Raw genomic sequence first — 69,547 nt, forward strand, 5'->3', positions numbered from 1 at the left:
GATATAACAGACAACAAAAACTTTCTACCGCATAATCCTCGCCCTCAGAATGACAAAGAAATGATATTGACTTACCCCCGAACGGATGATGTGTTTGATAAGGGGGGGAAATTTTTTTTTTTTTTTGAAGATTTCTGTTGAGGAGCTGCACAGACAGCTGCAATTCATGGGCGACGCTGATTGCCAGAAACGCTATGGATTGGCATGGGGTCTGCAGCTCACAGATCCCTGATCAATACCCCTACACTCACACGCCAGATGGTTTGGGGAAGGACAAAAATAAAATAGTCCAAATCAACCCACCATTATGTTTTTTTGTGTGTGTATTGCTCTGATAACCTAGTTGTAGCATAAATGTGTTCTACCCTGACACAAAACCTGACAAGATTTCGAGCATTGGGGTAGAAATTAGCAGCCCTCCTCTACCCTAGATTTGGGTCGTGGTTACTGTTGTATAGTAAAAACAAAGATATTGGGCCCCTTATGCAGATTGGGTTTACTTGTGGTCTGTTTATCTTTTTCCGTGAATAATTTATAAAGTATCTCTTTTAATTGAATGTTCACCTCTCTGTGTGTGTCTCTCTATACCTAAAAACAATTTTAATGTGGAAAACACATACGAAAAACTCCGATAGTAAATAGTTATTTTCCTGCAATTGCTAACTCAAGTTCAGAATGTTTTTCTTTTACAGTGCAATAGCCTATAATAGCCTTGTTGTCGAAGCTGCATTTTATTTTCATGCTTCTTTTGACCCATTTAAGTTTCTGATCTTCAAGAAAATTGGACCTGTGAATGTGGCATGCTAAGTGAATATCCATGTCCTGATATAATGCTTGGTACAACTGTTTGTCCAGATTCTAATAACCGTGAACTAGCACTTATCATACCACATTTCTATACAGTGTGTTTGTAAATCAAATGCTGGTGGGGAGGGGGGAGAAGAGGAGTGTAACTTCAAATTAAAAGAAAAAATTCCAAGTTGCAGAACTTCTGAAGGTTAAAGTATGGATGCTAAACAAGGGGCAGTTAGAAAGCCACTTTCCCTTATATTTTCTTAAAGAACTATAGAGAAAGAAACATCAAAAATATTTCAAAAAATACTTGAAAATCGTATTAGTATTGATACTCCAAAAATTGTCTTGAAGTAGAAAACAAATATTGTTCCTTTTTAGAAAGAAAGAGAAAAGGGCATCCAAACCTAATTCAGTAAAAATTAGGGTGCTCACTAAACAAGCACATCCATTTTCCTTTTAAATGGATTTTGGGTTGAAACATAAAACCTCAAACCACCATTATAAAAACAACGTGAAAAATCTGCTTTAATTCTAGCCCAATGAAATTATACACAAAGAAGCCAATACGATTTCATGATTTCCCTGAGATCGCCAATATTGATCGAGGGAAGGCGGAGGGATGGTGGGAGTGAGGGAGGAGGGAGGGAGGAAGGAAGGAAGCGAGGCAGTGAGAAAATGCAACTCACCTTTCTGCTCCCAGGCCCACCGAAATATAATTCCCAAAAGCAGGTTTATCTCAGTGTCCTGGCAAATGAGTTTAACATTTTGAAAATTTATTTAAATGGAAATTTATATACCTAGGTTTCTGTATGGAGGAAGCATCAGCCTAGGGTAACTGGCCGCTCCTTGAGACTGAAGCCAGCAGAGCAGCAGAGGCTACCTTAGCGCTGGGGCATATCAGACCCACTACTTCCCAGTTCTGCTTCTCTCCTGTTGTATTTCAGTCCCTGTGCACTCATGGACCAAGAACAGGTTGACTCTCGTGAACTTTTGCTCAACTCAGTATTATATTTCAAACATTAACTGACTCAAATCATCCCAAGTGTCCAGCTGCCATATATAAGGTAGGGAGTGCGAAGAGAGACAGTAGGAGGGGGTGAGGAGGAGAGGAAAAACAGAGAAACCAAAACCTGAGTTATTTTACCTGGCTCCTGTTGTGACACTAGAGATGTGAGCAACCAGAAAAGTATGTCTGGCAAACCAGAGGATCTGCCGCTTTCTTACTCAGGCTTTGATAACACAGAGAAGACGCTATTTGAAAGAATAATTGGCAGCGTATTGGCCAGAGCTCAATAAAGTTGATCTATGAATAACGTCACTGTACATTCATGTGACAGGGTGGGGGTGGGGGTGTTGCTCTGAAGCAAGAAGAGAGAGGAGGGCGGCAGAAAAGGTCACTGAGACTAAGAACTGTTTTCCAAATGAATCAAACCTTTCTCTGGCACCAAGAAGGGACATATACAGTATTCCGAGCTCTGCCCTTGTTTTCTTATCAAGTTTTCTCTAACAGCTGGAAGTGGTTGAAGGGGGCTGTCTTAAGGAGACCCCCTGCTCTTCTTTTGACAGCTGATCAAAAGAAAATAGGTCACGCTTCTCAAACTTATGTCCACCCTGTCCTTAATTACTGTCTCTTTAAACAAAGGCAACATCTGCGCAACCTCAGCTAGCTTGAATCTTCGGAGGCAAACAGAGCGCAACCTGCTTTGGAAGAATCTTGTTACGTTTAAGGCTTTATGCCGGGTGTTGGCCTCTCTGTCTTCAACTACCCCTCCACCCCCACTCGGACTGCAGAAATCTCCAACTCTCTGTCCCCCAGTTCCACTCCCACCTCCAGACCTGGGGTTGCCAAACAACGGAAATTCTAGGAAGACGTAGGTGCGGTTTTTAAAGCCTTGGCTTGTGAGCTTTCTCAGGCTGGCCGGGGCGCTGGTCTTTTCAGAAACAAGGTTTGAATATGCAGATGTCAGCCAGGATTCCTTGTCGTCTGCCCACCGCCGTTCCTCTCCCGGGATTCGAGAGAAGCGGGAGTGTGTGTGTGTGTGTGTGTGTGCGCGCGCGTGTGTGTGTCGCGTGTTAGGAGAAAGGTCCGTGGTTGCCGTCTCAGCTGGTTTGCTTACTCTCTGCCCCCAGGAGAAGTTTGCTCACTTGGGACACCAGCGACCCTCCTCACCTCCACCTCACCGGTTCTACACTCTCCCCACTTCTTTCCAAGTCGCTGATGCAGAAAGCACTTGGTCACCTTGAAACGGCAGCTCCCGGAATTCTAGTTTTGTTTTGCAATCTAGCAGGGCTCTTCGGAAGCCTCATAACTGAGATTTATGGGCTCACCGGGTAATTAAATGATGTTATTGTGTTAACTTTGCATGCATTACTGCTGCCCGCGCCGCCCGTGGGCCGCCGGCCGGCCGCAGCTCGCTGGCGGCGAGGGCGCTACAGTTGCTCTGACCGCGTAGATTATGCATGTCCCGGCCTCGGGAATTTACCATGCATTAGAATACATTAGCGCCTGCATTTTAAAAGGCTAAACTATTGGCTCCCAGCTAGGGACTCTCGGGAAGTGGCTTGTTAGTGACGAGTGTTTGTCTACACTGGCACATAACGGAGTCTTTTGCTCCCGGCTTACTCGCCTCCAGGAAAGCTTTGGGGTGAGGCGAAGGCGATTGAAGCAATGCCCCTTCCCCCAGATCGCAGCTGCTCAGGGGGGACACAGCACGGCATCTTTCACCGAATCTCTCTCGCTCGCTCGCACTCCAGCCTCCCTCTCCCCAGCGACCCCCCCCTTCTCCTCCCTCCCTCTCCTTGACGTTTGATTCCAGTAGCAAAGGAGGTAAAAAAGGCACCGAGCCGTCAGCCAAACCTGAAAAGCGCGGCCCCGCCCCCTCCACAGCCACTGGTAGCTTCCCGTGGAAGGCCCGCCTCCCGGGGCAGCTGCGGCCTCGGAGTGGTTGCGCGTGGCGCCCGTCGGGCGCGGCCCCGCCCCAGGTCCGGGAGGGTAGGTTGGCTGCCCCGGCGAGCGGCAGAGCCCTTCTGGACAGCTCCCGCTCACCCAAACAGAAGACGTCGGCGCCGGAGCGGGCTCGGACATGGCGAGGCTGCGAGCCGGCCCGAGCGGCGGGGCCCGGTGATCCCTCCCTCCCTCCCCGTCCCCTCCCCTCTCCCGCACGCACGCCCCGTCCGCCCCCACCCCGCCCCCATCCCGGGCGAGCCCGCCCGCAGCCCGGGGCGCACACCCGCACGCGCACTCCCCTCCACTCACTCCCGCACTCTCGCGCCCGCCCCCACTCCCGCAGCCGAGCCCCGCCACGCGCGCCTTGCCCGCCCGCCGGCCGCCCCCGCCGCCCCTGCCGCCCCCGGGCCCCAATGGACTGAATGAAGGCTGCCTACACCGCCTATCGATGCCTCACCAAAGACCTAGAAGGCTGCGCCATGAACCCGGAGCTGACAATGGAAAGTCTGGGCACTTTGCACGGGCCGGCCGGCGGCGGCAGTGGCGGGGGCGGCGGCGGGGGCGGCGGGGGCGGCGGCGGGGGCCCGGGCCATGAGCAGGAGCTGCTGGCCAGCCCCAGCCCCCACCACGCGGGCCGCGGCGCCGCTGGCTCGCTGCGGGGCCCTCCGCCGCCTCCAACCGCGCACCAGGAGCTGGGCACGGCGGCAGCGGCGGCAGCGGCGGCGTCGCGCTCGGCCATGGTCACCAGCATGGCCTCGATCCTGGACGGCGGCGACTACCGGCCCGAGCTCTCCATCCCGCTGCACCACGCCATGAGCATGTCCTGCGACTCGTCTCCGCCTGGCATGGGCATGAGCAACACCTACACCACGCTGACACCGCTCCAGCCGCTGCCACCCATCTCCACCGTGTCTGACAAGTTCCACCACCCTCACCCGCACCACCATCCGCACCACCACCACCACCACCACCACCAGCGCCTGTCCGGCAACGTCAGCGGCAGCTTCACCCTCATGCGCGACGAGCGCGGGCTCCCGGCCATGAACAACCTCTACAGTCCCTACAAGGAGATGCCGGGCATGAGCCAGAGCCTGTCCCCGCTGGCCGCCACGCCGCTGGGCAACGGGCTAGGCGGCCTCCACAACGCGCAGCAGAGTCTGCCCAACTACGGTCCGCCGGGCCACGACAAAATGCTCAGCCCCAACTTCGACGCGCACCACACTGCCATGCTGACCCGCGGTGAGCAACACCTGTCCCGCGGCCTGGGCACCCCACCTGCGGCCATGATGTCGCACCTGAACGGCCTGCACCACCCGGGCCACACTCAGTCTCACGGGCCGGTGCTGGCACCCAGTCGCGAGCGGCCACCCTCGTCCTCATCGGGCTCGCAGGTGGCCACGTCGGGCCAGCTGGAAGAAATCAACACCAAAGAGGTGGCCCAGCGCATCACAGCGGAGCTGAAGCGCTACAGTATCCCCCAGGCGATCTTCGCGCAGAGGGTGCTGTGCCGGTCTCAGGGGACTCTCTCCGACCTGCTCCGGAATCCAAAACCGTGGAGTAAACTCAAATCTGGCAGGGAGACCTTCCGCAGGATGTGGAAGTGGCTTCAGGAGCCCGAGTTCCAGCGCATGTCCGCCTTACGCCTGGCAGGTAAGGCCGGGGCTAGCCAGGGGCCAGGCTGCTGGGAAGAGGGCTCCGGGTCCGGTGCTTGTGGCCCAAGTCTGCGCGCCGAGTCACTTCTCTTGATTCTTTCCTTCTCTTTCCTATACACGTCCTCTTTCTTCTCGTTTTTATTTCTTCTTCCATTTTCTCTTTCTCTTCCGCACTTCCCCTACTTTCCCTTCTCCCTTTTCTTTTTCTTTCTTACTCCCTCCTTGTCCCTGAGCTTTCATTGACCGACCCCCCCCCATTACATTCGCCCTCCCCTCAATGTGCCAACCTTTGCCCTATTTCCGATCTTCCCAGGTACTGGGAGGCGGGATGGGGGTGTGCGTTTTCCTCTAGGAGCCCTGTCTTTCCAAGACCCACAGAAACCAGGACCTGCCCTTATTCAAAACCCCATGCACTTCAAGTCTCTTTTAGACAACACATTTCAATTTTCCGGGCTGACTAGTCTCCCTGTGCAGAGGCAGTTGAGAGGCTTTGCTCTGCAGAGGGAAAAGAGCTCTCTACTCTCCCACCCACCATATAGGCAAACTTATTTGGTCATTGGCTGAAGGCACAGCCTTGCCCGCGCGGGGAACCGGCGGCCAGGATACAACAGCGCTCCTGGAGCCCATCTCTGGCCTTGGCGTTGGCGCAGGGACTTTCTGACCGGGCTTGAGGGGCTCGGGCCAGCTCCAATGTCACTACCTACAGCGAGGGCAGGGTGTAAGGTTGAGAAGGTCACATTCACCGCTTTGGGAGGACGTGGGAGAAGAGACTGAGGTGGAAAGCGCTTTGCCTTGCTCACCGGCCGCCCTTGCCCCGGTCCCAGCGTTTGCTGGGATTTGCCAGGATTTGCCGGGGCTCCGGGAGACCCTGAGCACTCGCAGGAAGAGGTGCTGAGAAATTAAAAATTCAGGTTAGTTAATGCATCCCTGCCGCCGGCTGCAGGCTCCGCCTTTGCATTAAGCGGGCGCTGATTGTGCGCGCCTGGCGACCGCGGGGAGGACTGGCGGCCCGCGGGAGGGGACGGGTAGAGGCGCGGGTTACATTGTTCTGGAGCCGGCTCGGCTCTTTGTGCCTCCTCTAGCGGCCAAGCTGCGAGGTACAGCCCTCTATTGTTCTAGGAGCACAGAAACCTCCTGTGTGGGCGGCGGGTGCGCGAGCTAGAGGGAAAGATGCATTAGTTACTGCGACTGGCACGCAGTTGCGCGCTTTTGTGCGCACGGACCCCGCGCGGTGTGCGTGGCGACTGCGCTGCCCCTAGGAGCAAGCCACGGGCCCAGAGGGGCAAAATGTCCAGGTCCCCCACTGGGAAGGACACACTATACCCTATTGCAAGCCAGGGTGGGCGACTTCCCGTGGATCGGGTGGAGGGGGGTATCTTTCAGGATCGGCGGGCGGTCTAGGGGAACAATTCGTGGTGGCGATGATTTGCATAGCGCGGATGTTGGGATGCGCGCGGTTCCGAGCCAGCCTCGCACAGCTCGCTTCCGGAGCTGCGAGCTCAGGTTTCCACCCCCGATCCCCCGGGCTTTCCTCGCACCGCTGAGCCCAGCTTGTGGGGTGCACTCGACCAACGCCCGACAGGGCTGGGGAATGTGACAGGCAGCAGGTTCACCCGGGCTTGGGGAGGGGGAGTTTCCGCTTTGACAGCATTTTCCTTTGCCGTCTGCTGGTGGATTCCTATTCCCAGTCGGTAATCGCCCCGCAGTGTTGATCTAAGAAGGTAAAGAAAACCAGGTTTCCCTGCAAAGAGCCTCCCCCAAATCGGCGGACTCCGGATACTTTGAGTGGATTTAGAAATTTATGTAATCTTTCTCCTTTAGTTTATTTTTCATCCTCTCCTACAGTTTTCTCTGATTTGCTGTTGGTTCGAGGCAAGATAAAGCAGCCAGTAGAGAGTGATAATAATAGCGGCGGGAAATAAACTGGAGACTGACTGATAGTTCTTAACATTTTGTCATAGATCCCCCCGAATGTCCCAGGCCCTCTCTGGTGGGTTTTAGTACCCGCCGGCTTCTTGGGCACCGGGAACCAGAAGGAACTTGGCAGCTGGTCCTAGGGGTACAGTTAAAGGCAGGATGACAGCTATTCTCCTGCTCATCTCAGAGCGCTGCCGCCCCCTCATGCCGGTCGCGCAAAGAACACAGCTTTTAAAAAACACGTGCCTTCTGCCCATATAGGTCTGAAAGTGATGAGGAAAGTAATGCTTCGCCTATTAGCGAGTTTCAGCTTTTAAAATGATCCCAAGCGTTGCTGAGATGAGAAAGCGTGGCATCCCGGGGGTCCTCAGCCCCACCCGCGCCCATGGTGCAAGTCTGCAGGGACAGGCCCGGGAGAGCACTGCCCACGCCGCTAGATTTTCCGCAGAGAATCGCTGAAGCTGCCTTCGTGGGAGACAGAATGCCTCCTCCAGCGAGTGGAAAAGGCCTGCTGAGGACCCCGCTTTGCTCGAGCATTCAAATGTGTGTCTGTTTTATTACCCTGGGTTGAAAAGGGACAAGAGCTTTAGCCTTTTTATCTGGCCATTTTATCAGCAACTACAAGTGTGTTGAGTGGTTATTATTACATAGGAGGCTTTTCAGTTTGGGGTCAGTAGATCAGTCTCTTCAGACACTGATGCAGAAGCTGGGACTGGTAAGTAGGTATTGTGTGCTCGGAGCGCTAGGGGACAGGAGCAAATGGAGAAGAAAAGCGGAGGCTTTCTCCGCCCAGAGTATCGATCGGAATCCCCGCCGGTACGCCGCAGAGGGCCCTCGCCGTTGGGCCCCGGGGGTTTAACAAGCCCAGCCGCTCCACAGGCGGCTCGGCCGGACTCTCAGACCGGTGCCTGGAAGACACCGTCCCTGCCCCCCTCCCGCCAAACCTGCCTCTTCTCTTTCTCTCATAGGTTATAGGTTCCCTTTCTCTCTCATTTTGGCCCCGCCCCCGGGTCCTGCCAAACAGCCAAGCAGGCCAGGGTTTAGGGGGCTCAGAATGAAGAGGTCTGATTTGGCCAGCGCCGGCAAAGCTCACCCTTAGGCGAGGTCACAACAGAGGCAGGTCCTTCCTGCCCAGCCTGCCGGTGTAGTCACAGCCAAGGGTGGCACTTGAAAGGAAAAGGGAGAAAACTTCGGAGAAATTTAGATTGCCCCAGCGTTAGATTTCAGAGAAATTGACTCCAAATGCACGGATTCGTTCGGAAAGGGCGGCTAAGTGGCAGGTGGTTGCAACCCCGCCCGGTCGGGCCTTCGCAGAGGTTCCCCAAGACCAGCCCTTGCAGGGCGGTTTTCAGCAACCTGACAAGAGGCGGCCAAGACAAATTTCCGCGGGTTCGAGCACACACTCTCGGGCGTTGGGCCCCAGAGACCTCTAAACCAAGCACAAACAAGAAGGGAGTGAGAGAACCCAGGCTAGAACTTGAATGGGCATCCCACTGAGGAAAAGCGAGGCCTCGGTGGCAGGCATGTTTTCTTCCGACGCCCGAAAATCGAGCGGAGCGCCCGACTACATTTCCTGCAGAGGTTTCCGCCTCCAGTGAGCCCGGATCCCCCAGCGGCCTGCCCGGAGCTGGTCTCCAGTCCCCGCCGTAGTCCGACGCACGGCCCTCTCCTGTCAGCAAGCTCCCAGCGGCCAGTCTGAAGCCAATTCTGTTCAGGCGGCCGAGGGCCCTTAGCCAACCCACCATGATGTCGCCTGGGCCACCTGATGCCCGCAGCGGCGGGACACGGCCCGGGCAGTGCGCAGTGGCTCCTGCTAGGGGCACCGCGTGCGTGCTTGTCTCCCGCTGCGCCGGGGGACGTCCTTGGGTGACACGGGCCGCTGGGCACCTCCCAAGCCGAGGAAACGGACCCCCTTCGCAGAGTCTCGCGCCCACCCCCCCCCCAACCTCCCACCTCGTTTCTCGCTGCTAGGGCTCCCGACTCAGCCCACCTCTCCTGGCGGTTTAGTTAGGGATCAGAGCTGTAGAGGCTGAACGCAACCCGTGCCAGTACGGAACAGACGATATGTTTGCCTGCTAGCTGCTTGGATGAATAATTGAAAAGTTCGCTGCAGTCTCTGCTTCGTCAAGTCCCGGTGCCGGGAGAACACCTTCCCAACACGCATCAGGGTGGGCGGGAGCGGGCAGAGGAGGCGGGACCCGAGGGAGGAGAGTGAACCCGAGCAGGAGAAGCAGCCCAGGCAGCCAGGCGCCCTCGATGCGAGAGGCTGGGCATTTATTTTTATTCCAGGCTTTCCACTGTGTGGTTATGTCACTTTCTCAAACAAATGTGTATATGGAGGGAGATCGATGCTGATAATGTTTAGAAGATTAAAAGAGCATTAATGCTGGCAACAATAACGTAAACGTGTGGACCCAGATTTCATTGATCTGGAACTTGATCCGGCGCGTTTCCAGTAAGCCCGACGGCGCGCTCTTCCCAGCAGAGCGCTCGCCAGCGCCACGGCCCCGCGGCTTTCCAGCGGTGCCGCTTCGCCAGCTCTGCGCGGGTTCTCCCGTCTGACCGCAGCTCCTCCCCCGCGAGGCCCCAGCCCGCCTTACTTCCCCGAGGTTTTCTCCTCCTCTCGCGGGGCTCTCTGCCCTCTGCACCCCCTCCCCCGACCTCTGCACCACCCGCCCCTGTGCGCACACACCGCTACTTGCGCTTCCGGCGATCCGCCTGGGCGGCTGGGTCCGCGAAGCCAATGCGCTGAACGGTGCCCGAGTCTTCCTAACTATCCTGTGCTTGGCCGTTGCCACTGGGCCCTGGTGACTAAGCCCAAGTTTGAAAATGACGTGGCTAAAGCTGCCTGCTAACGGCAGAGCTTAATCAGCCGCAGATCCCCTCCCATCCTCATCGGTTCTCGTACTAAAAAGGCTCACACGCAGACTTTTTACGCAGGTGCATTCGTTGGACAATTAAACGTGGCCCTAGTAACAAAAGCCTGAGCTTCATCCCTCCGAGTAGCAGGCTCTGCGCTGGACTGGTCGGGTCTAACAGGGAGAATCTTGTGTCCTACCTTGGCTGGGACAGGAAGTAAGAGAAGCAAACTGGGGAACACCTGCCCCACCCCTTCCCACCCCCTGGACGTCCTGGGCCGAGGCCCGGGTCACTGGCCCATCGCGGGTAAGGAGGTGTCCTGTGGAACACCTGCATTGACTGGAAAAGAAAGAACTTTAAAGCTCTTCCTTCCCGCTTGTGAGGGACACCACCACACCCTGCCAACCACTCCCCTGGCCAAATGGTGGCTTGTTTTTCCAGAAGGAGCACGAAGGTGAATTTTATGGAAAAAAAATAAAAGATCAGGGACCGAAGTGGGAGTTGGATGAGAACTAATTCTTCTGTTTTTTTTTTTTTTTTTTGAAATTATGAATCCCACCTGTTGAAGAAGGCTGAGCTTTTCCAACAGCGGGTATCAATCGGGAGGGAAAGCAGTGTTTTCCAGCCCTCTCCAAGAACAGTAATTAATAAGAGGAAGGAAAAGAGAGATGGGAAAGCAAATCGTGCATTGTTCTGCTTTGAGTTGAGGCAGAGGGTAGGCTGGTGTTTCTTCCTCATCTTCCCACTAGTGTTCTTCCTTAAAGAAGGGAGCTTTGGTACACCACCTTGGTTCCTAGTCAGAAAGTGCCCTACCGGACCCTTTTAAACTACAGTGAGATAGCTGGGTAATCAGATATGTAACTAAGGAGGAGAGCAGGTGGTTTCCCTTTGGTCTGGCGGACAACTGGCTCCCTCCCCACAGCCCCCACTTGAAAGACCCCTAGGCTCTGGGAGGGGCGAGTGGGCCTTTAGAGGATAGAATCATAGACTCTCTCCTACTCCCATCTTAGAATTCCAAGATTGGGCAGGATTCCTGGTGAATGGTGAGGTCTGGGCAAAGGATAAACTGATTACCCCAGATTCTCTGTCCCTACAAGGCACCAGCAGCTGCTTCACTCTCCTTTTGAGCCAGGTCCGCCCTGAGGTAACAGTACCCTAGGCCAGTTTTACCATCCCAAGTGCCAGACTTCAGCCCTGAGGGAAGGAGAGCCAGCCTCTCCTGCTGTCTTCAAACCAAGGCTTCATTTTACAGTCACCCCCTGATATGAGAGAGAGCCTCCCCACCAGGTTTTCTGGCCTTTAGACACTTCTCTTCAAAGAAGAGACCAGAGGAACAGGACTGAAAAACTCTCAGGAAGAAAGTCCTGGGCTCCACACTCCATGGCTAGTGGCTGGATTTGGCAGAAACTGTCTTCATGAAAAGTGGTATCATGGAGGGGGATCCCTGGAGCAAGGAAGACCTCAAGGGAGAAGCAGAGAGATTTAGTTTCTGGGTTCTTGCCAAAGGAAGGGAAATTAGGAGGGAATAAATAGAAATAATTGCCTGTATAAAGGGCCCTGGGGAGGAGGGTGAAGACGGAGGCACCCTAGGCCTTAAACTTCATCTAGACTCCCCTGGGCTGTGCTGACTTCTGACCCTTCTAGGGACCTTTGTTTTTGCTGACTTGGGAAAAGTTGCTTCCTCCAGGGAGACAACTCTTCTTAGAGGGGAGAGTCCATAATGAGGAAGCCCTCTGGGGTGATTTATTTATGCTGTCAGGTATAGAGCTCCATCAGGCTAACTCTCCCTGCGGGGCCCTATCACCCCCTCTTATCACCCAGGCTTTTTCCCTAACCAGCCTCTGTGCCTTTGGGGGAAAGGCTTTTTGATTTCCCAGTCTCATTCAAGGCAATGGCTGAAAAATGTGCATAGGTTTTTCTAGGGGCAGGTGGGGAAGAGGTAGGGACGTGGATTGTGTGACGCAGCCCATCTAATGCCTGACATGGTGCAGATGGGCAAGACTTGGAGGCAGGCTGTGGGCTGTGCAGATAGAGATAGCCTCACTTCGGGAGCAGGATTCCTAGAAGCTGTGGACGTTTATTATGAAAAACTGTCCCACACAAATTGTCCCAGAGGGCAGGGAGGCTCTGCATTCCACCCCGGCACCTCTTTCACCCTTTGAGGACCCATTACTCTTCTGTAGAAAGCAGACTTTGTTTGGGTTGGAAGCACACCTCCAATGTAATTTAATCAGCATTGGACTTTGGCTCTTGTAATCAAATATACATATACTTTCTCCTGCAAGAAGAAAAATAATTTCTCTGTAACTGGTATTGACTTGAAGTCATGTAATCTCTGGAAAGCATCCCATTTTTAAAGGGAAAGGTAAAATTAAGGGGAAAAGAACCCACAGTGTTAGTGGTTTGCTTTGTCATTACTAAGAAGAGCCAGTTACCACTTAAGAAAGGGCAGAAGAAGCATTTCTAGAGCATAAATACTTGTGCTGCTCCAATTGTAGATATTTCATTTACAGTTTTCTCTGTGCAATCAGCCTCGGAGATGGTTAAGGATAGGAAACTAGGTTGACTGGCTCACCAAATTCTAGAATGTGGGCTTTATTACTTATGTTGCATTGACATCCTTGAAGGAACCTGTTTGACGGCTCATTTTTCTGCCCTATTTGTAGAGGCCATAGGCAGCAGCAGCTCCTTGAGTTCCAGCAGGATCTGGGTGGGTAGCAAGCCTTTCCTTTTAAGGGTGATTGGCAGCCATTGTCAGCTTGCTTCCCACTCCACCCCAGTGCCCTTGAGCATGAAGCTGTGCCCTACTGCGTCCTCCTGGAGCAAGCTCGGAGTCCCCACCCCCCAGGGTGAGGTTCTGGGCTTTGCCCAAGTTGAGTCTGCTAGGGAATCTGTTGTAAACACAGATCCATTGATTTGCATTTGTCAGAGAGTAAAGTTAAACCAGTGAAAAGAGAAGCCCTTACCCTTTTATGCAGGGCCAGGGAAACCTTTCATATTGATCCTATTGATCCAACCTTTCCCTTTAAGGAAACCACATAGTTAAAGACCCTCGTTCAATAGATTTACCCTTCGTGCTTGTGATATTCCTTTAAGTGTTCTCATCTAGGATAGCTGGGCATTAAGCCCACACTCCAAACCAAACAAAAATGAGAAGGGGGGTGGGAAGAGAGGGGGTCAGGAGGCAGAATTGTGGGAAGTGAAATTAAATCAAACTGAAATGTGTAATGACCCAGTTGGGGATGTTTTTCTCATTCTTCTAAAATGACATGCAGGGATAAAGACAAAATAGATGCATTTGGCATCTTTTTTTATGAGAAAAGAAAATCTGTTTATATGCCTAGAGTAAAAATGTCTCAGGAACATCATTTTCTACTGTAAAATTATTTCAATTAAGCCACCAGTTTGCTTCATTAAGATTGGTTCACTTAAAAGCAGTGATGTTGCCACAATTATTTTGGTTCATTTGTAGCAAATCAGAAAAAGGATTCTCCCCAGAAATGCAATATTTTGGACTCTGTATATGAGCATAAACACTGAAGTCACTTGAAAAGAGAGAGGATTTGGAGTTTTTGTGTTCTGCTGAATGTGGGAAGCAGTGGGTAGAACTTTTGTTGTGGAGCAGAGTAGATGGAATAGGAATTGCCAGATATTGCTCAGTATCCCTCTTGCTTGTAGATATGAAAATGTAAGTCTCATTTGCCTCCAGAACCATCGGCACAATCCATTTCATTTCTTCCCTGATCCTTTTTTCCTGTCTAAATAACATCCATTTGTGATTTTTTTCAACACGGTACATGACCTATTTCTAATTGGCTATCTCTTGGGTTGTTTTTGTACATTCATGTTTGTTTTATGTGATTGAAAAATATTAATGATTTCGTAGGTGAGCTAATGTATTTATCTGCTGAGCGAGTTCAAAGGGCAGAGTTCAGCTATGGTTCAGGTTAATTGAACAGGAAGCAGTGAGCTCTCCAGGCTGTGTTGAACAAGGGATCAGTCCCTTAAAATATCACACTCAGCAAACACAATTTCACTGTCTTCATCCTAGAGTCTGATGTAAAAGGCTCAGATCAACTTGGATCACTTGTTTAAAAAACCAAAGCAAAGCACAGTAACTGCAGCAATACCCTGGAGTCCCCCTCGGGGAAGAAGAGTTTTCTCATTGGCTAATTGCTTTATTGGTAGCACTGACCTGCAGAGCAGCTGCAGGAGCCTGGATGAAGGCTTAGGCCTCAGAATAATGTGCTCCATTAGAACAGGGCAAGGCATTTTTTGTTTACTCAATTGGAGCTCCCTGCAAAGTGCCATTAACCCCGGCCCAACTGCTTGTGTGCTGCAAAAGCCAAAGGTCACGCCAGTCAGTCTGTAGGCATAGCAGCTCTGCCCTGGTAGGAAGGTTGGGGTCGCATCCTGCTGGCACTGCCCTCCCAGGGGCTTGGGCCAGCCCTCTGGGCCCTTTCCAGAGTTTTGACTAAAGCAAGCAATTGCACAACTTGTTTACATTTCCCAACTGCTGAATCATGTTTTGATGATTAAACAGTTTTGATCTGAGCACCATCAATCACACACATACAGAAAATCCCCCCACTGCCCCTCTATTTTCTATTTATGTTCTCTTCATTACTGTGCATTACAGTAAACAGAATTGTGCAAACGGTGCTTTTAGCAGGAATATAGTTCTGATAAGTGCTTGGATCAAGGGGAAGACAGACCTCCAAACATGGCTGGGGGGCTGTTTGGTGGAAGAAAGGTTTCAAGTGGAGTCGGGGAGCACAGTCAGGGCTTCCACCGCCAGCAGGTGAACTAGAGTGCCACCTGCCGGGAGTCTTCTAACTGCACTAAGCCCTGCACCTTCCACAAGGTCCAAGCCCCTTCCTTCACTTTGTTCCTAATATCCTTGTCCCCATTCCCCACCCTGCAGATCACTACCCATGCAAGCATTATCTTCCTAGAAGTAGCTTAAAGGGCTTTTTCCTGGTCCTTTGAAACTGTAACCTCTGCCTCTTCTAATTCATTGCCAAGGAGAAATCAACAGTTCTGCTGTCATAGGTGAGGTGATTTGCCCATCCTGCACATTGAGGTAATAGTCTCCTGCTTAGTTGGACTGTGCTTGGGGGAGGAGAAGCAAAGAAAGCAAAAAATAGCCGTGGGAGGGAAAACGAATGATTATGTGTGGAAGAAAAATGGCTCCGTTGATTGTGCCAGTGAGGGCTGTGCCAACTGTAAGGTGTTCTGCAAAGATAAAATATTGTACAAAGGAGAGAGGATGGGAGAGAATTCGCATCTACAGGGAGGACATCGAGAAAGAGATATGCCAAATCAGCAAACTCGAGTTGGGCTTTGTGAAATCCCCTGGAAAGAGAAAAAGTGAACCAGCCGTTTTGCAATTGCAAAGAAGTGAGCCAGTGAGCTAGACTTCGAGCCAGACTGTGGAGCTGGCTGTAGCTCTGTGGGTGGCAGCTATTTCCACACTTGCTTCACATGGACCCCTGCCTGGAGCCCCTGGTAGCAGAGCGCCTGTGGGTGGGTTGCTGCCTCCACGCCCCGGCGCAGGCTTCAGCACCACGAACAGCGCCATGGAGGAACGCTGTTTGAGCGAGTTGGAGATGGACCCTCTACTGCGGTTAAATCCAGGCAAGAGCCTGACCAGTAACTCCAGCTCTGTAGGTCTCAGCGCCCCGGTGCAGGGCCTCATATTTTCCTCTGGAGCCCTGTGGCTTTTCAGCTCTCTGTGTGAGATCAGCGATAATAAAGGGAAGAGGAGGCGGCATCTGGGTGAGAAGACAAAAGATGCTGAAAGACTTTCCTTCTGAAGAGGAAGAGCATTACCACCGCTGGGGGGCGGGGGATTGAACTATTTTTCTCCATGTTGCTGCCTTCTGCAGGCATGATTGCCACCCTCAACGGGATATTTTAGATTTAGGATTTCCTTTCAAGTGTTACTGTCTGCCTGCCCCCACGCCCCACCCCCCAGGTATACACAAACGGATGCTTTTGTTTCCCCAGATGCATGCTCCTGATTTTTGAAAGCATGACTTTCATTATATTAAACAATATTCTCACATTATAGCAGCAGTAATGTCACAGGGAGAACCAACTGTGGAGCATCACCACCTTCGATAAATCTAGAAACTGGATTTGATTTCTTGAGAGTCTAGTGATGAGGCTCTTTTTAATAAAAACCTTGCCACTGCTTCTGTCCCTGACCCCCTACGAAGGGCCAGAGATGTTGAGTGACTTCCTCCAGGCCACACAGTGGAGTCATATGGCACTGGCCAGGGTGAGAACTGACAGTAGGCACTGACCCCTGACTCTGGCCTTTTTCAATCAGTTGCTTTGCTTTATTTCTGGTTTTATTCCAGAGAAAAGAGATAGGCGGGTCCTTTTGGTCAATGATTGAGCACAACTCACATCTCTTTGGGTTTTGAGTAAAATGGTCCTTGACTTCCCAAAGCTAATTAAAATGTAAAACTCTTGCTTTATTTCAAATAACTTTAGTTCAGAACCTAATTTATTGCTAAGGTGGTTCTCAGGGAGGTAGAGCATTGGAATAGACAAGTGTGTCTCCTTTAAAAGTCAAGGGTATGATAAATGAGAATTTTTTTTCCCCTGTGACAATTTATCTTCAAGTTCCAGGTGGCTCTTGTGTAAAAGGAGGGAAAATCCAGCCCAAAACAAAACAAACCTGGTAGAGCATTCAAATTTGATGTTGAAAAAAAATTGTTTCTGTGTGTCTAAATGCCCAAAATTTTGTTCTAAAAATGAGCAGGAACATATCTGAATCAGATATAAAAATGGGTGTTAAATGTATTTTGTAAGCTTTGACTAAAGAAGTTTCTTCCAGCTGTGTAGTCTTCGAATCTGTGGACGTGCCTTTCTCAGGAGTTGTTGGGTTCCACTGTCAAAACCTTTTCCAGTAAAACATGGATTTGGCAACAGTAAGTGTAGCCTTTTTGGCCTACTTTATATGCATCACTGCATCTTACTAAAATGAGGCATTACACTCTACAAGGACTCGTACTGAATGCATTTCCTTTGTAGTGAACTCAATATGCTTTTGAAAAGATATTTTACAGAACTGCCACATAAACAAGACCTTTTCTATTATCTGTTTTGACCCTAAATACTGAAAAGTGTGTGGAGTAAGATAATTTTATGCTTTTCTGAATTAGTGCCATAGATCCCCAAACCTAAAAGATGTAGGGGAAAAATTCTTCTTGGATGCAGTTGCCTCCTAATGTATACCAGAGTTCATTTCTGTTCATGTTCAAGGGACAAGAGTGAATTCTGTATTCACTTTCAATGACTAACCCTTCTCATCCTTTCTTTCATTCTTCTGAAGAGGAAGAGGTGGACTTCCTGTTGAAGACCAAATCCTCTCCTGCCTTCTCAGGACCCCATTCTTCCTGTATATAGATGTCTCTGCTTTTGAGAAGTTTTCTCTGTCCTCCTAAATTGGGATCTCTATGGACCATCCCTCCCTTTGCATTTAGAACATAGATAGGTATCGCCTGCTGACTTGTCAGTGTCAGCCCATTAGATTAAGATCCAGAAGAGGAGGTTAGATACAGCATACAGGAGGCAGCCAATAAATATCTGTGAATAAGTTAATAAATACTTTTCTTTTATATGACACTGTTTCTACACATTGTATTTCCCCCATATTATTGTAGATGGCATCTGAACAGGAATCATCAGCCCTAGCACATCATTTAGGAGAAGCATTTCACAATGTCAAGTTCTCATCAAAGTCATTTTCCTCCCAAATTACGATATTATAACTATGTATTAATTTTAAGGGAATCTCTAAGTAGGATTGAGTCTTATCCAAATCTTCAGATTATCGCCAATGGAGCAAGAGATGTGAAATGATCATCACTAGACTCTAGACTAAGGACCCATTTTGCCAGTTGGCTCTATTTCCCCCAAAGTAACCCTCCCCAGTCAGTCAGTTCTCCTCGTTTTCCTGCTCAGACATTGTCCTCACTGTCCTGTCCATGTCTTTGCACGTTCTGTTCCTTCTGCCTGGAATTCTTTATCTCATCAGTCCTTCTCCAGGTCCTATCATTCCTAGCCACCTCCGATCTGCCTCTGAAATCTTCCCAGCTAACTTTGGCCCATTCCTTTCTGTTTCTTTCTGAACTCGATTTGCAATCATTGCAAATGACAGAACAGCCTTGTTGGCTCTGGTCTTACACTGCTCTCTAGGTCTTTTCTGTGTCTCCCTTTCTTCCCCATGGCTCTGGAGGGGAGATAGCATATCTTTGAGTTCCCCATGACTGCTGGTCCATGGCTGAACCCACACCAGGTATTCTTTTTTGAGTAAGTCATTTGGTGGCCTCCTGTCTGTCTTTACAGAAGCCCCTATTCTCAACGAGAGAATAGGTTGGGTATGTTTACTTACATCTATCATTCTTTTCTAGCTTCTTCTCTCAAAAGGGGGTATTCTTTTCTTATTTTATTTTTTTGATCTGGAGCCTTACTTTGTCACCCAGGCTGGAGAGCAGTGGTGTGATCTCGGCTAACTGCAACATCCGTCTCCAGGGTTCAGTTGATTATCCTGCCTCAGCCTCCTGAGTAGCTGGGATTACAGGCACCTGTCACTATGCCTGGCTAATTTGTGTATTTTTAGTAGAGATGGGGTTTCACCATGCTGGCCAGGCTGGTCTCAAACTCCTGACCTTAAGTGATCCATCTGCCTTGGCTTCCTAAAGTATTGGGATTACAGGCATGAGCCACTGCACCCAACCTGAAAAAGGGGTATTCTTTTCTATAAATGCTTTGGTCATTGTTGGAAATATTGGCTACATAATTTAAAATGGATTTCTATGTTAATCTGAAATGAGACATAAGCTTAATATAGAGAAACAGGGCTTGTGATGTCTTCGTTAATAGCAAAGGTTGTTCTGCTTCATACAAAGTGGAAAATTTTACCCACCTCAGGGCAATTGTGCCAGCAATTATATCAGCAAATCAGAGGGACTGCTTTCCTATTTTAAGTCATTTTAATTATCAGTAAACTAAACTTGCATCTAAACAGCCATTACTTGAGATACTGCAAGTGCTTAGGTTGTTAATAACATAAAGTTACCTGTGAAGAAAAAAAACAGAGGTTAATATTTTTATGTTTTTATTTTATTTTAATTTTATATTTTATTCTTTTCCTTTGATGACTCCATTGCTGCCTACACTGTACTGAACTAAGTAGTTGGGAGTGAAAATATATGAACTAGCCCTTGTCCCTTTTTGACTTTACTGTATATTTAAGATTTGAATGGATATATCCTCACTTACATTTACAAATCCATATGGAATTGAGTGAGAACAGAGTTTATTACTATGTCAACTTTAGTTGGAAACTGAAACTAAGATCATTTATTTGCTATTCATCTTACGTGGAAATTATATATTAGCTTGCGATATTTCATCTTTTTTACAGTTATGTTTTGACGTTCATATTACATGAGTAACAAATTATGAAGACTAACCATTTATGAACAGAATTTAGTGTTAAATGAAACCATTCCAGATTTTTATTTTCTGTTGCCTTGAATTGAATGCATTGCTGTGCTGCATGATAACTAGGTAAGCAATTGACCTGTGTGACTGTCATTTTTGTGCCTTGCATAACCAAACCAAGTTTCCTCTGACACTGAGGCAGAGACAGGCAGGGTTGCGCTGGGCAGGAAGCAGCTCTGAGGCCTCCCTGAAGGGCCTTAGACTCCCAATGGGGGGGTCAGAGGCCACCCTGTTCTCTGGCTACGGCACCATAGCCTAGACATGGGTGTCACCAAAGGCTATACACTTCTTTACCCTCCTTTTCTGCTGTCTTCCTAAAGGAAGCATCTGGGACCAGAAGGAGTCCATATCACTAGCCCCGCTCCTCCCTAACCAGTTCTCCATCCGGAGCCTTAGATTCAGGCTTGCATAGGCAGATTCTGGAAAGTCCATTAAAAGGGCAGGATGTGGAGTAAATAGGTGATTGGATTGGAGGGTAAAGGGCGGAAAATTCACAGCAGAGACAGGTGGACTTTTCTAAGTGGATAAGCTACACCAACTCATGAATCCAAGTATTCCACCCCTGGAAAGCAAGAGGTGAAAGCAAGTTGGTTCCATTGGTGAAAGCAAGTCACCTGCCTGAGCCCAGAGACAGGGTGGAAAGGCTCTACAAAGTTACATGGCAGGAAGCATGGGCACAGAAAAGGCAAGCATGAGGAATGGGGGGGGGGTGGTGTTGGTGTTTTTGTTTGTTTGTTTTGTTTTGTTTGCATTCTACCTCATGCCATGTATTTTAGCTCATTTATTCTTGGAAGATGCCACTGCTATGGTGATACACAGACATCAAGGATGTCCAATAGTATAGGGCTAATTTTGGCAACACAGAAGATAAGTGTGGGGGTATTTCACATTCATAAGTAACAAACCTATGCCCACCTGGACAGGAACCACGCCTCTTTGTACTGAGACTGTTTGTGACATGCTTGATCTTCTCGACTAGATCATAGCAAGCAGGGACCCTGAGCTTTGTTCTCCTGCATCTTCCCTTTAGCCCCACCACAATGCCTAACACATAGTTTGCACTTAGTAAATATGCAAGGATAAATGATCCCCAGAATCCCACTGCTCTAGTGTCCCAATGGGAGATCCCCTCAAGACCCACCAGGTGATTGCTTGTAGCTCAACCTGTATTTTATTTTATTTTATTTTAGAGACAGAGTCTCACTCTGTAACACAGGCTAGAGTGCAGTAGTACAATCTTGGCTCACTGCAACCTCCACCTACTGGGTTCAAGCTATTCTCCTGCCTCAGCCTCCGAAGTAGGTGGGATTACAGGTGCCCACCACTATGCCCAGCTAATTTTCATATTTTTAGTAGAGATGGGGTTTTGCCATGTTGGCCAGGCTGGTCTCGAACTCCTGACCTCAGGTGATCCGCTCACCTTGGCCTCCCAAAGTGCTGGGATTACAGGCATGCGCCACCACGCCTGGCCTCAACCTGTATTGTAAAATAGGGTTTCACTTTAAACTTTTAAATTTTGTTCTACTACAATAATTACCAAATTCCAGGGGAGCAAAGGTCCAAGCCTGTTGCCTACAGAAGTTAAGGCATCCAATTCAGATCTCAATTATTTTGCGTTAAGAAAATCTAAACAAAGCAAACACTGCTTAGGGTTTACCAATGAATAAAGAAGCAAGTTGGAAGGGATATCAAAAAGATCAAAAGGTTTGCGCATTTATAACTTTAACAATGTCTAAGTTTTTTTAACCTTAGGTTCTACATCTGGAGCAACTTTTTAAAAAATCATAAGCAGTGTTAAAAAATACTTGACAGTTTTGTCTTGATTCTTAATGTGGGTGTTAAGGGATGCCGTCCATTAGTGAGTACACCCCAGATCATGTGTTTATTGCATCCTCCTTCTTCCCTGCCTGTCCCCTAATGATCTGGTGCACAGAGGGCTACTTGAGCTGAGTTATATGGATCTCAGTTGCTGTCATTTGCACATACTTAATTCAGAGAGGTGATCACATCGATTTCCAAGACCCAATTTTTAAGACACTGTACTCACATAGATATCTTAGCTGCTCTGACTATGTTGTCTGAAAAGGAAAACATTTTAAGCCTTTGGAAGCAATTTTGATGGACATTTCATTGTGTTCTATATTACTCACATAATTAAATTTCCTTCACGTCAAAGTCTGTTTAAAATTAAATAGAGAAATATTTTTGAGTTCCATCAGGCCGATAACTTTGTTTAGCTAGATTTGTTCTGCATTCACATGAAATGGCGTCCTACGAATCAATACCCAGTGCTCACAGTTCCCCTGAATGTGAAGAAATGGCACCCTTAGTAGGCAGTTGTAGTCTCCTGTAATTCATAACAAGCTGTCCCTAGTTATTGAACGTGTTTACCCTGTAATCCCAGAAAGTTCTTGTGTTTTTATGCCTATGGTTTGGCAGGCTGGTTTATTCAGATTCTGAGCATTGTGAACTAAATTCATAACTTCTTTCATGCATTAGCCGGAGTCATAGGACTCTGATTTACAGACTCGCAGTCCAGCTCACAGCGGCTAGCTTTCTTTGGGTCATACCAGAGTTTCATCTGCATGGCCAAAGGGGTAGAATTCCAACTTGGGTTTGAAAGCAAATAGGGTAAATTGTCAGAAGATGTATTCCCGTGTGCATCTTTGGAAACAAGACATAGGAACAAACCCTTATTTTTCAACTCCACCCACCCTGCTACTGAGGACAGAAGAACAAGCCCTCCTCATCTTTTATCCTGCCTCTCCTTGAGACAGCCATTCCATTAAATTCTATGGCGAGGGAATCTATGGTGTTCGAGCTATAATTGAAGAATTGGCATTCCATAAATGCTGCTTTAATTTTTTAAAAAAAATTGTTCCAAAGAACTGCTTTTTGTTGCATTGTTAATTAGCCTTTGAACATTTTTGAATTCATTATAACCTTCAAGGTCTGCCAAAGTCTTTAAGGTTTCTTCTTTATGGCTTTGCCTCTAAATAACAATAGGTACATTGTAAGGTTATTGTGAGCCTTAAGTAAGTTAATGCATACAGATGCTTAGAATAACTGGTAAATAGTAAATACTTGCTAAAATAGCTGCCATTATTGATTGATTGATTAATTTTTTGTAACTTCTCCATATATCAGCAGGAAATTTGGCCTGAGTCACCAATGTTCCCATAGCTTTTATATATTAAGAATATTGCTTGGCATTGTAAATGACAGCATGAGCCAAACAGATCCAGTTTGTATCTGAGCCACCATTTACTAGCTCTGTGATGTCAGGCAGGGGACTACTCTTGAAGAGCCTCAGTTCCCTCCTCTGTAGGAGGAGGACAAGGTAGGTCCTGACGTTATCTAGTTGGTGTACAGATTAAATGAGACGCCATAAGGGTATATGGCACCTGGTACATTGCCTCCTATCTCCTCAGTTTTACAGCTAACATCCTATTACACATGGGCACATCTGTACTTCAACATAAATTTTTTGTCATTTTCTCAGATGAGATTTAGGATGAGTGAGATTGCCAGACTCTACATTCATCACTGGGCATGCTCTCTGCAAACTGGCCAACCATGCAGCCGGACTATTTACTCCCCACCCCCAGTGTCCTTTTAAGACTCCCTTAACAGTTATGGACATTTTGCTAAGCTCATGCTTAGAACCCAGAAGTTGACTGTGCACACAGTAGGTTCTGACTGAATCCCTACAGGCTTAGATTGGAATACAGTCCATTTTGCAAGTGTGGTATGTATTGAGCAGACATTCTGTATTTGATGGAAGTTCACATATAAAAATGGCAACTGAGCCAACAAAACTCACATCATCTGTCTCTATAATGATCACAGGTTTGGGGGGCCTTATCAGAAAGTTATTTTTATAGACACCCAGGTGGTCATGAGATTTAAAATGCTAAGGAGAATGGCTTCCTCTTTAACCTCTTTTCTGTTTTTGATATGTCTGGGCCCTGCTTCTTTATCTTGTTCCCCCAATCCATTCACTTAGGTTCTGACTTGGCTCCCTGGAGAGCTCCTGTTTTGGTTCACACCATCATCTTTATTCCCAAATTAGGATCCTTAACAAGAAAAGAGAAAAGAAAGAAAACCTATAGACATCCAGATGTTGCTTTTTCTGAAGTAACAACTTTATTTGATAATATTTTGAAGCCATGGGCCACCGAATTCTCAATATGCAAGTTTATTTAAACAGTCTCTAGTATCCTTTCCTGACCCCAAATTACTTTCAAGCATTAATTGTCCTAGTGGTTTCATGGCCACATTATTTCATATTCATTAGTGTTTTCATGAAAAATTATAACACTAATTAGAGTAGCTTCCAGTTAATTCACTTGGTGATTCATTACTCTCTCCTTCTTGGTGATCTGCATGTGGTCATCCTGGAGAAAGCATCCAAGGGTAATTGCAGCTCTATTTCCTGAGTGATTGCCTAATGCCATTAGTTCTGATCCACAGGAGCATCTCGGGAAGCTCTGATGGGGTCTGATTACAGCTGCACCCTTGTCCTGCCCTTTGGATGCAGGGAGAAAGGGAAGCCTGCAGTGAGGACTGGTCCTCCGGAGGGGTCTAGGGAAACAGAGGGGAGGGACGTCTTAGGGAAAAGGAAGTAGGGGCAGGGGAGGGAGTTCAGGGATTTGAACATCACTTTAACATCTTCTAGAACCTGGGGTAAGGACAGGATAGAGTAAAATCTGCCCTGAGAACTTGCACGTAGAGTAAGGAAGGTGGTTTCTCTTCAGTTTCAGCAGACGTGTGGCCAGGCACTGAGCTGGAGTTTGGAAACCCGGTTCCCTCTCAGAGCTCTGACATCCAGTTCTTCCAACTGAAAGTTTATTTGACCTCATTCCCATTAGGATGGCTGCTGTAAAGCAAAATGAAAACAAAAAATAACAAATGTTGGCAAGGATGTGGAAAAATTGGAACCTTGTGTGCTGTTGGTGGGACTGTAAGATGGTGTAGCCACTGTGGAAATAGTATGGCAGTTCCTCAGAAATTTAAAGTGTGAGTTATCACATGACCCAGAAATACCACTTCTGAGTATACACTCCAAAAGAACTGAAAGCAGGGTCTGAAAGAGATATTTGTACACCCATGTTCACTGCAGTGTTATTCACAACAGCCAAAAGGTGGAAGCAACCCAACAGTTCATCAACAGGTGAATGGATAAACAAAATATGGAGTTTTCATACAGTGGAATATTATTTAGCCTTAAAAAGGAAGGAAAATCTGACATATACTATGGTCTGAATGAGTCTTGAGGATATTAAGCTAAGTGAAATAAGCCAATCACCAAAAGACAAATACTATATGATTTCACTTATATGAAGTATCTAGAATAGTCAAACTCATAGAAACGGAAAGTACAATGGTGCTTGCCAGGTGCCTGAGAGAGGGAAATGGAAACTTGTTTAATGAGTATAGAGTTTTAATTCTGCAAGATATAAAAGTTCTGGAGATTGTACAAGAATGTGAATATACTTAACACTATGGAGCTATAACCTTAAAAGTAGTTAAGATGGTAAATTTTGTTGTGTATATTTTACCACAATTTCAAAGAAAGATTGTTTGTTATTTATATTATATTGCTTGCTCAATTTTTTAAAAAATTAAAAATAGAAAAACAAAAAGCCAGGTGCAGTGGCATGTACCTGCAGTCCCAGCTACTGGGGAAGCTGAGGTAGGAGGATTGCTTGAGCCTGAGTTCTGGACTGTAGTGCCCCACGCCCATCAATGTCCTCACTAAGTTCACCATCAATACGGTGACTTCCTGGGAGTGGGGTATCACCAGGTTGGTGAGGGAAAAAACAACTACTGCCATGTTGCTTTCAGTTCTTTTGGAGTATATACTCATAAGTGGTATTTCTGGGTCATGTGATAATTCACACTTTAAATTTCCGAGGAACTGCCATACTATTTCCATAGTGGCTACGTCATCTTACAGTCCCACCAACAGCACACAAGGTTCCAATTTTTCCACATCCTCACCAACATTTGTTATTTTTTGTTTTCATTTTGTTTTGACAGCAGCCATCCTAATGGGAATGAGGTCAAATAAACTTTCAACTGGAAGAACTGGATGTCAGAGCTCTGAGGGGGAACCAGGTTTCCAAACTCCAGCTCAGTGCCTGGCCACAAGTCTGCTGAAACTGAAGAGAAACCACCTTCTCTACTCTATGTACAAGTTCTCAAGGCAGATTTTACTCTATCCTGCCCTTACCCCAGGTTCTAGAAGATGTTAAAGTGATGTTCAAATTCCTGAACTCCCTCCCCTGCCCCTACTTCCTTTTCTCTAAGACGTCCCTCCCCTCTGCTTCCCTAGACCCCTCCGGAGGACCAGTCCTCACTGCAGGCTTCCCTTTCTCTCTGCATCCAAAGGTCAGTTGTGTTTGCTCAGTAGTGGGATACTGCCTGTGAATAGCCACTGTACTCCAGCAGCTTAAAACTCCATTTCTTAAAAACATTTTTTATCAAAAGTTCTGCCACTCCACTATTCACAATAGCAAAGACTTGGAACCAACCCAAATGTCCATCAGTGATAGACTGGATTAAGAAAATGTGACACATATACACCATGGAATACTATGCAGCCATAAAAAAGGATGAGTTCATGTCCTTTGCAGTGACATGGATGAAGCTGAAAACCATCATTCTCAGCCAACTATCGCAAGGACAGAAAAGCAAATGCTGCATGTTCTCACTCGTAGGTGGGAGTTGAACAATGAGAACACATGGACACAGGGCGGGGAACATCACACACTGGGGCCTGTTGTGGGGTAGGGGGCTGGGGGAGGGATAGCATTAGAAGAAATACCTAATGTAAAAGACGAGTTGATAGGTGCAGCAAACCAACATGGCACATGTATACGTATGCAACAAACCTGCACGTTGTGCACATGTACCCTAGAATTTAAAGTATAATAATAAAAAAAAGTTCTGCCACTCAAAGAGAACCACATTAATATTTTGCTTTTATTAAAATTATTTTTAATTATTTAAGCAATGCATTAAAACATTCTACTTATAAAAATCAAAACATTAATGATCAGAATAAAGTCCTCTTTGCCTATCTCCTTTAATACCAGTCTTCTTCATTACTTCCCAGCAGTAACCACTCTTCTGGCTACAAAGAGTGGGTCTGCCAATCCAGGCACTTCCAGTGCATTTATTTACCTACATATGTACTCATATAAATTGTATAAATAGATAGGTAGAAAGACAGATAGATAGATAGATAGGTATCATAGGTTTGCGTATTGTTTTCACATAAGTGGCATCACACTGCATGCATCATTCCAAAGCTCCTTCTTTCCTTCAATAGTATGCCTACCCAGCTTCTACATATAAATGAGGTTCTTGCAACCCACATTTATTGCATAGTGTCCTATGGCATGACTATTTTCATTTATTTAGCCATTTCTGTTTTGATGGGCAATTAGGCTGTTTACCATTTTTGGTTGTTTGCATTATTTGCTAAGCAGTGATGAGTGAACATCCTTGTACACACCTCCCTGTGTACCCATGGGAATGTTTCCTAGGGTGGACACTGAGAAGCAAAATGAGAGGTCATGGAGATGCACATACTGTAATTTTGATAGACACTACCACACTGTCTTCGAAATTGGCTCCCCATCAGCAGTGGAGGAGAGAGCTCCTATTTCCCTGACACTTGCCAGAAGTTAATATATTAGCCATTTTACTTTTTTTTGCATAGTTGCTGGATTTAAAAATAACATTTTGTGGTTGCTTTATTTTGTTATATTTTTATGATTTCTAATGAACCTTGATATAGTCATATACTTGCTGGTCATATATATTTCCTTTTCTGAGAATGTCCTGTTCATATCCTTGTTTGGCATTGTTTTTTATATATTCTGGATGCAAATTTTTGCTTTACAAATTACAAATGTGGTCTCAGTTCTCCAGTTAAAAGGCATAAAGTGATTGAATGGTTAAAGAAACAAGACCCATCTATATGTTGCCTTCAGGAAACCCACTTCACCCATAAAGACACACATCGACTGAAAGTGAAAGAGTAGAAAAAATATTTCATGCAATTGGAAACCAAAGAAGAGTGGGAGTAACTATACTTATATCAGATAAAATAGACTACAAATCAAAGACTGTGAACAAAGATGAGGAGGGTCACTACGTAATGAGAAAAGGGTCAATACAGCAAGGGGATATAACAATTATAAATATCTATGCGCCCAACACTAGAGCTCCCAGGTATATAAAGCAAACATTAATAGATCTAAAGGGAGGGATAGACTATAATATATTGAAAACATTTTATCCCATGGTATTATTTTGAAACTTAATAAGGCTTCTTTTAACTTTGATGTATCAAATTCATCTTTTTTATTATTTATTTTTTATGAGACAGAGTTTCACTCTTGTTGCCCAGGCTGAGTCCAATGGTGGTGCAATCTTGGCTCACTGCAACCTCTGCCTCTGGGTTCAAGCAATTCTCCTGCCTCAGCCTCCTGAGTAGCTGGGATTACAGGTGCTCTCCACCATGCCTGCCTAATTTTTGTATTTTTAGTAGAGATGGAGTTTCTCCATGTTGGTCAGGCTGGTCTCGAACTTCTGACCTCAGATGATCCACCCACCTCAGCCTCCCAAAGTGCTGGGATTATAGGCATGAGCCACCATGCCCAGCCCAAATAAATATTTTTGTTGCTGTTCTTTTACTTTATGTGTTTTGCTTCTTGGGTCATTTTTATTTATTTTATTTATTTTTTAGAGGCAGGATCTCACTCTGTTGCCTAGGCTGAGATGCAGAGGCCCAATCATAGCTCACTGCAACCTCGAACTCTTGGGCTCAAGCGATCCTCCTACAAAAGCTTCCCAAGCAGCTAGGACTACAGGTGCCTGCCACCCCATCCAGCTAATTTTATTTTATTTTTTCATACAGATGGAGTCTTGCTATGTTACCCAGGCTAGTCTCAAACTCCTGAGCTCAAGCAATCCCCCCACCTCAGCCTGTGTGCTGGGGTTATAGGCATGAGCCACCATGCCTGGCCTTGGGTCATTTTTAAACATTTGAATCTTTATTCTTTAATTTTTCTGAAGTTGCTTTTTATAAATTATGTGAAATTGGAATCTATTTTTTTAAAATCTCAAATGGATAGCCAACTAATCCAACAGTTTCTGAACAATTCATCTCTTCTCACTATTTGAAATGCAATACTTTCTTTATAATATATTATATTCCCTTATGTACTTGGGTCAGTTTCTGCACTCCATTCTGTTCCATGGATCTATTAAATTCTGTGTCAACGTCATACTATTTAAATTATTTTTGCTTTATGATATATCTTGAGCTCTGATAGGATATATTTTCTCTCCTCATCTTCTGTTTCTACATCTTCTTAGCCTTCCTTGTATTTTCACTTTTCCATAGGAATTATAGAATCAGCTTGAATTTATATATTATTTTGATCTTCTCAATTATACATAGGGCACAGAGTTCTATTTGTTCAAATCTTTTTTTTTTTTTTTGAGATGGGGTCTCACTCTGTTGCTCAGGCCTGAGTGCAGTGGCACAATCACAGCTCACTGCAGCCTTGACCTCCCTAGCTCGGGTGATCCTCCTACCTCAGCCTCCTGAATAACTGGGACTACAGGCACACCCACCACACCTGGCTAATTTTTTTGTATTTTTTGTAGAGACAGGGTGTCACTCTCTTGCCCAGGCTGGTCTCAAATGCCTGAGTTCAAGTGATCCTTCCACCTCAGCCTCCCTGGCATTATGGCGTGAGCCACCACGCCTGGACCCCAAATCTTTATTTATGTCCTCGGCAAGTAAAAATAAGTTTTAGTTTTGGCCTTTTGATCTTTTGGTTAGAGTTATTTCTAGCTACTTGTTACTGTTGTGAAGGTTTTTTTCTGTTGCATTTTGGTTTCATAGTTCTTTATACTCAAGTATCCTAACCACTATAGTTTAGTGTTGCTGTTTTTTTTTAACTTCATATAAACAGACTCACTATACGTGTATTCCTTTGTGTCTGATTTCTTTTTTCCAACATTATCTTCATGCTGTTATGTGTTGCTGCATGTAGTAGCAGTCATTCCTTCTTTTTCATAACTCTATAATATTCCACTAAACTCATATGCCACAGTTAATCAATTCTCCTGTCAATGAGCATTTGGATTGTTTCCAGTTTTACTACAGAGCTGCTCTGAACATTCTTGTACATGTACATGCATCCTAATGTACTTAACCATACATTTCTGTGGGGTTTTCTTAATTTGAGTTTCTTCAGAAGCAAACCCTAAAACAAGAATTCAAGTATGGGTAGTTTATTTGAAAGGTGATTCCAGAAAACACTAGTAAAAGAGTGGAGAAGCAAGACAGGGAAGGGAAGAAGCCCAATAAGAGTCACTTCATGAAGCACATTACTAGAGTGGGCAAATGGAGCTTAATCCTGCTTAGTAACTCTGTGAAACTCCAGAGAAAACATGCCTTAGAGTTGTTCCAGCTGAAGAACAAGGGTGCTGGGGTATTTATCTGGCAGCTCCAATTATTCCCTAATTGAGGAAATCTCCTGGACCCTTCCCCAGCCCTTCTGGCCTGCACTGCATGTGGGCAGGGCAGGCTCTGGCAGCCAGACAAAGCCCTCAGGCAAAGAGCTGAAGGTACTGGCAGTTAGAAGTTGGGCTGTCGTGCCCCGCAGTGGTGAAGGCCAGGAGAGTGTGGCAGCACATGACAGAGTCTGCTACAAGAGAGTCTTTCCATGAGCAGAATTTCTGGGTCATAGGGCACATATATATTCAACCATTGCAGATACTGCCAAACAGTCTTCCAATCTGTTGTCCCAGTTTGCCCTCCCACCAGCAGCCTAGGAGAACTCCCGCAGGGCTGTGTCCTTGCCAGCTCTTGGTATTGACTTTTACATTTAAGCCATTTTGATAGGTGTTTAATGTTGTCTAATTTGCAATTCCTGGATTACTGATAATTTTGAGCATCTTTTCATGTAATTTTTGAAAATTTGGATTTCTTCTGTGAAGTGCCTGTTCAAGTCTCTTGCCTGTTTTTCTATTGGAATGTTTGGCATTTCCTTATTGATTTCCAGAAGATTTTATATATTCTGGATTCAGGCCCTGTGGCAGACATATGTGTTTAAAATATCTGTGGCTCTCCTTTTTACTGTCATTCCTGTCTTTTGAAAAACAGAAGTTCTTAAATTTTTTTAAGAGACAGGGTCTCGCTCTGTTACCCAGGCTGGAGTATAGTGGTACGATCATAGCTCACTGCAGCTTTCACCTCCTGGGCTCAGGCAGTCCTCCTGCCTCAACCTTCCAAGTAGCTGGGACTACTATAGGCATGCACCACCACGCTGGCTAACTTCTTAAAATTGTTTTTTGTAGAGACAGGGTCTCACTTTGTTGCACAGGAGTTCTTAATTTTAACGGGCCCCAATATATAAATATTTCTCTTTGGGCTAGTACTTTTTGAGTACTAAGAAATCTTTCCTGTGATGATGAAGAATTACCCTATGTTATTTTCTTTCTTTCTTTCTTTTTTTTTTCTTGAGACAGAGTTTTGCTCTTGTTGCCCAGGCTGGAGTGCAATGGCCCAATCTCGGCTCACTGGAACCTCTGCCTCCCAGTTTCAAGCGATTCTCATGCCTCAGCCTCCCGAGTAGCTGAGACAACAGGCATCTGCCACCACGCCTGGCTAATTTTTGTATTTTTAGTAGACACAGAGTTTTACCATGTTGGCCAGGCTGGTCTGGAACTCCTGACCTCAAGTGATCTGCCCGCCTCGGCCTCCCAAAGTACTGGGATTACAGGCATAAGCCACCGTGCTCGGCCTACCCTATGTTATTTTCTAAAAACTTTATTGTTTTGCCATCCATACTAAGGTCTGTAATCCATGCAGAACTTATTTTTTGTGTATGACATGAGGTAGGGGTCAAGAATTACATTGTGACACAATGCCTATCCAGTTATTCCAACTCCATTACAGGAGAGAACACATGTTCCTCATGTTCTGCATATCCAACCTTGTCATTGAATCCAGTGTCCATATGTGTATGGATCTATTTCTGGGTTTCTGTCCTTTTCCACTGGTCTGGAGTTGTATGTCCTTGTTGCATTATTACACCATCTATTGTAGCCTCATTAAAGATCTTGGTAGTTGAAACAGAAAGTTGTCCTACGTTGTTCTTCTTCATCTAGAATAGCTTAACTGTTCTTTGATTTTTTTGCATTCCCAGTTAAATTTCAGAGTCAGCTTGTCAAACTCAAACTTTCTTTTCTTTCCTCTTGAAAGAAAGGAAAGAAGGAAGGAAGAGAGGGAGAGAAATCTGCTGGGATTCTGATTAGAGATTGCATTGTACCTGTAGATCAATATGGAAAGAATTAAAACTCTTTACAATATTGAGTTTTCCAATCAATTTATTTAGGTATTCTTTAATTTCTCTAACAAAGTTTTGTAGTTTTCCCTGTCAATGTCTTGTATACCTATTGCTAGATCTATTCTATGTACACTCTTGATGTTTTGATCCTATTGTAAATGATATCATTTTCATTTACTGTTTGATGTGTTGTAGAGAAATACAATTGATTTTGTCTACTGACTTGAGTCTTAGAATCTTACTAAATTCTCATACTAATTCTAACAGTTCATTGTGTATTCTCTTGGATTTTTAAGTACACACAATCAATATTGATTTTCTATGTTCATCTTGAAACTGGCCACCTTACTGAACTTTTTTATTAGTTCTAGTAATTTGCCTTTCAAAATCTTGAGTTTTCTAGGTTACAAAACCAAAAAAAAAAAAAGGCCCTCATATTAACTTATAATTATGAGGATTCTGTTTCTGGCTGAAGACGCTGTTAAGTAAAAGAAGTATGGAGTCACACTACCTGAATTTGACTCCCAGCCTGTTATTTACTATGTAACTTTAAGTAATTTGCTTAATCCTCTGTACCTTGGTATCATTAATTATAAGCTGCCTCATAGGGTGGTTGTAATAATTAAATGAGTTTATACACTTAGAATTCTGCCTGTCAAATAATGAGCACTCAACTTATGTAAGCTTTTGCCATTTCATCAGTTTCCTAAATTCCTTTATAAATTTTCTTTCTAAATTTTCACTTCTTATTTATTTTTTCTTATTTTATTGTATTGGCTCCTTTTCCGATATAACATTGAATCATAGTGGTGCTTACACACCTCATCTGAAATTTCAACACTTTGAAACATTTCTTTCTAGTATTTTTTTTGTTTTTTGTTTTTTTGTTTTTGTTTTTGTTTTTTTATATAGGCATGTTGTTTTGTTTTGCTTTTCATGTTTGACGTATCTGAAATTGTCTTTGACTGGACTTCCAAATCTGGTGGTAAACTATGCAAGACAGAGATACTTTTCCAAAGGAATGTCTTTTGTTCAAACTATATTATTCACATAAAGATGAAAAGTAATAACGAAACAATTTGTTTTTAAACATTGAGATTTGGTTGTGAATGGAGACACCGACCCTTTTTCCTTCCTGCAGATTCATTAGTGTAGTCTTAACAAAGAGGTGCTCTTCATTCATGTAATAAAACTTTTTAGGATGTTTGGAAGGAGCTCAGGGATATTCGTAGCCACATAGGGCTGTTGGCCAATTCTTTTTTAAGACAATATCACATTCTTGAGCTTTTAAGTTTGATTAAATTCTTAGTAAGCTAGAGTATGTCTTCAAGTTATTTTCATAGAAAATATTTTCATAGAAAATTTTCATAGAAAATTTTCATAGAAGTTATTTTTATAGAAAGCCTATAGTTAGAATTTTTGAGTCATTAAATAACTAAATGCCTTTCTACGGGAAAGACCACCTGAACCACATAAAATTCTAGCATTACTGCCACAGTGTCAGTTTTGCTCTTAATTTCCTCCAATGCCACTACTGTATTTCTCATTTTCCTGCAAATTTTAAAAATCTTACTCCTCTTTTTTTGCGGGGGGCGGGGGTTGTTTGTTTGTTTTGAGACAGGGTCTCATTCTGTCACCCAGGCTGGAGTGCAGTGGCATGATTGTGGCTCACCACAGTCTCAACCCTCTGGGCTCAATTGTTCTCCCTGCTTCAGTCTCCTGAGTAGCTGGGACCACAGGTGCACACCACCCACGCCTGGCTAATTTTTGTAGTTTTTGTAGAGACAGGGTTTCCCCATGTTGCCCAGGCTGGTCACAAATTCCTGGGCTTAAGCAATCCGCCTGCCTTGGCCTCCCAAAGTGCTGGGATTACAGGCATGAGCCACCTCATCCAGCCCATCTTTTGTCTTACTACTTTTTCATTACATATGGTTACTTACAAATTGCTGTTTTCTTCTTAATAATTTTCTGTTCCTGTTTCATAAAAGCCACCTCTTTTTGCATCATATTGTTATATCAAATGATTCTCTAAAATGTTCTTTAAGTTTCTGGAAGATATTATCTGGTAAATTTTCTCTGGTTTTCAGATGAGGATCCCTTTTTGTCTTCTACTATTTTTTCAATTGTCTCTTTTTCCTGTTTATTCATTCTCAAATGAGAAGAGACCCATTCTGGCTTGCCATGGTCAATAGAAAGGGTGTATGTTTTGCTCTTGACCTCTTTTCTGGATGTTAGTGCACTCATTCTCTAAGCCCTATACTAAATCGCCAGTTGATACACCTAACCAAGCTTCCATCTAATCAGCTTCCTTGTTGTGTGGCCCTGCTGAACTGATGTGCACGCATCTCCTGCATCCGATCCTGGGATGCTGAGAAGCTGATCAAATGGAATACACACGACAACCCCCGGTATACTGCACATCGAGGGCTCCTCTTGTACCTGTGCTCACCCTGAGTGCTCTGGAAACTACTTCTCCAAGGGAGTGATGTACCAGCCTTGGTGTCCCTCCTCCACCCCGCAGTTTTGTTTTGTTTTGTTTTGTTTTTTTGCCTAGTTGTTTTCTGAGAGTTGCAGTTCTTAATTGGCAGGTGGAAGGGAGTGGGGAGTACTCTGGCTCTTTCAAAAGGCAGCACCTACCAAGTAGATGGATGGCTGCTGAATTTAAATTTCTCAACAGTTGGAGGACTCAGATGTTATTTTTTCAATCCTGATGTCCCATTTCAACCCAGTTCCATTGGCCTTGGCCTTGTGTTTAGGTAAAAAATCTCTAGATCCCCCAAAACAGACTGACTGCAGTCCTGGTTTTTGGTGTGCTAAGTTTTGTGTTTCATTACAGGACTTCGAGATGATTTTAGCAGAAAGTTGAAGAAGCTGCCCCATGCTCTCCTAGCCATTTTAAGCCAGATGTTTGTATCTGGAATTAAATATTTGTTTTAGCAACTCACGACTTCCTGGATGGCTTACAGGAATGCAGCTTGGCAGCAGAGCTAAAGATCCCTCTTTGCCAGGCTTCTGCACAGGCAGAAGAGATGACTGGGAATTGTGATTTCAAAGGCTGAGTGCCCCAAACTATTTATTCTAATAGGAAGGTGGGAAATAAAAGCCCCACTGGACTAGACAGGAGGGAATATGGGTTCTCAGGGCTGTGTCACTGCATAGGTGACCCTAGCTGGAAGTTCTGATCTCTTATTTCTAAAAACAAGGTTAGACCAAGTGCTCTCTAAAATCCTGCCTTTCTAGGAGTCTGTGGTTTTAGCAGCTGACCTAGACCATCTGCTATTAGAAGCCTGTTCTTTGAGGCTACTCATGTTTGTTAGAGCCTCTGCTGGAGAGAAGCAGAGGTAAGAGGTACATCTCCACTCGGTGTACAGGCTCCAGTGTGCTTCCTACAGGCAGCACCTGCGGGCAGCTACAGGGGCCTGAACCTTCCCCTGGGAGATCTGCCCACCAGGGGCACTCTGGGCTTTTGTCAGGCCGTGCCTCCATATAAGAAAGTTGTGAGACATCCAAGAGCCCTCATTTCCTGAGTCCCCTTCAGTGACTTTGTATTGAAAGTAAAAATAGAGACAGGAAATAAAACTTGTTTTTTTCAGAGAATGTCTTTGAAGCTTGGGAACACAGAATGGTCGCTGTGCGGTCTGCCTCCAGCCGACAGTAAGTGGGCACTGGGGAGTTGCTGTAACGCTTGTCAAGACCAGCTTCAACATCCAAGTGAAAGCAGACGCGGCGGTGTGGAGAAAGAGCAGAGATTTGCCATTTATCATCCACATTTCCTTTGTTTTTTTTTTTGTTTGTTTGTTTGTTTGTTTGGTTGGTTTTTTTCCTAAGACAGAGCCTTGCTCTGTCACCCAGGCGGGAGCGCAATGGCATGATCTTGGCTCACTGCAATCTCTGCCTCCCAGGTTGAAGTGATTCTCCTGCCTCGGCCTGCCGAGTATCTGGGATTACAGGCACACGCCACCATACTTGGCTAATTTTTTTATTTTTAGTAGAGACAGGGTTTCACCATGTTATCCAGGGTAGCCTCGATCTCCTGACCTTGTGATCCACCCGCCTCAGCCTCCCGAAGTGCTGGGATTACAGGCATGAGCCACCTCTCCTGGCCTATCATCCACATTTTCTAGATGAGAGGAAGAATGTACTACAGGAAATCTCCCCAGGATCAGAGATTTGTCCTGTGTCAGAGGTGAAGCCCAAGACACGGCTCACACTGACATTCCAGGGCAGTGCCAAGCCTTCCCGGGCTCCGGGCAGCTCAGAACTTGGGGACTTTGCCCCCACCCTCCAGCATCTCCAGAATGAGGGGAGTGTGTATGTGTGCATCGTGCATGGCCCCTCCTGCCTTCTTGTTCCTTCTCCCTCCTGTCTCCTTTTTCCTCTTGCTCTGCCATTCTCCCGCCCACAATATCTGCTCTAATAAGCCAGGCGGCAGTGCTCCAACTAGCCCATAGGTGGTTCACGCTGGAGTACCTTGTGCAGGATAATTTGCCAAATGGGTTAGAGGTCTGTCTTGCAAGGCCTGTGCATACACCCACAATTAGAAGGGAGTGAAAGGAGGAGGGGAACCTAACAACCAAGAATGGCTCCACATCCATTTGCACAGTGTCCACCCTGTCTCTGCCCTTGGCCTCCCAAATGGATGTTGGTCTGGACGTCACTGGCTCCACTGCCTGTCTGTATTGGCATCTGGTACATGAAGACCAAGTTTCTGATGAAAGCCAGCTCTCAACCTTGAAACAAAGCCATTAAGTTTCTCATCTGACTCAGGTCAGGCACGTTTGGAGAAATGAGGGCCAAGTTAGAGTTTAGTTCTAGAGGTGGTTGGGGGCAGAGGGCAGGTTCATGGTACTGGCTCCATGGTCATCTGAACCTAAGTGGCCTTTGATGATGCGTCAGAAATCACAATGAAGCAAGGAAACCTGCAAGGCATCTAACTGGGAACTATTTATAGTTTCCAAAATTTAGGGAGCACAAAATAATCCAATAATGATTTTAAGACAGACCCTCCCCATCCATCAAGGCCTGGCTCCTCCCAGGTGGGTGATCAGTGCTTCTGGCACCAGCTGGCCCTGAGTGGCCAGTGGAGCTGCTTAGAGCCTGAGCCCCAAGTCTTGTGTGTTAGGCCCCCTGCTCCCAGGGTCTCTGTGGCAATGTGCTGGCACCTAATTACTTGCTGACCCTGAGAAGCATGCATTGCTGAGATTTACCAGCATTTATGGCTTACTGAATATCAAATATTTATTAGCAGAGTGTACAGTTCTTCTATTTTTTTTCTTCCTTGTTTGAATTCAAGGAATCTTATTATTTTTACTTTAAAGGCTCTTGATCATGCAGATTAGTTCCAAAGGAAGGGTTCTCTACTGGACACCATCACCTCTCCCATAGTCTTGTCATTCTATCAGTACTGAAGGGCCACCAGTTCAGAGCAGGGAAGTGAAGGGGGGTTATTTCCATTCTTCTTACCTCAAACACCTGTAGGTTTCTCAGGGAACAAGGCCAGAGGTACAAATGTGAACCTACTTTTGTAATTGATTTTTCCAACATAACCCCAATTGACTGCCTTAGTTAATCTTTCCAACAGAACTGCAGCCCCTATGTCCTCCCGGGAGAGTGCCCTCCTTAGTGGAAAGGGTCACGCTCCCCACTTTGCATAAGCCTTCCTAGGAGGGAAGCTGCGAGCTCTTCAGCTGAAAAGCGAAAAGGCCTCTTCTGCAGGTGTACTTTTCAAACCTGTATCCTTGGAGGTTAAGTGTCTGCTGACAAATGCACACCCTGGATGGTCTCTCTCCCCACTCCCCACCCTTGCCCTGACAAGATCACATTGAACTATTCAGGGAAAGTATTTACTGAATGCAAGGAGAATAGAGCACTTCTGCATTATTTATTAGGGGCTAACAATACCCATCATATGTAGATGATATTGATACCCATCAATGTATTTGGACATAAATTAGTGATGTTAGGAGACTCCAGTGGTCCAAAACCTTTTAGGATCTCTGACACGTATGTAAAAACACGTCGTAGTCTTACCTCTTATATGAGGCTGGGAATTGGCTATGAGACAACCTCACAAAGAAAACAAACATCTTTAACCTTTTATTTGCCATTAGCCCTCTGGGCAGTTCATCTACTATCGAGTAAGACTTGGAATCATGAACTCTTAACCTCTCCTTACACACCTTCTTTCTGCTTTCTCTAAGGAAGGAAGAATGTTCACATTTCCTGAGTGTCTACTCTGTGCCAAGTGTTACAGCAAGCCTTTTGATGTCCTGGAGTGCTGGACATTAGCATCCCCACTCTATAGGATCAGGAAACTAAGGCTCACAGTCCTGCAGCTGATAAGTGGCTGACAGGGAGTAGGAAACAGGGTCTTGGCTTCCATCTGAGCTTCTTACAGTACATTTGACTCACCCCTGGGCAGGAAGGCAAAGGTCATTCTTGGCTTCTGTATCAGTTATCTGTCACCACAATAATGCTGCAAAACACAGAACCACAGCATGGGTGATATAAAACAATAAACATCTATTTTTGCCCAGAAGCTTGTTTGTTCGCTGGGTGTGTCTGCTGATACAGGCCGTGCTTGGCTGATCTCAGCTGGACTCAAGTGTGCATCTTTAGTCAGCTGCTGGATCAGCTGGGGCTGTCCCGTCCAAGATGGCCTGGGCCAGGACAGCCCATCCAAGTTGAGTGGGGAGTTCCAGTTCTGGGGCAGCGAGGACTGGAAGATTCTGACCCGGTGTTGAGTTGCTCTTACTTCACAGGCTTCCCAGAAACTGTGGAGGCTGGGAAGGGGTTTTCCAAGATCAAATTCAGGATCCAGTGCTAATTGGGTCACCCTAAACAAACGTGTTTCCTTCTCCAAGAGTAAAATGGGAATCCATACCTCTGCCCCATCTTCCTTTCAGAGATGTTGTGAAAAGAAATTCCCAATGGGGGATCCAGACTTTGGCTTCCACTGGGACTCACCTCACTGTGCCTTCAGTTCCTTATGTGAAACTGACAACCCTGGACTGGACAAAACACTGAGGTTCTATGGCTCTGTGAGGAGGACCAAGCTAAGGGAGATAAAAGATGTTCAGGTGCCTTGAATAGCTAACACCACTGCACCTGCGGAACTGAGTGTCAAGGTGACATGCGGTTCCAGGGTAATTCCCCAACCTGTATCTGCCTCCCTGAACCAACCAGATACTGTCCCCCTTACCTTACCCTCCACACCACACACACACAACCACACACACACACACACAACCGAGGTCAGTCTACCCTGTGTTCAGGAATGGGCCCTCCCCCATCTCTCTCCTTGCTTCCCCTCCCCACCAGCACAAAGGCCCTGGCTTCCAACACCCCGTTACTGCTCAGCATCCAAATATCCAAAGACTTTTGTTACTAGAAGGAAAATGCATGATGCGTGACAAGCAGCCTTTCTGGCCAGGGAAGCTACTCTGTTACTGACCACGCAGTCGGTGGCAAGGTCCCTCCCCAAGCTGAGAGAGAAGGGAGAGCACAGGACACCACGGGGCCTTTTCTGTCCTCCATGATGTTCTCCAGTCTCACACAATCCCTCACCCTGTCCCGCCTCCCTTTGCATCCCCTCTGGATGGGAATCATCCCTGGCTTGATGAGCGTTGCTGCACGACTCTGACCACATACCTTTGTGCTGCCCATGGGTAGGCGATGGACAGGGCCAGGGCCGGTTAGTCTGGGTGTCAGAGGGCAGCTGAGCTCCTAGAATGCCCAGGAGCAGCCACTATGGAGGCAAAGTAGACCTGGCCCACATGGAGTTGGGTTGGGATGGGGAAGGCATGGAGAAAGGGTCAGTTGTGGAGAGACATTCTCTCTCTCCAGGTTAGAGGTGGGGAAGATCAGCTATGAGGAGCAGCACATTCTTGGAAATGCACTTTGTTTGTCCTATTTCTGACCTCCTGAGGGGCAAAAATCCAGTGGCCACCAGGGAGAAAGCAAGTTGGTGTCTCAAGATCTCAGAGAGGGCTTGTGCCCGAGGTCAGGGCTTCCCTTATTTTACCCTGGGAACTCAGTGTTTTGAAAAATGTATCTACCAAGGAACCTATATTTTTAGGCAGTAGCTGTCTGCCAGCCTTGTTAATCACAGATTATACACAGATGTGTGCATGCCTGCCAGTACCAGGTCCTGGGCCACAGGACACAACCAGCATGACCAATCTGAGTCAATATTATTTCTTTCAAAAAGTGGGGAAAGGTAGCCTTATTGTAGGTAAACAAATGACTTCTCTTCGAGTCTTTGAAATGGAAGCGAGCGCTTGGCCTTCCATGTGGTCCTACATAGGACCTGCTTCCCTGTGAGAGGGAGGGAGCTCAAGAATGTCTGAGGGCTTTTGGGATCTACACCCACCTCCCCATCAGGCAGTGACACATCAGCTCCTGGCATGCCCTCCCTGCTTTCCTCCTAAAAGAGAGAGGAGAAGAAACAGATCCAAATGGTCTAGACAGGGCTGGGCTAACCTTGCACCTTCCGTGGCAGAACTGGCTTTGAGCAGTTGGAGTTCAGGAGACCCTGACCAGCATGTGACTGTGTCAAGACTGAATCCATCAATGCCACTGGAACACCTGCTGTTTCGTTGGGTTTCTATCGCATCCTTGGGTTGGAGGGAGCTATTGACACTTTCCTGGCTGTTCAAAAATGGGCACATGTGGACTATAGAGTGTAGTAATTGAACAGCACCAAAGCCGTTTGCACTCTGCTTGTGCCTGCAGGCACACCTGGCTCCACAGCCTGGGTCTGAGGAAGCTGAGGTCACAGCCTCACACCAGCTCCCAGACGTCATTGGATCTGTCTCCTTTTTCTTAGACTTTCAAGGCAGGTGTTCTCCCTCCTGTTTTTATTTTCCTTTAGCTCCTGACCAACTGCTTTTGTCAAAATCAACGGCTGGCAATTGCTAGCTATAAAAACCCTGGGCAACATATGGACATACTGCCTCATTATTTAGGGCATTTGGGCTTGCTGTACACTTCTAGACTGCAAGCTACAGCTTTGCATTTGTTGCTGTGGCATCTGGTGGCTTCCAAAGGCTGTTGGGAAGGCATAGGCAGGATGTATTGATCTGTTCTCTCTGTGCAGTTTGCTTCACGTTAAGTCTTTAATATTTTTATCTTAAATATGTGTGTGTATATATATATATAATTTTAAATATATGTATCTCACACAAAATATAATCCGACAAGCCAATGTGGACCTGTACCCAAACTGTCTAATCACCCTATTAAAAGCACAAATACAGCATTATCTGAAGAATAATCAATATTGGTATGAAAATTGAGAGCTATGTGGTTAATCCAAAGGAGCGTGAATTGACAGAGGATCTCAGCCAATGTTTGCAGAAGATATTTGCCTGGATTTTGTTATCAGGAGATTATCATGCATCACTATTTATTCAGAATCCTCCAGATGAAGGCTTGACACCAGTTGTCCCAGGGGTAGGGTCAGGGACGGTTGTCCAGGGACCTGAAGTGGCAGTAGGGGCAAGCATAGTGGTTTCTACATCTTAAAAGGGGCTGCAGAGGTTTATAGAAGCACAGATTCCAGAACCTTGCCCCACATGGTGAAAATCAGAATTTCTGGGGGTGGAGACCCAGAGGCTGCCCTGCAAAGAGGTCCCCTCTGATGTGCAGTTGGGTATGGGTGCCATTCCCTACAAGAGAAGTGTTTATTCTTTCTTTCCCTGGGTCTGCAGCAAACCTGGGATGTGGTGTCAGTGTCATCATATATACTCCAAGGTCTCCATGTATTTCCTTTTAAAATGAAAATCATTTTTCCTGATTTGCCTAGCTCAGAGTTACTGGGGTAATACAATGAGAAGGAAAGTATGAAGTGAAGATGTACCTGTTATCTCACTTAAGCCTCTCTAGAATTGAACATTTTTATTTCCTTATTTAGATGAGGAAGACAGGCACAAAGAGGCTACGTAATTTGCAAGGCCCCAGGTCTTGGAGGTGGGGAAGCCCAGGTTTGAATCCAGAGCTTTCCATTGCATAACATGCTCCTCTGAGACTATAGAAATCAGGCAGACCCTTGCAACTCAAACCGAGGCATGTGGACCAGCAGCATCAGCATCACCTGGGTGCTCATGAGAAATGCAGAATCCCAGGCCCTGTCCAGGCTGAACTGCATGAGAATCTGCATTTTGATGAGCCCTCCAGATGATTCCTATGCACCTTAAAGTTTAGCAGCACTGCTGTAGAGGACTTCAGATTGAGCAACAGAGAGTAGACCTCAAAACAAGGTTTCCCTGCAAAGGCTATTTCTGTGTGTTACCACCACACAGGAATCATCAGAATCCAACAAAAATATGCAGTCTTCACAGGAATGAGCAAAGAAGAAATCGTTACCAGTAAGCTGTTGGAAGGATGGCAGTGAGCAGTCTTAGCCCTTTCTGTCTGAGTTCCCACTGCAGGGGAAGCGCTCCTCATCCAAGAAAGCCAAAAGGCCCCAAAAGAATGAGTTTTAAGATGAAAACAAATTGTTTTTATGTGGATGTGTTGTGTGTGTTTAATTTTGAAGACAATATGAATACTTTTAGAAATGAGAGAAGGAAAAATCAGGAAGAAAGTTTAGCCAAGCTGATACAGCCTAGCAGCTTTCCCATTCAGGGGCTCTCCTCTTCCTGCCCTTTGAGAGTATCAGTGCATTTTGATTATTTCAGGAATGATTCATTTATATTACTTTATAGCACACAGCATCCAGCAGGGAGGGCAGCCAGTTAGGTAGAAGGAAATTCAGCTTCCAAGTATCTTTCCCGTAAGTGTTTGTCTTCAGGTTAAATCCTGTCTTAGTCTGTTAAGGCTCCAGTAACAACCACAACAACAAAATACCGTGACTTAGTGCTTATAAACAACAGAAGTTTATTTCTGACAGTTCTGGAGGCTGGGAAGTCTAAGATTAAGGTGCCAGCGGATTCAGCGTCAGGCGATAGTCTGTGTCCTGGTTCACAGAGAAGGCTTTCTCACTGTGTCCTCCCGTGGTAGAAGGGGCAAGAGGTCTCTCTCAGGCTTATTTTATAAGGGCACTAACCCTATTCCTGAGGGCTCCAACTTTATGGCCCAATCACCTCCCAAAGGCCCCACCTCTTAGTACCATCACCTTGGATGTTAGGATTGTAACATATGAATTTTTGGGGGGACATAAACATTCAGACACCGTAGCAGACTCTCCACATAAGATGCTGCCTGCAGAACACAATGAATAGGAAATGCTGTGCCCGAAGGCCAGGAAACAAAATATACAAGCCAGTGCTTTGAGAAACATAGGAAAGCATCTGAGCAGCACCCTGGGTGCCAGTCTTGGGGGAATGTCAGTCCACTGCAAAGGGATTCTCAACCTCTGGCCAGAATATCCGGTAGGATGGATTCTGAGGGCGACTGCCCCATCTGGGCCTCTGCTCCTTCCTGGCCTTTCCCCAGTTTTTCCTGTTGTGGCCACACTGTCACCACACCCCTAGGGGAGCTGGGACTTATTTCAAGTGATTTTTTTTTTTTTTTTTTTTTTGAGATGGACTCTCACCCTGTCACCCAGGCTGGAGTGCAATGGCATGATCTCGACTCACTGCAACTTCCACCTCCTGGGTTCAAGCGATTCTCCTGCCTCAGCATCCCGAGTAGCTGGGATTACAGGTGCCCACCACCACGCCCAGCTATTTTTTTGTATCTTTAGTAAAGACAGGGTTTCACCGTGTTGGCCAGGCTGGTCTCAAACTCCTGACCTCATGATACACCTGCCTTGGCCTCCCAAAGTGCTGGGATTACAGGTGTGAGCCACCGCACCTGGCCATTTCAAGTGATTGTAACACACATTCTCATGTTTTAGCATTATGATTTGTAATACTGTATTTAACCTTTACAGGTCACTTTTCTGAGACACCGAACCTGTCTGTGAAGTGTACAGATTCCCTGAAAGCGTCAAGAAGCCATTTGTCCTCATTGTCCCAAACATTCATTGTATCCATGGCTCCAAAAAGAATCAGTCAGGAATACTACAGAGGCCTGGTTGCTGCCTTCTAGGAACTTGTAGGCTAAGGGAGAGGTCGTGACACATAATGGCCTTGACTGCATATGTCAGCCCAGGCATAGATATTCACTTCTGCTAAATCAAAGAGACTCTGCATATACTAACATGTCTACAAGCCTGAAGTCCTATTGTAACTTTGGGCTTCTTCCCCCACCCTCATCCCCTGTCTTGTACTAGCTTCCAATTTCAAACTAGCCAAATGAGAATTGGCTAAACCAATTTTTCTAGTCTTTCTCTCCCTTGGTCTTCTGTTTGTTTTGTTCTAATTTTTCAAAAGTCTGGACGAAAGGAATTTGGGTTGGGATGATACCATCATTCCGTCACTTCTAAATTCATTCTGTTAACAATTTTTAGAGTCACATGGGTAGAAGCTTTGATTTTGAAAAACTATGCACTTTTAAGTTTTGACTCCAGAAGGTAATTTCAACTCAGCTGTAAACAATTCGAGAGGGTGACTATGTAAGAGGAACTGCCTCACCAGGCTTCCCCCACCCTGGCGTCTGGAGTCCTCCCTGCCTTCGTGGCACCTGATTTCAGAGATGAAGAATTTCAAGGATATGCTAGAGCAGGGAGAATGTAAAAGGGAAAGACAACTGCAGTTAGTTCAAAACCGGACTGTGTGAAACAGCCCTGCTGCTTTCTCCTTTCTCCCATCCCCCACTCACTCACTGATGCCTTCCATCACCCAGAGATTACAGGGAAGGCTGGTTATTGACAGCTGGGCAGTTTGCACAATAAAGTTTAACGGTTTACATCTCTTTGTACAACTTTGTCAATGTTTTCCATGGATCACCTTCTCAGGTGAGCCCACTGACTCCTCTCCTTCTTCTCTTTCCCTTCAAGCGTGCAAACGCAAAGAGCAAGAACCAAACAAAGACAGGAACAATTCCCAGAAGAAGTCCCGCCTGGTGTTCACTGACCTCCAACGCCGAACACTCTTCGCCATCTTCAAGGAGAACAAACGCCCGTCGAAGGAGATGCAGATCACCATTTCCCAGCAGCTGGGCCTGGAGCTCACAACCGTCAGCAACTTCTTCATGAACGCCCGGCGCCGCAGCCTGGAGAAGTGGCAAGATGATCTGAGCACAGGGGGCTCCTCGTCCACCTCCAGCACGTGTACCAAAGCATGATGGAAGGACTCTCACTTGGGCACAAGTCACCTCCAAATGAGGACAACAGATACCAAAAGAAAACAAAGGAAAAAGACACCGGATTCCTAGCTGGGGCCCTTCACTGGTGATTTGAAAGCACAATTCTCTTGCAAAGAAACTTATATTCTAGCTGTAATCATAGGCCAGGTGTTCTTTTTTTTGTTTTTAATGGCTATGGAGTCCAAGTGCAAGCTGAAAAATTAATCTCTTAGAACCAGACACTGTTCTCTGAGCATGCTAAGCATCCCAAAAACCCAAATGGGGCCTTCCTGGAGCGAGTTAATTCCAGTATGGTGTCAACCAAGCTCGGGATTGCTTAAAATATCATCCATCCCACTTCAGGTCCTGTCAGCTTCTTGCAGTCAGAGTTCCTATGAGTAGCAATAGGAGTTTGGCCTATGTAAGGACTCTGAGTTTAGGCTTCCAAGATACAACAATAAGAGAAGAATCTAGCAACGAGAATGACCTCATTTGCTTTCCACATGCTTAGCCTTATTATACCATGTTATGTCCAAGTTCACAGCCATAACATAAAAAACATCAGAATGGTAATTACTGAGCACAAGTTTTAAATATGGACGTTAAAAAAAAAAAATCCAAGGACCTGTTTTTCCAACCCAGACATCTTTTCATTGAATGATTTAGAAAGCTTTAAGTTGATCCAGCTTACAATTTTTTTTTTCTTTACCTCCTGGAAATCTCATATGGTCTTGGATCCATCAAAAAAACCAGTCAGTTCACTTGCGCTCAAAGTATCAAGCACAACAAAGATAAACAGAAGTAAGGAAGGTTCTGGGTTCACCACATCTGGATTTTCAAGACACCTATTGTGAAGTCATTAGGGAATTGATGAGAATATGGCTTCAAGCACATTTTGCAGTTTGCTACAAATTCTGTTGTACATAATGCAGACGCACACTCAGGAGGCCAATTTAACTGTTAACGGTGCATGGAGCGAATGCAGCATTTTAAAAGATCTAGGTTTTTTTAGATCGTTAATGTGTCCTTGGTTGATCAGTCATCTGGTCCCTCCTACTGTGTGTTATGACCACCATGTAATCCATTCTCACTCTTTCTGATTTGGGGTTTTTCCTCATCCATCCCATTAGTAGGGATGTTTTCTGTGTTTTCTAGCAAGAAAAAAAAATCAATCAATCAAACCTGCATACATGTTACTCATGACTGTCATCTAGTCCTAAATCTCTTCTGTTGTTGAATCATCCTTGCAAAACAGCTGAATAAATCTGGAGAAAACACAGCACACCAAAGAAGCAGAATACTGCAAACCAAAGACATTTATGACTTGTCATTTTCTAGCCTAAAAATACTGTGATTACTTTTAGAAATCAGAAAACCTCTGCAACTCCGAATGGCATTCAGCTCTTGCATTTGGCGCATCATCGGGCTGAGCGGACCAGCTACACCAAGGACATTAGCCAAGCCACCCAGAGGGGTGGCTTTGCCACACCAGTTGTCACCTTCCCATAGCAAGTGGAAGAGCGCCCACAGAACTCTGGGAGATTGCAAAGGTCACAATGTGCATATTTACCAGTGAATGGCCCCAGGTGGGGCCACATGGGGGTGTTCAAAGCAAGCCAAACGCTGCAATGATTCTTTACAGACACTTGAGACTGACTTTTTTATGAATTACTTAATCGAAACCAAAGAAACTTTTTCTGCACCTACTTCTGCAACAAACAAAACTGTCCCATTAAAATGAATAAATAAATCCGTAAATCAATGGAAATCACCACCAATAAGAAGGAAGCACGCCAGAAAATAAACGAAAACAAAAACAGCGAGACACACTGTGTTCAAACAGACCTCTTGGGACATTTTTTGGAAGCAGATTTTAAAGAAAGGGTTGAGACAAAGATAGAAATAAGGAAGAGCCTCAGTGGCTGCTGCTTCATTTGACAACTCACACGGTAATCTTAAAGTTGAAGATTGTCTTTAATTTGTGCCTATGCAGTTTTTCAAAAGAACACGGAACAGAGCAACAGAAACCTCAACAGCTACAATACCAAAGATGAGGATTTCTCACACCTTTTGTTTCAGTTCATTATCTCCTCTTGCCTGGCTAAAATACTAATAGCGCCATTGATCTGTATAAAGGTAATCAATTATGTTTCTCTGAGCAACAAAAGGAAAGGGCCATTTATTTGATTTTATTGTTTCATTTTAATTTTGTTTTATGGTTTTTTGCCCCAACATGGAATCTCTCAAAAGTTTCCATGGACTCCAAGTTTAAGATGTTGGGATATTGAACAGTTCTCTCTGCTCAGCAGAGGGTAGGGAATAACATTATCACTTGAATGTTCTTTGCTTAACCCTTAGACTTGGTTCCTTCTATGTTCAGAGTCTCATCATCAGGGGAGGGAAAGGGAGTGAGGGTCAGGGATAGGGGTCTTGGTGATGCATCCTCTCCCGAGCCACAGAACCAAAGAGTTTATAGAGGAATTTACAGCCTCGTTTTCATGTGATTGCTACATCCTAACAGCTTCATTTGGGGGTGGGGGGAAACATGTAAAAATAATTGCCAGTTTCTACTTTTCTATTAGCTTTTTAAAAATCAGCTGTAAAGTTGCATTTCTAAAGAAAGATATATATAATATATAAAATACATATATAGATCAACTTGACATTGGTGATAACCAAAATTATTGCTGTCCAAATTCATGTCTTGTTTTGGTCCAGTGCTTCATTTGTTAAGTATTCGGTTCAGAATTTTTCTCATTTCTCATGCCATTCCAGAGTTAATTTGCCACTGTGGATGATTTGAAGTATTCAGATCTCTATGGAAGTTTCTGGGAAAGGTTTAAAGTCAAGATCAAGCATTTTAGCATTTAACCTGTTGATAAATGGATCCATGGTGTAAATGAGTTTTATTTGTATTCGGAGTCATCTCTATTCTATCCCTCAGCCTCGATTAAGGTGGTGAGTGAAGTACATCCAACAGACTCGGCCCAGAACTGGGTCCTGACAGTGGGGTGCTCATCTTCTGTAACTGTTGGGAAGGCTCGGTGGTCCATTTTCACCAGTTAAAGAATATGAGGCCAGCCCAGAAATCTGTTCTCCAGGAGCTGCCCTGTCCCATCTGGGTGTGCCAGACCCCCTCAGTGAGCAGGTCCACCAAAGGGACTTCTTACAGGGGAAGCCCAACTCCTGTTGCAATGGGTTGATAGATTTCCTCAGGGTGGTAATTACCAATTCGTATTTTGACAAGCCTATGTGCAACCACAGCTGGCACTGGGGTGGGCAGTGGTGTTGGGTGGGATGGGGGAGAGTGTCTCAATTCTGAAGAGAAAATATAAAGGAGGTTTTGGGGAGACTTCTGGAGTCCTGCCCCTAGAGAGCCCCATTGTTGTTCTTTGTGCCCCCTCCTCATTCCCCCTATGTGGGTCTCCCTATGCAGGAGCTGTGAGAGAATGTGACTCTCCACAATTTTTATAATTCATCCTTCCTAGGAGATTGTTCATTGGCTTTTCCCTTGTGTCCCTTTGTCCCTTGCTCATACTCCATGTTTCCTTTGTCAAAGGACTAAGAAAAGAGCATATTTCAGCAGAGGAGTGTTCCCATGTAGGTTGATTTCAACTTGGGTATTTCTAAAAGAGTCCTTGTGACATGTGTCCAGTGGAAATGGTTGCTCTTTTCCAGACTGGATTGAGGAATGGAGCCTGTTTGATTTGGTTAGTGATTCTTTGACATACTAATCTCAGTGTTTGGGTCTCCAGCATCCTCTGAAGATGTCTAGACTAGTAGAGGCTGCCTTTGTGACCTGACATTACAACATTGGTCAAACCAGTCCTCTGATAATCAGAAGAACATGTCATAATTGTTTAAAAAAAAAAAAGGCAAGAATTTCTCTCCAAGGAGCTTTAATAAATGTCTCATTCCAGATAATGTCATACCAGAGAAAAGTGCTTGCTTTTAGACAATTATTTACATACATATATAAATATATATGTGTATCTATACAGTTATGTATCAAAATTTTAAGCCCTGCAGAATTTCAATTTGTTAGAAATCTAACAGAAAAAAAATTTCTATATTGAAAGGTAATAGAATTTAACCCAGTGAGTTTACTCAAGGATTTTTAAATTTAAGTTAATAATTTCAGAGAAAATAACCATTTGGGTCTGATTATAGTTTAGTATCCATTACCTCAATCCAAGGAAAATTCCAGGCATTCCTCAACCATCAGGAAAAGGTACAGTGTGAAGGAACAGTTCTCAGCCAAATTTCACATTCTTGAGGCAACAGAAATCAAAACACTCAGAGCCATTGAGTGGAAAAACAATTTCCTTTATTCCTTTACACAAATAGGCTTGCATTGTTTTTGTTTTAATGTGATTTTGGTACTAGGGATATAATTATTTCATTCCAGGAAATAATAAAAAAAACCAAACAGAGCCAATACATTTCTTTTTTTAAAGGAAACAGCAACAACAATTAAAACTCAACACCAATATTTAAAAGCTTTTCCAAAATGTAAAAGAAGTGTTTAGCTTGCACCATGCATAAAGGTGCAGGCTAGTTGAACCAGGAAGCATGGCACTTCCTCTGGAGAAATCCAGAAAGAGTTGCTTCTAAGCTCCCTTTTCCCCCTGCAGGCTCTTGGCAATTGTAGGCTTTAGCAAATCCAAAATAATTTTCAATTGAAGCTAAAATAAAATCAACATTTGGAATGTAAATCTGATACACACACACACACACACACACTTTTCTAAGTCAAACAACATATTTCAAAACCAAAAATAAATACCTTTTAGATAATCAGTTATTTTCTTTGTCTATACTGGGCACCCACCTACTAGTGCCAGTAAATTCAAGTTGAACAGATTTTTAAAATCACTATTATCTGGGTATGGGGGAAACTTCCCCACTTTTGAAAATGTTGGTAGAATTATAGGAATGTCTGTTTGATTATCATTACCAAAGTGTCATGACAGTATGCCTTTGTAGTGAACTCGGACTTTCAGGAGTTTGAATAGTTGGATATTTTAAAATCTAAGAAGAAAAGTCCTGTTTCCAATGTTGTTGAAGAATAATGGACTCTATTAAAAAGTGGAGAAAAAGATAATACATGTGGTCAAGGTTGACCACAAGGCCCAGACACAACTACCTTGGCGATAATCTTCTAGATTCGTAACAGGTTAGAGCTGACTTTTTGTTTTTGTTGTTGCTGATGCTGTGTGATTCAGACTTCTCAGCCTAACCAGGAAGAGTAAGTGGAAATGGTAGATGAAGAAGGGGTAGAGCTGGTGTATCTATAACTTTCTGATATTTGTCTGCCAAACTTGATATATTAGTAATTTTTTTATCTTTAGCTAAGATCAAGTCACCCCTGAAACAACAAGAGATTCTAGTTTTAAAATAAGGCCACAAAAATCCTTACGGAATGAAGAATGGCACCCCAGTTGGTTGTATAAGTCTCATAAGATAATGATGTTGATTTTAAATATGGATGTCTCAATGCCTGTTTTCTGTCAATGATTTGTTTGTTTCCAAGGTCGGGGAGGGAAAGAGGGGAGGGTTTATCTGTTTTAGAAAGTCTCAGAATACTTATAAAATACAGAAGTAGTTATTAAAATATATAGGACCTCACATAGGTAGATACAGAACTTACCATTGAGGCTGATGGGCTGTTGTGTGAATCACGCAGGACCTTAAATGAGGCTCATTATTCTCACACACCAAAATGACTCTGACAGCCTGAAGCAGTTATTGCTAGAGCCCAAGCTTTCCTTAGAGGTTTTGGAGTTAGGTTGATTGGAAGTAACCAGCTAATACCTTTTCTAGTGGAGAAAAACACATTGCTACCAGTTTGTTCATCCCATAGAAGTCTTCCATTCTGCTCCATTTTTAGCAGCAAGCATTTCATGTAGCATAAACCGTGGCAGATAAGTGTGCCTAAGGTTTATACAGTCTGTCCGCTTGGATGTATACAAATTTAGATACATATTTTAACATGTGTTCTCATAGATGACTTTATAACAACACACATTACCTATAGGTGTCTAGACTGTGTACATACAAGTGTGTACAGACAAGCTTCATACGTATATACTGTAATCCGTTACAACAAATAAATTTTAAATAATCGTTTAACATGTATGTGGTACTTCTACAGTGTACATTGTTTTCATTATTTATTGTCACAGTGAAAACCACAGTGCAGGGAAAACAAAAGTATCCCAGCATCTTCATCCTGTACACTTGGAATTAATTTCATTTGGGCATATCCAAGATAAACTCAACTTTCAAGAAATCTTGTATATTATTTAATCATCTGTGTTAGGATGACACCTATGCTTGATGACTTCGGTTGAATAGCTTTATTCTGGATTTTTCATAACTAAAGCTAAATCCAAAGACCTGAAAAAGGACAAAAAGAAAAAAAAAAAAGAAAAAACAAAGAAAAAGAAGAAAAAATAATAAAGTCAAGCGCAAACTGATGGGGAGACAGTGGGCTCTGGTTTCCAGGATTGAGACAATGGTACTGCGGTCTTGGGGAGACTGCGTTAGCTAGTGGGGAGTGGTGATTTTTTTCGTGCTTGTCACATCTAAATGGTCTTTAACATGAGAAAGTTTTAGAGGTTATAATTTCCTGCTTTGTTTTTATTTAGACTATCAAAAGAAGTTATACATGTTGTCAGTCAAAAAATGAAGACACCCTCTGCCCCGCCCCACAGAATGCTTTTTATCTTGTCTCTTTGGGTTATGACCCAACAAGCTAAGTACCGTTAATGTAATTAACTTATTTAAATTAGTTTCTAGTACATAAATGTATAGGATTTGGGTAATTATTTAATCATCCTTCCTTAGTTTGATTCTACTCCTTGTACTTATTTATCAAAACCTAGACCAATGGTGCATCAGAGATGCAAAATTCTACTTGGAATACTCTTGAAGTTTAGTTTGCTTTATAAAGCAGTGAAATTCTGTTACAGACAGGGAAGAAATACAGGTTACAAAAAGAGAATTTGGGATATTCTTCCCTCTTAAATTAACTTTTAAAATAGTCTAAGTAACAATTTTTAAATTATTTAACTTAAGTTCGCAGCCCCACCTGGTACCAGGCGAACTTCACCTCTTAATTATTGTGGCCCTCGGAGCCTTCATATTGTAACTTATTTATTTAACTTATTCAGCATCTGTGAAAGGTGCACTGTATAGTTTATATTTTTAATTTAAAACAACAGAGAGCACTGCAGTTTGTTTGCTGTCAGAACAACAGAGCAAATTTTGTGGACAAGCAATGACTATTCAGCCTGAACCTGTGCATTCAGAAAACATAAGCTGAGACCCTGCTTCACCAGCCTGGATTTCGGGGCTTCTATACAGAAACTGGAAAAATAAATTTTTTAAAAATCGTAAACAAAAAGAGAGAAACCCTTACACTAGCTGCTTCCAAGAATGAACTCTGTGTGTATGTAAAGCAACAAAACAAAAAAGGAAAAAAGCAAAAAGCAGAAAAAAGAAAAAAAAAAGGAAAAACTTTCTATTTCTAGTGAGAACCAAAGAAGGCTACCTCACTGACTTTTTCCATTTGTAATTTTAATCGTGTTGATGACACCAAAGATACCAAAGATTTCTTTCTCTGTGCGGTCTGCATTTTGCTTGTGCTCTTTTATAATTTGAACGATTTTCTCTGACATATGGTATGTACAGCCACAGCTCAGATACCCCAAAGAAATAATTATCTATGCGACGGCGGCTGCTAATTTGGAAAGGGATATTTTCTGTGTTTCTCTTATATGTTTGCTGTCTGCTCCACATGTTCAAGATGCGAGTTCAGATGCTGCTATAATTGGATTCCTTAAATTCTGATTACAAATTGAGGAAGGAAACTGGTTGGAAATGGCCTTCAGTCCTAGCCATGGCCTCTATCCCCGCTGGGACCTATCACAGTAAAGACTGCCAGTTACTGAACCACAGAAGCTCTGACCATTGAGTAGTTGAGCTGGAAGAGACCTTAGGAATCATTTAGTCCAAGCCCCGGTGGCCCGGAGGAATGAAATAGTTATCCAAATCAAATAACTCTTGAGAGTGAAAGCCCACACATGCCTCCTGGTTCCTGCCCCAGTGCTCCGCTTATTGTACCGTGCTACCTCTGCATGAGAGCGGTCCCACATTGACAAATAGGATGGTGGCAATCCTTTAGCAATGAGCAGGGACTGGGGTTTATCTCTTAACATTTTCAGCTGTAAAATTAGTCACAAGCATTTTCAGTGTCCCATTAGTACATAGTCACATATGGTCGGTTGCTTCGTGAAGGTGGCCTGTCTTGAAATACTAGGGCTCATACGGGATTTTTGCCCTAGGAAAAACATGTTGATCCCAACGGTGTGATCACTTTTGAACCTTTCCATTACAAAGCATTGTATAGATAGCTTTTTAATTCAGTAGGAGGAGAAAGTTCATTCTTGGCCTGTTGGCTTTGATTATTATGGGTACTTTAAAGTCAGTATTTATCAAGAAAGGGAACTTGACCACCATTGGCACATGTGACATTTAAGCTCTTCAGCCTTTCCTTTTTAGTTGTAGGTGTTTACATTTCATTTCTAAGCCAACTCTGTATTTATGAGAGAAGTTTAAGCCTTACATCATTTGATACTAAAGGGTTATTCGTGGTAAATGAAAAAAAATGACCCCAAAATTACAGAGGAATATGCCAGTTTAAGAAATGGCTACTTAAAGTTGCTTCTCTCTTTCCTTCTTACTCATGAAATTAATTGTCTTCAAGTTTCTTTAGATTCCATTAAATGATTAAATCACTGTTAAAAGCCATTCATCAACGTGATTTGTGTGTTAGCCAATGAATCTGTCTCAGCTTTTGACCAAATGGGTTTTAGACAAATGCAAAGATCTGCCTCTAGTCCATATGGCTCTTTTTGAGTGCTAGTATTTTGCATTTCACATAATGTAGTTATTTTGAGCTTTTAAAGAGAGCATTTAGACAAAGAAGCAAAGAGAGGAAGAGACCAATCAACTCATCAGTTCCATGCATCAACAAAGCATAGCTAGTAGAGGAATATAAATGACAGATTGACAAACTGTAGGAAACACTGTTACTCTCTTTCTGAAGTTTTCAAGCACCATCCTATGTGAAAGTTCCCTCCTGTCCAAACAAGCTCAAGGCCATCTTCTCCCTATACAAGGCAAACCTGTAAGGCCTTCCTTCCAAAGAGCACATTGCTTTGGTTTTCTTCCTAAATTCCTATTGGAATTAGAACTCTCAGAATCCCTGGGAGACAGAGCAAAGATGACTTAATTCATTGAGCAGCAGAGCTCCCTATAAGCGAACATCACCTTCCCCATCTTTCCTACTGCCACACCCATATGAGAGAGGATCTAGAAAGAGCGATGGCAGCCTGAACACAGAAAACATCCCCACTTGGCAGACCCCTCCTCAGCAATCCCCCCAGCCTCATGCTTCACTTGCAAAGTGTGACATAACCACGGGACGAGTGCCTTGCTTGAACCAAAGCAACGATTTAGCCAGTCTGGACCTCTCTGTGCTTTTTTTAATTCTTCCTGTGAATACCTCAGCTTCAACTGGGCCTCCATACAGTCAGTTGGTGGGCTTATTGTACTGTGGTGCTTTGCAATGCAACCCTGCAAAGAACAAGATTTGTACTAATACCAAAGGTTCTTTCTCTATGTCTCCTCCTCTGCCTCCCTCGTTCTTCCCTTTTTTCTAGTTCTTCACGGTTCCAAAGCTTTACTATGAACCCGGGCATGTTGGCAATGCAGACCGCGCAATTCCTTACCGAATTTTCTCAGATATACCTCATAGACAATAGTGTTTAGAGTAATGTTATTATAGCGTATGTAATAAATTATTCACTGTTTCTTTTGGTAACTGTGATTTAAAAAAAGAAAAAAAAAAGCTTTATACGTTTTAGGTTGTGCTTTTGTAATAGATGAAAAAAGGTGCGCTTAAAAAGAAAATGTATGTTTTTTTTCCCCCTTTGGATTTTATTTATGCTGGATTGGGGAAAGTTGCAGAATAAGCCCAAAGTTTACAGTTTCATATTTTGCTGAAGAAACAATCTGTGTTCATTTGCTCTGTTGAAAAGAATAATTATTTTCTACATTTGTGCTACTTGGTCTGAACAATTAATTGTTCTGTGCTAACAGTGTAGTATTATGATTAGCAACTGCCAATCAGTGCTATAATTTTATGCATGAGGCTAAAAATTTAGCAGTGTGATGCATTGTGGTCTTAATAGCAACATTTTTCATTTTGAACTAGATCTTCCCCTTTGGTTAAATGGACTTTATTTATGCATGGGCGCCTATTGTTTGTTAGCAGTTGTGGAACAGTTGTGTATACATTAAACTGTGAAAATGTACACAGTTCAGCCTCAGACGGTGGTAATATTGGTTTTATTGGGAGATGTGTCACCTCGAGAATACCCTTTACATCTGTTGGGATCTGAAAATGAGTCACATTGAATTGGGTTCCAGCTTTATAATGAGAAACGTTATTCCTAATTTTTGAGTTAGCCAATTTGCATTCCTCAAATTGGGATCCTCATAACCCAAATATATCACCATATGTGAGAGGGATTTGAAAGCGAGTATTGAAAAACTCACCTTTGCATATTTAATTTCCACCAAAAGGAGTTATTTTGGCTTTATGCTCATGAACTTAGACCTAACTGGCCATGTATATGTAGATGCAAAATTCATCTAGCTGTGGCCCTCTTTGATCTCTGCTTGGGAATGGCTATTTTTGACTATGCGTGGTTTCTTCTAGTATTTTGTGATCAGGTCAGCTCCTAGTAGAAACTCAAATGGCATCAATATTACTAATTCTTCTCTGCCCAATTCTCTTTTGTCCACTCTCCTAGACATTCCCACCAACTGTTCCAGTGATTTGGGCAAAAATACGCAGCCATTTCCCAAAACTTCACATGTGCAGCTATCATGGCTGTCCCTCCCTAGACTTGGAGGTGACTCTCACTTAATTTTTACCTGTCCAACAATGTTCCATCTACCGTCTAAAAGGGAATATAAGAAGAAGTTTTGAAACCCACTTTAGGAAAACCATCTTCTTTAAATCCTTCAATTATCTGAGGCCTCTGTATGTCAAAACTATTTTTCAGTTGCAGGGGATTGGGCAAACTTTTTCTTTCTTATACTTGGGTTCAAAGACCCATTCTCCAGTTTCATATTTCCCAAACCAAAATGCTTGACATAAAGCCAAATCAACTGCCAAGCACACTTTATTTTGCATAGGAGTATGCAGCCTAGGGAACCGTGGTTGAAAAGCAGCAGTCTGCTATGCAAAATATTGGAAATCACTGACAGTGTAGCATTCATATTATCTGTCAATGAGGGTATATTGGGAACATGCTCTCGTGAATAATAAAAAGCAACATATTTTTATTTGGCCTTATAAATTAGGTTGTGATAATATAAACTTTGATATATAGTCTTTTTATTTTTCCCTTATTAATCTGCCAAAGATGGGAACAGATACAAGAATTTTTCAAATTGGCTTTTGTAAGACAGTTGATGATGGTAATAGTGTTTAATCTTCCAGAAAGCTTTATATGTTGTTCCACAATAAAATTGATATTTGTTTCAGCAAAGTTTTCCTGACACTCACAAACCCACAAACTGTTCCTCTTAATGCAGATATTGTAGAATCTACAAAGTTCAAATCCATTTTTGATCCAAAGAAAATAAGAGGGGTATTAGAGACATGAGTGTACCCAGCCCTTTTTTTTAATCACAGGCAATGCATGGGTCTGGCTGGTTACACTTTGCCAAGAAGACTTGTCTTATGAAACCCAAGGTATATTTTGTTATGCCATTTTATGTCCTTTTTTTTTAACATCGTGGAAAGTGGTATGTTGAATCAAGTGTAAGCTGAGTTTTCCAGACAACTGAAGTAGCTACATCATGAATGTTATTTTGTTATTAAAGGGTTTTTACTCAATGCTTTGTGCCAATGGATGTCCTTTTCCTTGGAGACACATAACTACAAAATTACCTCAGCTTGGCCTGGGTTTCTCTCCTGCCCTCTTGGGGAAACATGGGCCTGGCCTGGGAAAAGGCAGGTCATGGGCTGGAAGGTAGGTTTTGGTACTAGGAAGAAATCTCTGTATCTGTCAGCTTTAAAGAGAACTGGGCCAAAAATCTCTAACCTCACTCTCTCTGGACTCCAACACTTCCCTGCAATCCTTTGGTCTTGAGCATGTGCCAGCATGAAGGCAGACTCCAGTTCATACATGAAAGGCAGAAAAAGAAAATAGTAACCTTGAATCTTCTGTGGGCCACCAGGCACTCACCTTTCCCCACCTTGCACTCTATCCAGTCAAGGCTGTTGCAGCCCATCTGGTGGCTTTACATGGGACATTACCAAAGGCTTCTTCCTCCATCCTGGGGTTGCAAAGGATCCAGGTCCCCTCCATCCAGTGGGGCTCTTCCACATCAGAAGTCCCCTTCCCACCATCCTCTGCATCCTGTTTAGCTATCCCATCTATACCTTTTGGAGATGATTATTTAGAAAACAAAGAAAGGTACGGAATGGGGTTTCCTATTGTTTGCTAGGTTATATTTTAGCAATTCTCAATTCTTTGATCTGGAAAAATACAAGAGGGAAAAGGAGACCCCACTATCTCCCTGTGCTTTGCTCCCATCTCAGGGGGCAGGGGCAGTGCACATTGCCTATGCTGTTGATCTGTCTTGGGGGACAGGCTGAATCACAGCTATTGCCCCAGCCAAAAACATGGCCCATCAATGCCTACTTTATCTCTGCTTGAAAATCCTATTCAAAAAGTTGTAGAGTTTGAGGTTTTTTTCCCCCTATATCCTTTGCTTTGGTCCAGTTTGGCCTTTAGCATAAGAGTCAGCTTTATCTCTAGGAAAGTTTTTTCAGATTATGACAAGGAACCTGCCACCTGGGAAGAAAAGAGTCCAAAGACTATCTAGCAATCGGATAGGTAGTCATACCATTAACAGATACTTCCTTGAAGGTAGAATATTATTTCCTTTCTTTACAGTTTTGTGTTACACAAGTCCAAGTGGTGCCAGCAAACTTCTTACCGTGAAATGTTGTAAAACACCTGGCATACTGAAATTTCTGAAACAAAAACACAAGCTCCACATTGATAACTTGATAAATAACCACTAAAGTTTAGATGCAGGGACTGAGATGATACAGGCAAAATCTCGGTGTTGGTTTCTCTTTTAATTCGTATCTTCGATCACCTAACCTTTCTCAATCCAAGAGCAGTTCAGTCTTTTCTCCCCAAGTCTAGGATGCCAAAGAGCATCATAGGAAAAGATAATTAGGGATTGACCAGCATTTCAATTAGTTCTGTTCTTCATCCTTTGCATTTCTCAAAAGTGTTCTCCTGGACCAGAGAGAAAGAGCTGGTCCATTTTTTTTTCATTCTTTCTATTCAAATTTTTCCACCCAGACAATACTTTATTAACACAGATACTGTAGATCCTTCCTTGGTCAGTGAATTATTACAAGAGGAACTATCCTTCCACCAAAGTGAGTGAAAAGAAGTTCCAGTATCTTTTCTTCCATCAAGTTTTGTTCTCAGAATCCAAGTCAGTCCTGGGTCTTTTCTCACTTTAGACCCTGGCCTCAGATGTGTTTATTCTTGCTATTTAAAAATACCTTTAAATTTCACATGCTGGCCTGCAGAACTTGCATCCTTTGTTCTATACTGTTGACTGCTTGATGGTATTGAAAGGTGACTATAATGAGGGAAGAAAGGAGGAGGTAATGAGAGAAGAATTTGTCCCAGATCTGTTTAAAGTTTCAAAATTTAAAAAGGGACCCATTAAATTATGGGAAAATGGCTATAGAGTGTGAGCCTCCGTTGACCATATGCTCAAAGACCGTACTCTGCCACCTGCCTTCTAGGTAGCTATTCTAGAAACTCAGTCCTTTAGTAGAAACCCAACTACCTTTTAAAAGTCTCTTTCCAGATTCCAAAAGGACAAGAGATCAGAGAGTCACATATACGCCTCTTGTTTTATTTTCTTGCTTTCACAGGTATTATCGCCAAGAAAATCGTAGGGAAAAACTTTAAACTTTTCTTTTCAGTTGATCCCTTTGACATCACCTCTCATGTTTAAAATCAGGAAAACACACCCCTAAAATTTGCACTCTCTTCCGTTTTGAAAAAGAAAACCCACACACAAATGCACACTATTACCGTCTTTCACCCTGCGCTATATTTCCAAAGTGTATTATAATCCAGATATTGCCCCATCTCAAACATGTTAAGTCAGACTGTGCTGAAAGACTTTCCAGGGACGGTCAACAGGGTATATGTTCAGTGGCTGCCCTGAAATCCTGGTGGGGATGAGGATCACGCTTCATCATCAAGGGGATGCCCATCCCCTGATAAGCTCCCAGTCCTTTTGGAAGATTTCTTTGAATATTAATTGCATTTTCAGTTTTGCTCATTTCCCACCCCAATGTTTTGTCTGCAACATCGCTTACACTGGATCCTTTCTATTTTTATTCCTATCATTAAATGGTAGTGCTGTAAATTCTGCAATTAATGTTAAATAAACTGCTTTAATTCATTGACCATGGCTCAGTTGCCTTCTTTTTCTTTTCATGGAAGGAATTAAGCACTCTTCCCCCTACAGCACCCCATTGTGGTTTCATAAAAAAACAGTAAATTTGTTCTTAGTGAGACTACAATTTCTATCTCTGACAGTATGCAAGACACATCTTATAATCAACAAACCTGTTATCCTTGTTATAAATCACAAAAGATGAGAGATGCTCCGTAAAAACTACCTTTTTTCTTAACCTGTTAACACTTTAGAGATAGCCTGTCCTAGACTTATCTTTGCACAGATTTTGTTTGAGGTCACATATGGTGAGTCAAAAGAAGGATCATGTTATTGTCACCCTATGGAAGAATCAAGAAAAACAGACAAAAAAAATAAGGCCTCATATGAAATCTAAACCCTGCCACAAATTAAATGGCTTTGAGCAAGTCATTTAAATCATCTGGGCTTCAGTTTCTCCACCTGTACAAGGTCAAGGTTAAACCTGGTTTTATCAAAAGTCCCTTCCATCTTTGCATTTGCCCCAGATTTTTGAAAATATTAACATTTTTATACAGATTTTATCTTGGCTTATTATTTTCTCTAAGTTAATGAGCTAATGGGTTTATTCGTTTTATTTTATTTTATTATTTTATTTTATTTTCTGAGATGGAGTCTCACTCTGTCACTCAGGCTGGAGTGCAGTGGCACAATGGCTCACTACAACCTCTGCCTCCTGGGTTCAAGCAATCCTCCCACCACCTCCGTCTCCAAGTAGCTAGAATTACAGGCATGCACCCAGCTTAATTTTTTTTTTTTAAATTTTAGTACAAACGGAGTTTCACCATGTTGGCCAGGCTGGTCTCTAACTCCTGACCTCAAGTGATCTGCCCACCTCGGCCTCCTAAAGTGCTGGGATTACAGGCATGAGCCACTTCACCCAGCCCATCTATTCATTTTAAATTTAGATATCTGAGATTGGAGACTATTATTCTAAGTGATGTACCTCAGGAATGGAAAACCAAATATCGTATGTTCTCACTGATAGGTGGGAGCTAAGCTACGAGGGTGCAAAGGCATAAGAATGATACAATAGACTTTGGGGACTTGGGGGGAAGAGTGGGAGGGGGGCAAGGGATAAAAGACTATGAATACGGTGCAGTGTATGCTCCTCAGGTGATGGGTGCACCAAAATCTCCCAAATCACCACTAAAGAACTTACTCATGTAACCAAATACCACCTGTACCCCAATAACTTATGGGAAAAAAATTTAGATATCCACAAGCTTCAAAGGAGTCCCATTAGGTTAACCCTTGGTCTAACTCACCTATAGCCCAGCCCATGAAGCACTGATTGCCTTCATCTAGACTGGTGGTTTTCAACCCTGAGTGCACATGAGAATCACCCAGAGAGCTTTTAAAATACACTGTACCTAAAGTCCATCCCAGACCAATTCATCCAATTCCACAAGTGTGGGCCTCAAACATTGGTGTAGCCATTAGCTTTTGCTAGAGTTAGTTTGTTAGTGGGAACAAACCACCCTAAAACATAGTGGCTTAAAAAGCAACTATTTTTAACTCATAATTCTGTTGGTTGTCAATTTGGGTTGGTCTCAGCTGGTTAGTTCTTCTGATTGGGCTGGGCTCACTCATGCATCTGTAGTCAGCTCCCCAGTTGGCTGGGGGCCGGCCAGTCTAGGATGGCCTTAGTTTAATCAACTGAGCTCTGCTCTCCTTTATCATCCAGCAGACTGGCCTGGGTAGGGTTCCAGGAGATCAAGTGAATCACACAAGGCCCCTTAAGACCAAAGCATGGAACTGGTATGATCACTTCTGCTGCATCCTCCTCACTGAAGGACACCATAGGTCCAGCCTCACAGGGGTAGGAGTGAAAAGAGATTCCACTTGCTGATGGGAAAAGCTGAAAAAGCACATTACCAACTGAGAAGTGAAAGACTGTAGCCATTTTTTACAATCTACCACAATCTATATTTTTAAAAGCTCTCCCAGAGATTCTAATGTGCAGCCAAATTTGCAAAGCATTATTTCAAAGCCTAGTGTTTTTCTATTTTCTCACAATTCAACACTTATCTGTGTTAACTCCCTCAAATGCCTTTATTGTGTTGCTTGAACTCATTGTGTGAAAAAACAATTTACAACTTTCAAACTTGTAGAGTAGGTATCATTACAGGCTGAATTTATACAGATGAAAAAGTCTTCCACAAACCAGAGGGATTTAGACACTGGTTTTATTGGCAGGTGAACTCGCAGCCTCAGCTGCTGGTGGCTGCAACCACTCACTAAGCCATCCCATGTCCAGGGCTGGTGGGAAGCCCTGGGAAGGCAGGAGCCACACATGGAGTTCTTTCTGTTGGAGGAATCTTGGGCTGTCTCAGGCACATGCTGAGAATATTACTGGGCCTAGGCACCACCTTGGGGTCCATCATGGAGATCTTGACTACAAAGCAGCATGGCCTTTGGTTCTAGGATGAAATCCCTATTATCATAATGTGCTTTTGCACCATTCTTCCTTGAATGTCATGTCCTTATTTATTTGCAGACCTTTGGACAGAAAGGAGCATCTTAAGAGAACAGTTGCATAAATAGTCTCAGCTTATGCCAATGCTAAACTAGATAATCACCAAAACCTCTTCCACCTCTGCTATTTCCTGTTTCTAATGATCCATCACTCTTACTCAGAGAAGGAAACAGTAGCTAAAGCTGGCAAATTTCAATGCTAAGAATCTCTGGTCTCAGTTTAGCCACATCAGGATAGCCAAACTAAGAGAAATGTAAAATTTTAGGTGGGGCCTTTGAATGAGAGATTAGGCTCATTGAAGGAAAATACTTCCACACTTTGGGAGCTCATTGGCATGAGCCCATTTTTTTAGCCTCTGGTTAAGGGCATTTGATGGTGTGAAGTATCCTTTAGTCAAAATGCTTTAAGTTATTGGTAACTGCCCTTGCAAATCTATTCTCTCACTTTTGTCTTCTCCCTGGATTCTTCCCTCCTTAAGTGGGGCTAGAAGGGGGGAAATCACTTGCAAAAATAAAATTAAAAGGAAGAATAAATCCATGTGGACCCATTAAGCATGAGGAAGCATTGGTCAGTCCACAATGGTTCACTGAGCACAATTATTTCTAGAATTAATGATGGTGGTTGCCAACCTTAGAGGCAGCCACTATGCTGTCACCTCCAGAATCCTCCTTCCTTGATCTGCACAACAATCATTTAGGGGACATAGGCTAGGGCAGGGTGCAACAACGTCAGGACCAAGAGGCAGAATTAGCATTCAAACTCAGATGTCAGAGTTGACCCTGTGCAACTGGTCACTCGGTGCTGCACCATGGAGACCTGGAAGTTAGTAAGGCATGCTTCCTCGGGTTGCAGTGATAGAGCATATATTACCGAGTCATTCCTGCTATGGAGCCATATCAGCTGTATTCCAAATAAGTCACACAGACAAAAAAAATGCCAGGAGTTCAGAAGAAATGGGGATCATGCCAAACGGGGCTAGTTCAAAAAGGGCTCTCTCATTTCATAAGATTTCCAAGTACTACAGTTTTATTACTAAATCTAATTGAGCATAACTCAATGCATGGCCAAGTGATCTCGGTTTGTGGGAGTAGATTACATTTCTGCCCCCAGGTAGCTGCTCCCAGGTAACTAACCTAACTACCCCAGGTAGTATTTTCCTCAGATTATCAATATGTAAATGTCTGGCTCATGCCTCCAGTAGTACTTCTAGCTCTGATTTGAGAGAGAAACCAGCGGTTTGAGTCAGAAGATGTTAATTCATGTCCTAGGCCTACCTCTTACTGATATGTGGCTCTGGGAAAGTCATTTAAATTCCGATCTATAAATTGGGGATAAGAATATAAATTGTATCACTGTCCTGCCTGGTTCACAAAGTTGTGTGTATATATGAATATATCGCTATTAAAGACAACCAACATTTTATAAAAGAGAAATCTGAGGCTCAGAGAGGTTAGGATACTTGGCCTAGGTAACACAGTAGTGGAGCCAGAATTTGAGCCCAGGATCATCAGCTTCAAAGCCCACCTGAAAGTGTCAACTAACATGAATTCCCCTAGTGACAGGAGAGAGCTGCATCATGGCACTGTAGCGAAGCATGCCACAAGACGTAAGCTATTTCTTAACAACTAGCTTTGACAATGGAAGTGCAACTAGTAGAAGAATTTATAAACTTCCTCAGAAATAACGCCGCATATCTACAACTATCTGATCTTTGACAAACCTGAGAAAAACAAGCAATGGGGAAAGGATTCCCTATTTAATAAATGGTGCTGGGAAAACTGGCTAGCCATATGTAGAAAGCTGAAACTGGATCCCTTCGTTACACCTTATACAAAAATCAATTCAAGATGGATTAAAGACTTAAACGTTAGACCTAAAACCATAAAAACCCTAGAAGAAAACCTAGGCATTACCATTCAGGATATAGGCATGGGCAAGGCCTTCATGTCTAAAACACCAAAAGCAATGGCAACCAAAGCCAAAATTGACAAATGGGATCTAATTAAACTAAAGACCTTCTGCACAGCAAAAGAAACTACCATCAGAGTGAACAGGCAACCTACAAAATGAGAGAAAATTTTCACAACCTACTCATCTGACAAAGGGCTAATATCCAGAATCTACAATGAACTCAAACAAATTTACAAGAAAAAAACAACCCCATCAAAAAGTGGGTGAAGGACATGAACAGACACTTCTCAAAAGAAGACATTTATGCAGCCAAAAAACACATGAAAAAATGCTCACCATCACTGGCCATCAGAGAAATGCAAATCAAAACCACAATGAGATACCATCTCACACCGGTTAAAATGGCAATCATTAAAAAGTCAGGAAACAACAGGTGCTGGAGAGGATGTGGAGAAATAGGAACACTTTTACACTGTTGGTGGGACTGTAAACTAGTTCAACCATTGTGGAAGTCAGTGTGGCGATTCCTCAGGGATCTAGAACTAGAAATACCATTTGACCCAGCCATCCCATTAGTGGGTATATACCCAAAGGACTATAAATCATGCTGCTATAAAGACACATGCACAGGTATGTTTATCGCGGCATTATTCACAATAGCAAAGACTTGGAACCAAGCCAAATGTCCAACAATGATAGACTGGATTAAGAAAATGTGGCACATATACACCATGGAATACTATGCAGCCATAAAAAAATGATGAGTTCACGTCCTTTGTAGGGACATGGATGAAACTGGAAATCATCATTCTCAGTAAACTATCGCAAGAACAAAAAACGAAACACTGCATGTTCTCACTCATAGGTGGGAATTGAACAATGAGAACACATGGACACAGGAAGGGGAACATCACACTCTGGGGACTGTTGTGGGGTGGGGGGAGGGGGGAGGGATAGCATTGGGAGATATACCTGATGCTAGATGACGAGTTGGTGGGTGCAGCGCACCAGCATGGCACATGTATACATATGTAACTAACCTGCACAGTGTGCACATGTACCCTAAAACTTAAAGTATAATAATAATAAATTTAAAAAAAAAGAATTTATAAACTTGCTTGTTTTGCCCTGAAATGACTATTCATAAAAATTGCCATGAGCTGACTAAGCCAATTTGGTTATGCACAACATTTAGGTTCTTGTGGTAGCTAATGGTAGCCACCCAAAGGTTTTGAGATGGGCAAGAGTCAACTACTTCCCCACAACTTCTTGCCAGATTTTAAAGAAAGTGAGTCTGAAACCAAATGTTGCCACATATAGGTATTTACTTAACATGTTTTATTTAGAAAATCAGGCACAGAACCACACATACCACTCACGGTGGGAGTTCTGTGAAATGTGAGATCTCTGTATTATTGGGAGTCCTAACCATACTCCAGATAGACCTAGGAATATTTTGGAGGCAGGCTTTCATTAGTCCTTGGGCAGCATCAGACAACAGGTAATATTCTAGACTGAGGACTGAACACAGGAACTTTTGGGGATCAAACCTCTCCTCTATTCCCTAAAGCAGGCTAAAGGTTTCACTGAAGTCTTATACTCTGTCCATGCAAGAGAACAGAGTTAGGGCTTCCCCAACCCACCTATCTCAAATACCTTTAATTTTACCAGTCACCAGAATCCGTTTATAACATTTTCCATGATACAGTGTCAGGCGACTGTCTTCTAGCAGACTGAGATGTGGATGGCTGAAGCACTGTTAGTGACCAGCCTGCAGTGAGAACACTCTGAAATAATGTTCACCAACTCCCTGTTCTTGGTTAGGATGATTTACTGCCCCCATATTGAAGCTTGAACAAACAGACACATGAGTAACACCAAGCTGTCTGTGCCAAAGTTTATTAAAATAAGTCACAGTCATTGCAACAAAGAAGAAACATAGTCCCATCCTGTTGAAGACCATATGTTAATTTCAATATAATGACACTTTATGTGTGCATTTATTCATCTCATTTTTTCCTGCAGCCTATAGTGCAAGTATTATTATTATTATTCCCACTGAATAATTAAATGGTAAAAGTTTAAATCATCTTCCACTGCCTCATGTAATAATGACAGCTTACATGTGTAGATATTTACTCTGTGCTAGGTATTGTGCTAAACTTTTCATGATTTATCTCATCTTGTTCTATCTTGTGAGGCAAGTACTGTAATTATCCCCACAATACATATGAAGGAACTGCTCTTTAGAGAAATAAAGTAACTTGCTTCAGGTCACACACTAGACAGGCTGACTCCAAGCCTAAGCTATTATTAGCGTCGAGTTTTCCTTCAGCCAATGGCAGAGCTTATCCTCGTATTCACTGCTTAGGACTCTGACTCATGTGTTCTTTCAACAGAATTCTGATTGCTAAGCAGCTGAGATGGGTAGAAGTGAAGGTAACTAGTGCTAACGCCCTCCCAGCATCTCCAATATAAATGCATTCACAGCTGTGATGCTGTGGTTTATGGCTGCTCAGAACTTGCTCACATTTCCAAGTCTTCATTTCACCTTTGGAGAACTCCATTCAGGACATGTGTGTAGAACTCCATGGAGCTTACAACCAATGATTTGGGATGTCCCAAACCACACAGAAGCATACAGAAGTGCAGGTAAGATATCACTGTTGGCTGTGCATATTCACAGGATTGCAAGAGCGGCCACATTGAAACCAGATAGAAAGAGCCTGGTATTGGCATGAACTAGTGGCTACAAATACATCTCCAAACTGGGGCACTTTGGGTAACCTCACTTGAGCTTTAAATGGTCTCAAAAATCATCATTGCCATTGTTGTCATCATCATCTTCACCTTCACCACCCTGGCTGAATTTTTAGGAGACCAGTAAATAACACTCCTGCTTTCTCTTTCTGAGTTTAGATCGAATAGAAATAAGACACAAAAATGAGAGTCTTTTTAAAAATCAGCTGTATTGGTAAAGCTGATTCCCCCCAAGTTGAGCTTCCCCCGCCTAAATCTGCGGTCCAATTCTTTCTTCACCCGTCACAGGGAGGCGGGAAGGAGTTACTCCAAAGAGCATTTCCAATAAACCTCCACATGTAAATTTTGGCTTCCCAGAGTCTGTTTCCCAGGGAACCTAACCTAAGACACCCATTTACATGCCTCCCTTTACTCCACCTCTTCCCAGAACTGGCCTATTCTACAATTAGAGACATTCCTTTCCTAAGGAAAAATGTGCAATATAAAATATCAACGTTCTCTAAGATCTGCTGTGAGAAGGTCAAATCAGAACAATGGACAGCCTCCAAAACCATCCTCCTTCCCATGCTTAATGTCTGCCCACTGCTCCTCAGCTGCCTCCCTCTGGCTGGGCCTCTTCTTGCTCAGCATTCTAGAGCAGCCCCCCAGGCTCTCCTCTACCCACAGGGAAGAGCAGAACAGGAGACAGGAGGTCCTTGTTCCTTGATGGGCTGAAGAAGGATGTTCATGGTCCACTGTACCAATGGGGCAACTAGTATCCCTTCAGAGAAGCAGTTGCACCTTCCAAACCCAATCTGGCCATCTAGCTACTCAGGATTGAGCTATGCTCAGGCATTTCTTTCAGGGACAGCTTTCAAAAACCACAAGTCTAAGAACAAAGAATGAGTTTGTACCTCCTGCACGCACCGTGGAAAACCTTACACACAGAGAGAATGGACGGTAGCCTTTATGGAACATGAGATAAAAGTGCTACCTGCTCTGACATTGTGTCTAAAACCCCACCAACACAGAGTACTGCGGGGAGGGGGCATTGTCCTCTTTGGGTATTCACTTTTGTTTATCTTTCCTTTAAAGTACATTTCTTACATATATATATATATGCAACATTTTTTGTTGTCACAGCTGAAGAAGTGTTGCTGGCATCTAGAGGGTAGAGGCCAGGGATGCTGCTAAACATCCTATAATGCACAGGATGGCCACCCGCTACAAAGATTCTCCAACCCCGAGTGTCAGTAGTCCAAGAATGAGACACTCTGCTCCATACCCATTTCCTTCTCTCATAGCAATGTTATCATTTCGTTTGTATGTGTTCACATAAAATCTGCATTGTAGGGTGCATGCATTTTTAATTTATGTAACTAGTATTATATTAGATTATCTCACTGTACCTTATGGTTTATACTGTTTTTGAGGTCTGTTTATATTACTGTGTGCACTCTAATGCATTGCTTCTGGGTTCTACATAGAAATCCACAGACTGCATCACCACATTGTTCCCATCCATCACCTCCAGAAAGGGATCCCCAGGTTGCCTCCTACTCTCTATCATCATAAACTTTGCTACAGAGAACATCCTTGTGCATGTTCCAGTGTGGCCCTGCATGAGAACATCTGTAGGGTAAGTACCAGGAGTGGAATTGCTGGATATCAGGTAGGTGTATTGTAAACTTGACCAGATATTGATAGACATCTCTCCAGAAAGATTCTCCCAGTCCATACTGAAACCAGCAGGCCATGATGCTTTGTAGGTCCCTCATTTAAAAGGTACTCTTCTTGAAAATGCACATAACCTATGATAAGATTAGCATATTAAATCATTATTACCTTCCAGATGAATCCATCAGACCATCTTCCTCACAGGAAGTAGCTTCAGTGGCCTGGGTGCCTAGGCTGGAAAGTCTTCAGGTAGGGGTTATAAGTAGAAAGAAAAGTGGGAGGACCCAAAGACAGACCCTCTTCTGCCCTCCGGGAAAATTTTCTTCCCTCCTGAATTCGCTGCCATCCGTTTTAATGGATTGTTTGTGTCTTCCATTATTAAACTTTCTTTTTAACTTTTATAACTTCAACTTGAAGGGTGTTTTCTTTTTCCATAAGCAGTCTCAGCCTAAATCAAGGGGAACAACCTAGAGAAACAGAAGCACGCAGGGTTCAGACTTCTGAGAGGCGTTCATGCTCATCGCGGCACTGCTCCTGCTTCCTCAGTCATTCAGCTCGCCCGCGGGATCAATAAAGCGATCAATAAAGCGATAGAACCACAAATAACACAGGCCTATCAGCAATATATTAGCAAAGAGTGTTTAAAAGCAACTTTTAAAGAAGATTCAATAACATTCGACTCCAAAGTTGGCCAACTCCAATGTCCGGAAGCTCAAGTTCATTCCTACTGAGTTAGCAAATGATGGACAACGAGCCTGACTGTCAGACAGGTGGGCCTGGACTGCTGGGAAGGCCATTTGGGGATGCCAGAGGGGTTGGACCGACAACAGGGAGCCCCCTGGGAGGGTCTTATGCTCTCGATAGCAGTGCTTTT

The 69,547-nt window shown here is 44.0% G+C and overlaps 1 protein-coding gene across 1 annotated transcript; it reads left to right on the forward strand.

The window, feature by feature from the left end:
* Positions 1-3,813: 3,813 nt before the first annotated feature.
* Positions 3,814-59,838, forward strand: ONECUT2 (one cut homeobox 2). The gene is made up of 2 exons (XM_024926312.5): positions 3,814-5,392; positions 44,956-59,838. Exons 1-2 carry the CDS (start codon positions 4,165-4,167, stop codon positions 45,240-45,242), a joined length of 1,515 nt encoding a protein of 504 aa, XP_024782080.2. The 5' UTR covers positions 3,814-4,164; the 3' UTR covers positions 45,243-59,838.
* Positions 59,839-69,547: the final 9,709 nt, after the last annotated feature.

Source organism: Pan paniscus, chromosome 17 (genome assembly GCF_029289425.2).
Source record: "Pan paniscus chromosome 17, NHGRI_mPanPan1-v2.0_pri, whole genome shotgun sequence".
NCBI lineage: Eukaryota > Metazoa > Chordata > Mammalia > Primates > Hominidae > Pan > Pan paniscus.

Excerpts from the sequence above, each read along its gene's own strand:
- ONECUT2 (XM_024926312.5), top strand. The coding sequence starts at position 4,165 with ATGAAGGCTGCCTACACCGCCTATCGATGCCTCACCAAAGACCTAGAA. Across the intron at positions 5,393-44,955 it reads GTCCGCCTTACGCCTGGCAG|CGTGCAAACGCAAAGAGCAA; the intron begins GTAAGGCCGGGG and ends TTTCCCTTCAAG.